The 62153-nt window shown below is 40.8% G+C and overlaps 4 protein-coding genes across 7 annotated transcripts; all 4 read left to right on the top strand.

Moving 5' to 3' along the window:
• The first annotated feature begins 6154 nt into the window (after nt 1-6154).
• On the top strand, nt 6155-17183 carry LOC123979343 (inositol-3-phosphate synthase 1-A-like). Its single transcript, XM_046063244.1, has 11 exons — nt 6155-6354; nt 9536-9660; nt 9758-9919; nt 10891-11020; nt 11336-11529; nt 11616-11765; nt 12315-12530; nt 13067-13231; nt 13333-13446; nt 15313-15530; nt 15623-17183. Exons 2-11 carry the CDS (start codon nt 9547-9549, stop codon nt 15816-15818), a joined length of 1659 nt encoding a protein of 552 aa, XP_045919200.1. The 5' UTR covers nt 6155-6354; nt 9536-9546; the 3' UTR covers nt 15819-17183.
• Nucleotides 17184-17931: 748 nt separating this feature from the next.
• tpgs1 (tubulin polyglutamylase complex subunit 1) lies at nt 17932-22736 on the top strand. 3 transcript variants are annotated; one of them, XM_046063169.1, is made up of 4 exons: nt 17932-18114; nt 18238-18315; nt 19415-19754; nt 20881-22736. In XM_046063169.1, the coding sequence occupies exons 3-4, from the start codon at nt 19417-19419 to the stop codon at nt 21530-21532; spliced, it is 990 nt and encodes a 329-aa protein (XP_045919125.1). In that variant the 5' UTR covers nt 17932-18114; nt 18238-18315; nt 19415-19416; the 3' UTR covers nt 21533-22736. The 3 variants fall into 3 exon arrangements, with proteins under 3 accessions (XP_045919125.1, XP_045919126.1, XP_045919124.1); XM_046063170.1 differs by lacking the exon at nt 18238-18315; XM_046063168.1 differs by lacking the exons at nt 17932-18114; nt 18238-18315 and having other exon boundaries at nt 19037-19754.
• Nucleotides 22737-24000: 1264 nt separating this feature from the next.
• LOC123979299 (protein ALP1-like) lies at nt 24001-29629 on the top strand. The gene is made up of 4 exons (XM_046063167.1): nt 24001-24282; nt 25233-25781; nt 25883-26043; nt 28937-29629. The coding sequence occupies exons 1-4, from the start codon at nt 24085-24087 to the stop codon at nt 29367-29369; spliced, it is 1341 nt and encodes a 446-aa protein (XP_045919123.1). The 5' UTR covers nt 24001-24084; the 3' UTR covers nt 29370-29629.
• Nucleotides 29630-31309: 1680 nt separating this feature from the next.
• On the top strand, nt 31310-59810 carry LOC123978482 (guanine nucleotide-binding protein G(q) subunit alpha). 2 transcript variants are annotated; one of them, XM_046061710.1, is made up of 7 exons: nt 31310-32440; nt 44689-44873; nt 45247-45401; nt 47431-47559; nt 50292-50421; nt 50533-50686; nt 54614-59810. In XM_046061710.1, exons 1-7 carry the CDS (start codon nt 32305-32307, stop codon nt 54802-54804), a joined length of 1080 nt encoding a protein of 359 aa, XP_045917666.1. In that variant the 5' UTR covers nt 31310-32304; the 3' UTR covers nt 54805-59810. The 2 variants fall into 2 exon arrangements, with proteins under 2 accessions (XP_045917666.1, XP_045917668.1); XM_046061712.1 differs by lacking the exon at nt 47431-47559 and adding an exon at nt 46147-46275.
• Nucleotides 59811-62153: the final 2343 nt, after the last annotated feature.

Here is a 62153-nt window from a genome sequence, read left to right as displayed (position 1 = left end):
GAACTATTTAGAGCAGAAGCAGGCAGCTGGTATTCTATCGGTAATGGAGTGGCCAGCGCAGTCACCAGATCTGAACCCCATTGAGCTGTTGTGGGAGCAGCTTGACCGTATGGTACGCAAGAAGTGCCCATCCAACCAATCCAACTTGTGGGAGCTGCTTCTGGAAGCGTGGGGTGCAATTTCTCCAGATTACCTCAACAAATTAACAGCTAGAATGCCAAAGGTCTGCAATGCTGTAATTGCTGCAAATGGAGGATTCTTTGACGAAAGCAAAGTTTGATGTAAAAAAGATCTTATTTCAAATACAAATCATTATTTCTAACCTTGTCAATGTCTTGACTCCATTTTCTATTCATTTCACAACGTATGGTGGTGAATAAGTGTGACTTTTCAGGAAAACACAAAATTGTTTGGGTGACCCCAAACTTTTGAACGGTAGTGTATATATTTAATCTTTTTATTCTTTTTCTCCTTCTACCATCATATTATCTTAAGCCTCTATCTTGTGTTCATGAACTGGAATGATTGACTGTTTGTAAATTGAATTCCAATAAAGTTCATAAAAAATTATGTTGTTTATAATTTATGTTTAACATTGTTGAGTTGTGGGTGTCATTTAAGTTAATAAATACACAAATGTATTGCATTTAGTGAAATGTCTAATAATCAGTGTTATGTAATTTAGTTACGTAATTTAATTACAAAATAAATGTAACTGTAATAGTTTACATTTACTGAAACAGCTATACACTTATGAAATGTTCATGATTATCGAGGGTTACATCTGAACATTTTCTTTAAAAATCATAGGCTATGTGTTGAATAATATTAATTGTGTTTCTTTGCATGTTTTTCATGTGCACAATGTCTTCCTTTGCTATTTCCAGCCACAGCCATTCAGGAAAGTTTGATACTATTCTGATGCTTTAGATTGGTTGTCATGTTTGATTTTGCAGCGCTACCTGTCTGCCAGTTGAACTTGCCTCTTGTGCTGCCTTTTGAAAATGGTTAACAGTTGAAAACATTCATTAGAAATTTGAAAAGTAATCAAAAAGTAATTAGATGTAATAAGTTACATTACTTTGATAAAGGAATGGAAAAAGATACACTACTACTACATTTTAGGGTAACTTGTAATCGGTAACCTGTTACATTTAGAAAGGCGCCTTCCCAAAAACTGCCAATAATGTTCTAATTTCATTGAACAACCTTGTGTTGTATAGTAATAAATAATAATAATATATAAATAAAATAAAATAAATAAATAATAATAAACCTTGATATTCAGTGTCAGAATTATATAAAACTGTGGAAAGTTGTAGAAAGTAATGAATGCGAGAAAATTATGGTGACAAAACGCAAATTTAAAAGAAGCAACTTATTTCAATAATTGATTAGAGCTGACATTATTAGTCTATTAGTGGTTTAGCTTTGTTAATCAGCAAACATGTTCATAATTGATCAATCATTTACTAAATATTCTCATTTTCCAGCTTCTCAAACATAAGGATCTGCTTTTCTTCATCTTATGTCATAGTAGGCTATCTTGAACATCTTCAGTCCACAACCCAATGTGAATACAACATTTCATACACCAAAAGATTAATCAGTTATCAAGAAAATAAATCTAAGATTAATCAACTTTGAAAATTTTGTGAATATATTATTACATTGTCATTGCAAGTACTCTTAGCCCTCACACGACCAGTTCTGCAATGATACTATTGTATTGGGGTCCAGCGTTTTGGGACTAAACATCTCTCCCAACTTCATGTAAGTGCTGTAAAGTCATTAAAAGATCTTCTAAACCTTTTATAGGTTTGGGGTTTTGGGCAGTCAGTCAGTTGGAGTAAACCCTCATTAATAGAGAACAAAACTTTTAGTTGTAACCTTAGCTTTAGTTGAACCTGTTGAACTGATCAAACCGGAAAAAATGTACCTTCTTTTGCCTATGTTAACAGAAATACTGATGTCATACTAAGCAAAAGGAAGTCTATGGTAGTGTTTTTAGCAAAATATATCATATATTTTCACTAGGAGGCATATCTATGCCATCGCCACCTTTTCTCCTTTTCAAAAAAATTGATAGGTGAGGGATATTGTTTGTTTGCCTACATTGCCTCATGACATGTCAAGAGGTCAAGTATCTAATGTTTTCACCCTGAAGGAATGTAGTAGTCATCTTCCACACTGTCAGTTCAGTTGTCTGGTTAGTGTCACGTGCTTCTGGTTCAACAGCTTTCCTTCCAAACACTGTGTATACATGGAGTCTTCACACTACATAACAAAGGATAAATAGGAAATGTATGGACCTATGAACAGTGACAAGTATACGATAATATTACAGTATTAACGAAGATTCCACATGTGATTTGCAATAGATTGCTGTAACCACTAATAACGTAGTCAAATAATGGAAAATAAAAGTGTTGGGTTTGTAACTCAGGTCTTGAAAAGGAACAAATGGCAGTATATATTAGGCATACTGTATATTGCACATGGAGAAAAAAATATAGCCTGATAAATTCAGTTGCCAGTGACCAACAACTGAAACAATTCAGCTACAGAGCTACACTCATGGACGTATATCATATGTCAGTGGTCGGCAATAGACTGCCCGCAGGCCAGAACTGGCCCACCAGCAATAATATCTGGCCCACAGCCAAAGTGCTTTAATTGCAGAAAAATTTAAAATAGATAAACTGATAGTTGCTGGTGCTGAAACAGAACTCAGTCATTACAGCAACAGTTACTGACATAATCACATCCTCTTAAGTGATTGTGCCCACAAAATAAAGTGCAAGAACATTTTTTGCAGCAATACTTCATGTTGAGTTTATTGATAGCTTTTATTTGAACAGTTCTGAAGGACATTCAAAAGAGTCTCTGGCTTGCTTGACACAACTCTGAGAAAGCCGTCAGTAAACGCGTGATTGGATTCTCTTGGATTTTCTCAGGGAAATGAAAATAAGCGTCCATAGGTTTATCGATGCGGATCAAACGCCGGGACGCGCACACACACTGCAGGACATGCTTTGTTGTGAGCATGTGCAAAAGTATCCTTATAATCAATTTGTTAAACAAGGGAGAGAAAAAGGAAAGTCTACTAGATGATGGGATCAATCACACAACTCTCCAAACAGGAGGCTTGCACTCTACCAACTGAGCTAAACATGCACATGAGTTAGTATCAGCCACTTAGTTCATATAGTTCATAGTTCACTATCCATTATTTTCTAACGTGACTGCCTTTGTGTTGTACACGGCATCACTCACATCACCTGTCACATACCAGGTCTTCCAACATGGGGACATTTAAAACTAACCTAAAAAGTAATACTTGTTGTACCACAGTTTCTCTTGAGTGGACGGTCCAACCTGTTTGGTAGGCTACATAACAGTAATCCAGCAACCCGATTCCACTAGTAGAGTCCTGAGTCCCTGACTAAGTCAACATCCTTCAACCTTTCAGGGTAGTAAGATTTGCAGTTTGTTTGTTTTTCTGGGGTAAATGTTATTAACAATCACACATCCTAAAGGGGCTTTTGGGAGAAACAAATCCAATCAAGATTACCTACAGCTGAAAGCAAATTTGTATCACATGTGGCAAATGCTCTTCCTGTTGGGTGTACAGGGCTTCTCTCTTATACAGTATCATTCCTCATTTATCATTCCTCACGTAGACACCTGCATACAGAGGACACATGAAGGTGTACGTAATTTCAACTGGAGATGAGAATTTGCCAAGCGGCAACCTCCGGGACTATAAAACCAATAACTGCAACAATCTAGCTTCAGAGGTGCACCCACTGACATATTATATCAACCATATCACTATTTTTTATTTACATAATATCAATACATAGTTTTGCTTTTTGATATTTGTACTTTTTTTATCATCTCCAAAAATAAATTCTGCTGCTACATTGCATAGCGTCCATAAGTAGGAATATGAAATAACAGTGACAGAACTGTTGACAGCCCATGCTCAAAAGTGGCATTGCTCTTTTGTTATATAAGGCATCACTCACATCACCTGTCACATACCAGGTCTTCCTACAGGGGGAGATTTAAAACTAACCAAAAAATTCTAACTTCTTGTACCTTATTTTCTCTTGAGTGGACGGTCCAACCTGTTTGGCACATAACAGTAACCCTACATCCTAGGTCAACATCCATCGAGGCTTCAAGGTAGTAAGATTTGCATAAGTTTGTTCTTCGGTGATAAATGTTATAAACAGTCACACATCCTAAAGAGGCTGTTTAAAAAAATCCAATATGTATTACCTACAGTTAAAATTTGTATCACATGTGGCAAATGCTCTTCCTATTTGGGCCTGTATTTAATCAAAAATAGCCCCACCACCAAAATTCAATCATATTACATGCTATTCGGGCTGAAACGACTCAAAAGCATTGATGCAAATTCTTTGCTTTGATGCTTTGTTTATTCCATATACTATATACAGCTCACTGTTTTGTTACGATTACTTATGCAGACCACGTGATGTGATGGCACAAATTGTCAGGGAGGAAGAAGAGACAGGCCAGAGAAAAAGACAGAAAGTGTCCAAAGTAGCCTATGTGATCATTTCAAGCTAAAAGAAAACAATAACAGTGTCCACGGAGCAGACCTGAAACAATTACGTTATCATTAGCGGTTACAGCAATCTATTGCAGATCACATGTGGAGTAATGATTGCTAGTTGAGATGAAGGCTAGCAAAGGTAAGACACAATTCTAAGTTGTGTGTAAACTTGCTGTACAGTGAGTTACACAGCTGAATCCCGGTAGCCTACCGGGGTCGTCAGGCAAAACCATTTCTTACCTGATGAATCTATGTAATAAAATGTAGAATACTCAAATAATCGATAGCTGCAGCCCTACATGCAGTCATTCCCGACTTTAAAGCAGAATTCGGTAACAATTGACAATGCAAAACCTTCGGCATCACTCTCTGCTGCTCATATCACTCGCTAAACACTGCCCTCCAAAACCACAAGCAGGAGCCAGTTGCCCTTTGAAAACTTTTTAGATTGTATCTTTTTCATGTACTACTGTCAGGATATAGTGACAGTTTTAGGAAATATGACAAAAAGTTAGTTACCTACTGCAGCTTTAATGCATCATCCAATAATCCACCTGCTCTGACTTTGGGGCGGGTGCCTTGTAGTGTTGTAGTACTCGAGACCGGTCTTGGTCTAATGCTAGATGGGCGGTGGTGAATACATAGATGAATACATATTTGATTAAATGTATAATATATAATTCAGCATTGAAGATTTCTTAAAAATCAGAAAAGAATCAAAATCAGAATCAGAAAAGCTTTTATTGGGAGTCACACAGGAAGATGAGGGAGGGTGGGGCTGGGCTAGTTCTGAAGTTCATGACCATCTCCACTACACTCTTCAGAGCGTTGAGCTCCAAACTGTTCTGGCTGCACTAGGTCACCATCGTCAATCTCGGACTCTTCGTGCTTCTGGTCCAACACCTTTCCTTCGTGTTAAAATCTCACCTCGTCCTGTGAGTCCTGTAAGTGTCTTGTCACATCCCACTATAATTCATTACATTTTTATATTTTGAATTGTCACCTGCCACCTGAATTTGAGTTCCCCTTTATGTGGAAATTGGTTATTAGTTGGACATTTAACAAGAATACAGGAAATGAAGTGTTTAAAGTTCAAACTGTTTTGATTAATTTAATAATAACAATAATCATAACTCTTGTTATTATGTTATTATTATTATTATTATTATTATTATTATACATTTATTTATATAACCTATCACATTTAATAAATAAAATGTAGCTCAATGATGTAGAGAAGGGGGGCAGGGAGAGTTAAATGGAGGTGTAAAAGCCACCAACGTTTCAAGATCCCAACAACACCACTTATTCCAGCAGACTGACCCAGGGCCCAGGATAACATGGTACAGAATTCCTTATTTTATTGTTCTGGGTATTGAGAAACCCCTTACAGACATTTTATCTTTCTGGAAAGGCAAGACAGCCAAACACGTGCATATGAAACTCATATACTAGAATATTCGATGGAGTATTTCGGCAGGATCGTCCCGCCCATAATCCGACTGCGTACAAGCCACATACCCATTCATTCGCTGCAGTCGCCACGCGGTGCTGAAACCTCAGGGTTGCATAAGAGAGACAGAGCAGTCTGATTGGCACATGTGCGCCGATTACGTCGAACCAGGGAGGATAAATAAAAGCGCCTTTTAGACGAAAAGGACTGGAAACTTCCATTCACATAGCCGAAGAGCTGCCTGCGAGAAGCGCTTCATCTAAGAGAAGTCACTTACAGATATCTACACAGTTACCTCTTTTAAGTGCACAAGGTAAGGGAATTTCCGGGTTTAGTTTTGGTTCATGCTTGTTATTCATTTATTTGCATATCTGTTTCTCCGTTTTTAATTGACAGAAATAGCTCAACGTGGTCTGAGAGGAATTGCTAACAAGAATTGTACAGTTTGGTCAATTGGGAGGAATGTAAGACTAGCCATAACTTGCCCCTCCCTGCTGCTTAAATTAGAAATGACGTGTTGACGAAACGCAGCGTTTACCCAAAGTGCATTTTCTATGGCGTTCAATTTAATCCCAAACCCCGCGCACTTAAAAAATCAGGCTTGTGCAATGCGATGCGATACCCTCCACAACATTATCCGCGAATGCAAAACAACGAGGTGTAGGTAATAGGCTTTTTTATACAGTTATATTATGGTAGGCTATGGGGCGTGAAAGATGACAACGCTTGCAACAAGCAGCCAATCGCGTGGATCGTGGCGCACTTGCTATGATGTGAAACACTCCTTGTTTGCGACGTGTAGTACTCTGTAGCGACTTCATGTTGCAAGTTATCACCTAATAACGCAGCAACGTTATAGCTTACTACCATGGTTGCTTTGCTTATAGCAAGCTGACCTCCACGTCAATATAGTTTTTTTTTAAACCAATAAAACATAATGTTACATCTCTTGGAGTGAGGTTTTCATCAACAGGCTTCGTTTGAGTGAAGATAAGAGGCATAGTATTATCAGAGGTCACACTACATTTTTATGCCATGCTAGCTTAAAACTTTCAGATAAATAGGCCGAAGCTCTGAAATGGCAAGCCATCTACAGCTGTCCCCAGTTTGTTGATATCGTGTATTTCAGGGCAAAAACTATGCAGTTTTGTAATCTGTGATTTCCGTAACTGAGAGTTTCCCCATAATATTTCTAAATAATTTGGTCCTAAACAGTAGGAAGCTTTTGTTTCACTCAGCTCTTGTGAAGGTGAATCACTTTTATTCACATGAAAGTTAGTAGTCAACGTGAGGATACTGTGAATCCCGCTGACACATCACAAATTACACATTACACACAGGATCACGTTCTCCAAATGCCCCGAGACCCAAGCCAGGTACAGCAACACTTCAAGTCCAAAACACTTAAACAGTACAGCTGTATACAGAAGCTAAACCAAAGGAGTCATTGGTGAGCCAAAAATGTTATCCCGATACATTTCATATCATTCGATATCGATAATTATCACGATAAATGTCAAATGATTATTTCTTTCAAGTTTAAAGGCTGATTTTTGCTCCTGAGTGAAAATTGAAGAAACCAGATGGTTAATATGTAGTTAAACTTTTCTTTATGGTCAGAATGTGACAAACACTTGATGCCAAACAGTGGCTCACTTCACAAGTCTGAGTTAGAACATTTAAAACTACTATCTTTTTCAACAAATATGATTAGTTAATCTATTTCAGCCCTCTTTTTTTTATTTATTTTTTTTCAACTAAATAAATATTTTAATAGAAAAGGTGCTAATTTGTTTGTGATTTAAATGAATCAAAGCAAATATTTATTGACGATATATTGAACATTTATTATATTGTTATTGAAGAAAATGATGTTGCGATGTTGTTGTTTTATTGCCCAGCCCTAAGTTGGCATAGCTGCTTTTGGTGGATGTAGCCTAATGTAAAATAAAACCTCCATCAAAAGCCACTCCCCCAAAACACATTTTCATGGGCAGGGTGCACTGTGCTTTTTACAGTTCTGCACCACTGATACAGGATTTTTTTTTCATTTTTGTGTCAGAGCATTTGATTTATTGATTACTGTTAGGATGTAAAGAGTTTCAACAAATATGAATGAAAAATGATTCTGAAATAATTTAATAATAATTTGCATACCCCAGCTTTAAAATCTTAATATGATCTAGAAATACATACACAATTGATGACGAGCTATCGCATAACTAAATGGCCACACTACGGACATACTACGGGCGGCTGTAGCTCAGGAGGTAGAGCAGGTTGGCCGTTAATCGGAAGGTCGGCGGTTCGATCTCCCCTTGGCTCCTGGCTCCCCCTGGTTGCGTGTCGAAGTGTCCTTGGGCAAGATACTGAACCCCGATTTGCCCCTGGCGGCTGTTCCGCCAGTGTATGAATGTGTGTGAATGCTAGTTTCCGTTTGAGCACTTAGGCTCAGTGTATGACTGGTGAATGCAGATGTAGTGTAAAAGCGCTTTGAGTGGTCGAAAAGACTAGAAAGGCGCTATACAAGTACGGAGCATTTACTAACTTGCATAATATCTAACAGTATATAATAATAGATATTATTAATAATACAGATCAGGAAAATGACAATGGCATCTTATTTATATAGTAAGTTGCTGATCACACGTATGTTTATTAGAACAACATTTGTTGTAAACTAGACGCTGGCGGCTAATGAGCAACATGGGTTGTATGCAGTAAACTGCAAGCTAATGTTAGCTAGCAGTGCAGTAGTGCCGAAAGTTGGAACAAACTTTTAAATTAGGCCTTGCAGATACAAGATTCGGCAACTGGATTGCTTATTTCTCATCTCAGATTTGTCCAGAAGCAGATTTTGGTGGACTGCTAAGGTAAAATAAGTGAAAGTTAACATAGCCTTTTGTACGAGAGGAAGTGCGTCATCCATGTTTACGCCCCTACCGTCCATACCAAATTCTACACCCTTGCCTTCAACACAATTGCAATTGAAAGATTTTTTTCATCAGGTGCTGGCTTACGTAAATACATCAGTTAGCTAAGTAATCCAGTTCTATGTCACACCCCATAGAAAACCATCCTCATGAGGAAGTATTTCTGCTCCATGTGCACAAATTCTGTCCTCCCTACACGCTCACAAGTGCTCAGGATCGTCAAGTTGACTTTTGAGACTTTGGTGAGGATGGCATAGACAGATCCGCTCCTTTGATTGGTCACTTTGAATACTGACCATCATCTTTGATTGGCTGTTTGGTTTGATCACTGACAGAATTGAAGACAGGCAGTTGCTAGCGCTGACATTAACTAACTTATGCATTGGGTCTACGTTTTTTTCTTAGTAATTGTAAACAACATGGATCATATATGCCACTGCTGTCAGCCTGTGTAGCATTATATTTTAAGACTAATTAAATGCCATACATTTCCACCTACAGAGAAATAATTTGGGTAAATTCTTTTTCTTTTTTTCTTTTTTCATACCAATGTATTTGCAGATTCTGCAGCCATGTCTGTGAACATTCATATCAACAGCCCTAATGTGAGGTATACAGATGCACACATTGTGGCGCAGTATCACTACCAGACCACGTCAGCGCACAGAGAGGGCAACAACATAACGGTAAGTGGACCCCTCTTACATTTTTTTAGTCCATAAATGCATCTGTATGTGTCATCTGTTTAGTCTCCTCTCTAATTTTGCTCCATATGTGAAACAGTTGACCCCCCGGACCACTGAGATGACGTTTCGCACAGAGCGGCGTGTGCCCCGTCTGGGTGTGATGCTGGTGGGCTGGGGAGGCAACAATGGGACGACAGTCACAGCAGCCGTACTAGCCAACAAGCTGGGTCTCACCTGGAGAACCAAGAATGGAGTGAAGGTGAGTGGAGTGAGTCAAACATGCCTGTACACATACTGTGTGGACAGTGAATCAAGCTGCTGGTTTACGTTCACTTCAGTAAAACGCAGAAGAGCATTTAGCAAAGACTGAAATTTGTCGTATTTGAGACAGATTTGTTAATTCATATATAAATCCCTTCACTCTGACGATAACAAATCTAACTTTGATTATGTAACTTTGATGTTCGTGGTGTGGATTAACTATCTCAAGCAACTTCCTGCAGTTTTCGTACTGTACTGAAATGAATGCAAGCTACTGGCTGCCTGGATGAAGTAAAACGCTGAAATCTACTGGTCAGCTTGGAAAATGGCTATCACTTGTATAAAGCATATGTTTGTAACTCAGCAGCTAAAACGTGCAAACACCACGATAATTCTTCTTTCCAAAAAAAGTTCTAGATAATGAATGAACTCTTTATAACTTTATAGGATGTGAAAACCTGAAGCTTCCATGAGCAAGCTTATAGAGAACCTTCTTGTCAGATTTTATTAATACAGCCTATTGTATGCACACCCTATCCTGTGGTACATTTATTCATTTAGCTGACTGTTTTATCCAAAGCGACTTACAATTGCTATTTGTGTCAGAGGTCGCACGCCTCTGGAGCAACTGGGGTTAAGTGTCAAGCTAAGCTCAGGGACACACTGGTGTCTCTCAGTGGATTCACACAGTGGATTGGTAGAGACTTATAAGCTGGTTATGTTGACATGTTCAGTAGAGCGTTAAGGGTTTAACTGATGTAGTCTTGGGAATTTCTCCTTATATGGGCATACATTTTTGCCTCCGAGCTTGTCCTTGTGATTCCCATTTTGGCCATTTGTCTCTGGTTCATAGGATTTAACACACTTGTAATAAACCTTTTAAAAGCTGGTAAAAATGTATTCCTCCTTAGAGGGACTGAAATCAGTGTTTTTCTCACTTTATCATCTCTCTCTCCTACATTCTCACAGAAAGCAAACTACTTCGGCTCCCTCCTGCAGAGTTCTACTGTTTGTGTTGGATCAGGGCCCGAGGGCGAAGTCGGCGTGCCCTTTCGTGACCTTCTACCCATGGTGCACCCTAATGATATTGTCTTTGACGGTATGGACAATAGTCTGCTCAAGCTCAGACCTGACACAGATGTGTCATGTGTCAGAGTGTGTACACGTACAAATGTGTATGTGTGTGCGGTCAAGTCAGGTAACCGCAGGAAAATCTGACCCCCTGACAGCTTCAGGGGCCAGAGAGCCCCTTTACAAGGTGGAGGTGGCCACATATGTGCTCCTATTATGTCCACTAATGCAATTTGCAGAGGTCAGCGTTTGCTCCTTTTAGTTCTGGAAAATGTGAGCTATCTAAAGAATCCAGCACTTTTTTTCTTTTTTTTTTTACCTTGAAGTGTGTTTGTGTTTTAAGGCTGGGATATCTCCTCAATGGATCTTGGCAGTGCGATGGAGAGAGCTCAGGTACTTGACTGGTCATTACAAGAGCAGCTGCGGCCATATATGAGCCACATGAAACCCAGACCATCCATCTATATCCCAGAATTCATTGCTGCAAACCAAGAGAATCGGGCAGACAACGTCCTCACCGGGACCATGGCAGGGCAGGTAATGCTCGGTCTATTCCACCTTAGATTGTATTGTTTCGGATGTCATTTTTAAAAGAAATGCTTAAAGAGTAAATGGTCTTCCAGGTGGAGCAGATCAGAGCTGACATAAGGGATTTCCGTCAGTCGAGCGGTGTGGGCAAAGTCATTGTTCTGTGGACCGCCAACACTGAGCGCTTCTGTGATATCATACCGGGGGTCAATGACAGCGCAAAGAACCTGCTAACTACAATCCAGGTGAGAGCAGGAGCCATGAAGAGATCATTCAGAATTCAGATTCTTAAACATGAAGTGCAAGATCTAAAAGCACAAATCCATAAGTTGGTTTCAATAGAGATCAAGTACGAAAGGCTTTAAGTCCTCGAAATTCTGTTGGTGGCCAGTTGTCATGAATCACCCGATCAACTTTAATTTCCTTCTAATGCTGAGGACCAAACCTGTTTAGTGATTTAATAAAGCTTAGAGGAAGAAAATATTAACTTTATTGTAGATTTGTAGATGAAATGCTGTAATGAGTTTGAAACAGTCAGATATTACTTTTATATCAGATCGGGGGAAATTATGATTTGTCCATGGGTGATTGATTGTCATCAATGATAATAGTCAATTTCACAGACTTATGATCTTCAGCGAATAGCTCAATTTTAAGCAAGAAGTCGACAATAGAGTTATGCTACAGAGGCAATGTGAGAAGAGTCTCAGGGGAAATGTAACCTTGAGAGTTGAGCTTTCTTCAGTAATATGATGATACACTCAGTAACAGTTGTTCCCCCCCAAATCCATTAGGCTGGACACAAGGTTTCTCCATCCACTCTGTTTGCAGTGGCCAGCATACTGGAGGACTGTGCCTTCATCAACGGCTCCCCACAGAACACTTTTGTACCAGGAGCCATAGAGCTGGCTGTGCAGAAAGGGGTGTTCATTGGAGGAGACGACTTCAAATCCGGTCAGACCAAGATCAAGTCTGTGCTGGTGGACTTTCTGGTCAGCTCAGGTATCAAGGTGAGAGAAAGGATGCACTGCTTGAAGGAAAGTAATTGGTAAAGATATAAGATATGATACTAATGACTCTGAGTCACTGCTAATATGGTTATATACAAGAAAAGCTAAGAACACTAGAATGTAGGGTTAATGATTTGAGAATGATGCTTCCTGTCTAAGACCAGAATTAAAGTGAGAATTTACTCATCAGCATGTCAGAGAAGATCTGACCTCAGACCTCAAACATGGTGCTTTTATCATTTTCAGGGTAAGAAATGAAACTGGTCCCACAAACTACTGTGTTTTACACTTGAACTCTTCAAGTGGGAATATATTTAACAACTTAAGTCAAGTCACCTTTATTTATACAGGCTCAAAAGACTTTACAATCTGTACAGCATACAACAACCTCTATACGTAGACACATGGATTATTTAAGGAAAACTCAGGAAGAGTAACATTGTAATCATCCTACCAGACGATATAAAAATAAGATGAAAACTACAAACTTCCAGTGCCTTTAATTCTAAACATTGAGTTCCTCTCCTCCTCGACAGCCGGCCTCCATTGTCAGCTACAATCACCTCGGCAACAACGATGGCAAGAACCTGTCTGCTCCGGAGCAGTTCCGCTCCAAAGAGATCTCCAAGAGCAACGTGGTGGATGACATGGTTGAGTCAAACCATGTGTTGTACAAGCCTGGAGAAAAACCAGACCACTGTGTGAGTAACCTGGACACAGAGAGACGATGACCTTCATGTGAATGTTTGTTCACAGAAAACAACTGATCAGATGTGTTAACTTTGTTTGTGTGTTATTTCAGGTGGTGATTAAGTATGTCCCCTATGTGGGAGACAGCAAGCGTGCCATGGATGAATACACTTCGGAAATAATGATGGGAGGGACGAACACTATCGCACTGCACAACACCTGTGAGGTTCGTGTTTCTGTAAAACTTGCAACTGACAAAGGCAAATCTGGCATGTTGGAGCAATTTTCGATGTCCAAATGCTAATTGCTGGCTAAACACAACATTCAGAGATTCTGCTTTATCTGACTGCAGCTGGGGAGGAGGAGACTTGGGAGGGCCAGAGCTTACTCTTAATCCTTCTTGACAAGTCTTGGAGCTAATTTAAAGAGACATCATCAGGTCAAGGCTGCTCTTGCCCGACACCATACCTACACACAAAATAATTAATCTATTCTGTTTTGTTTACACACTTAATCTGCATGACAAACTACATCAATTTCGATTATGTCATTACAAAATATATATTATTTATACATTTTATTTTAATATATTACTTGTCTAGAAAATATATATAAATTTAAGTATTTTGTAAGTGAAATGGACTTAAAGCTACTATGTGCCAACAGTGGTGTCCCCCAGTGGTAGTATTTAAAAATAAAAAATAAAAGACAAAATAGCAGACAGCTGCACTGACGCGAATGGTCTGAAAACAATAGATTTGCCATGAGATTTCACTGGGATTGTCCCATTTTTCTACAAACAAACTATCAATCATTTTGAAAGATTCTGCAGTTACCAAAAATGTGATACGAGATTTACTAAAGGTTTGCATGAGTAAAAACGTCTGCACACTTGATATCACTAGCAAATTAACACGTAAGCTGATCTATGCGGTATGCATGCAGAATGACGTATTTCAAAAGTGAAAAGATTGCACCTGTTGTTTATTTAGTACTTTTGCCTTAATGAATATGTAATTTGGGGAATTTTTATTGTGCAAAGTAATAGGAGGGTAACATGCAAATACATTTATTCACATGCAATGTGATCTAACAAGTCTAAAAGCAGCATCTGTATTGAATACATTTGAAAGGAAGGTGCAAACTGCCAAGTGTTGCACAGAGATGGCTGCTGTTCGTTTGTTGCGAGAAGGAGTCGTAATGAAAGAAGTTAACAATATTAGATAATATTATTGTATATCCAAGATATGGAAATACAATTTTATTTATTTGATGAACTATATTAATTGAACTGGGTTATTTCCTTTATTTTATTTTTATTTCATGCCAATACAGCAAATTTCGTTTCGACCTGACTTGTTTTGGAAGAGATGGAAGAATTTAGAAAGTTGCATGGCACTGCAGAGAGCCCCCAGCTGCAGTGCGCCGGTGTAATAGCGACACAATCCATTGTAGGTATCTGAGAGGGAATGGGGCGTTAGGGTGTACAGGGTGTCACAGAGCGACCGGGCACGGTGTAATCGTTCCCTCTGGCTGGATGAAGCACAATCTGCAGGCATTTCCTCGCACCTGGGTCATTCCAGCATACTGTAGCTGTTTCTGATGGAGTTTACCAAAGCAGCTTTTCAGATGTGCTGTCCCAAGTACTTAGTGCTATCTTAGGCAGAATGGGCAGATACATACGATTTGCACATATTCGGGACGCACTCAATGAAACAAAGGTTTTTACATGGTGGCTGCTTTCCTCTCCATGGCGGAAACCATTAAAACACGCAAAACCCTCATTTAAATATTTCCACCTGTTTTCATCTACGCAATAATTCTTAGTTGATCGCCAGGTACAACAATTGCACATGCAATTTAGTGCTCCTTATTCGGGATGTTAGTAAATCCGGCCCATAGTGGCTTTTAAGTAGGAATAAATAACTGTATTTTGTAATATTAAAAAAGACATTGCTATAGTTAAATATAATTCCTGCATGTGCAAGGACCTGCAGTATTCTGAGTTCTATGTATTGACAAATGTCTTAAACCATTCCCTCCTCCCAGTATTACACTATTATACTTGCATCATCATCTGTCTTTGCAACAGGACTCCTTACTCGCCAGCCCAATCATCCTGGACCTGGTGATCCTGACAGAGCTTTGCCAGCGTGTGACTGTCCGGCCCCAGGAGGAGGAGGACTTCCAGTCCTTCCACAGTGTCTTAGCACTGCTCTCCTTCCTTTGCAAGGCCCCCCTGGTCCCATCAGGGACTCCAGTCATAAATGCTTTCTTTCGCCAGAGGGCCTGCATAGAAAACATCATGAGGTATGGACAAGACTTTGGTTTCTTTACCTAGAGTGAAAATTGTACAATTCTTGTATTGCATTGAGTGACACAAGTTGACCTCTCGTTTTCAGAGCATGCCTTGGCCTTCCTCCTCAGAACCACATGCTGCTGGAGTACAAGCTGCAGAAAAGCTTCCTGCCCCCACATACGCCCTATACCAATGGGGACGTGGCTGTTTTGAAAAAAGTTGCCCTTACCAACAGAAACCATGTGCCGCTAACAAATGGCACCTGTGCTTATGCCGATGATGCAGCACATGAAATATGACCGCAAATACAACACTACAGCCCAAGTCAGAAATGATAGATAATAGTATTGTAAAGTTGATACCTTGTTTGAAAATCATTGATCAAGCAACAACAAACAACAAAATCAAGTAACACTGGTTTCACAACTTTGCAGAGTCAATGTGACCTTTATGTAAGATTATCACCAAATCTAGGCCTAATAAAGAAAGGCATGGTGCTGCAACATTTGTATGAACACGCAGTTCTGTCTGCTGATGGCTTAGAACGTCTACATAAGCCTATAGATGGCCTAAAGCTGATGATACACGGAGCAACTTTTAGAGCAATGGTGCTGGGCAATGTTGACGTCAATGGTAATGGGTAAAGATTACATCTGTAATCCCCTTCCCCCATCACTATCCGTTCAAAACCTAGTCGGATTTTCCACCAGCAAGATTGCCCAGCAACATTTCTGAAAAAGTTGCCCCGTGGATCATCAGCTTAAGTCGCTCACTTATGCTTCCACCCCATGGGGCCTTATTTCGGTAAAAATATGTACGGTATCCCATTTGAATGGTGCCATGAATCACGTTAGTCAATTTAAAAGCTACTTTTGTAAGTCAAGAAAGTCGCAGATTGTCATAAAGCAGTAAAGTAACTCACTGAACTATATCTCATCTCGCACAATATACGTCACACCAACAAGTTAACACTGTAATACTAACTGTTTAGCTACTAGCTAGGTAACTTAGCTATGTTCCATGCACAAATGTATCTCACCTGATGTGTGATGTTGCAGGCTATCGCCATTGACTACCAAACATCAGAGTCTGGTTTATTGCCGGGTACATTTTCATACGGTGGAATTTGCCCTGGTATAAAGGTGCTGAACAGTACACAAACATAATTATAGAAAAAGTAAAGAGATCCAAAATGTACAAATATGCAAAAGAATATACAGGATATTTGACACAGAATGTGCAAATATTCGCAATAAGAATTAGTGCAATGTACACAGTTCAAACCATTTGTTTTTTTTCCTGAAATAAGGCCCCGCGGAAGGGGAGGGACTTAGTATGAATCCTCTATACCAGAGTCATCTGAGTCTTCACACAGCATAATGGTCACTGCAGGCTATTTTGTTTCAATGTATTTTACAGAGCTTTTATGCAGAATTAACTGTGTTGAATATTTAAAAAATAACAAAAAATAAATACATTGTTTTAGTTTTTCATGGTATTTATATCTGTATTCATGTAGTTTTTCATGTGTAATGTAAAATACAATTGTACAGTAAAGTTCTTAAATGGGTGGAAAATTTTAAATGTTTTACCAGCAAATGTGATACTGATCTTGCTGCAGTGAAAATAAAATGAAACTAAATATATATATATAATACAGAAAATATGGATGTAGTATGACTATTTTGTTTAAACACAAACATGGGTTATTAATGTACAATGAATGTTTGTTTATATATGGATTGAACTCCACCATTGAACACCAATGTTGAACTAGAATGGGCATTAAGAAAATCCTTGTGAGAGCTGCCAGCTGTTAGCTTTGTCTGCTACCACTGCAAACTACTGCTCCTTCAGCAATTCTTCAAATCCTGTAGCGCCACCTACAGGTAAAATCTATCATATGCCGTGGACTTGCTCAGCAAACATATTTGTTGAGGTTTACTGTTTGGTTAACATGCTGTGACTAGGATTTGATCACTCAACCTTTGGATCTGAAGGGCTAGACCTTAACCACTGGGAGATTCAGTGCTTAGTGCTCAATAGTGCTTTTAACTTCCTTCTTTGATCAGATGTGTGACATGAAATGCACTTGTCGCACGATGACCACAAATGCCTGGTCACTGTTTTGCTTGTGCATATATTTTCTGTGATGTCTAGCACGATAAAATGAAGACACAGCAAGCTTATTTCCATGTAAACAATGATTGCATTTAGAAAGACTGACAATGTACAATTTTAAAAATAGCCACTGCAAGTCAGTACTGATCATTTTGTTGGCTTCATTAGGTTCAAACATCACACAGCTGTGTAAAGTAACGTCTCTGGTGAAGTTCAAAGCTGTGCTCAATTAACCCTGTTTGCCGAAGTGGGAATCAAACCCATGTCAGTACTGCTTTGAAGGCTGAGGCCAGCTGAGCTATTGAACCACACTCCTTAACAATGATCACAATTTGATGTTTTGTTGAAAAGTGCATTTACCTTAAAATAAGGGTTTCAGCTGTCATTTTTAGTTTATTTTTTTTTGTTAGAGCTTTAGTAGATGAGAATAAAATATACGTGTTCAAACAATTTAAAGGTTTAAGAACTGGAAAGGTGAGGATCGTATTAAGGCAAACTTATGCTTGTGTTCAGACAATACTTAAATTTAAGAAATATAGCTTTTAATAGCCTATATACCTTATTGAAAAAAAATCATGGTTTGGTATTGAATTTCAGGTATTGTAGGCTATCTGCACCAGGATCACATTTCAAATTATGCCCAACTATACATGGAACCACGGCTGGTATTATAAGGTAAAGAAAGCATACAAAATATCCAGTTGGGTTATTTTATCTTTAAATAGAAAACAGAACAAAGCCATCTAGTGGGAGAAGGTTGGTTAGAAATGTAATTGAAATTTTGTTAGAGAAATAGGCTATGCACCACCAAAACAACTTTTATTTCAGTTTTGTGGTTGTTTTTTAATGAATAATAATAAATTGAATTTTTATAGCGCTTTTCACAAACTCAGAGTCGCTTTACAGAGCAGAAAAAGTGACCTGACCATAAAATAAAATAAATAAATGGCTAGGGATAGGCAGAGGTGAAGAGATGGGTCTTAAGGCGGGACTGGAAAATGTTGAGGATTTCATGGGGAAGGGAGTTCCAGAGCCTGGGAGCTGCCCTGGAAAAGGCTCTGTCCCCAAAACTGTGGAGCCTGGACGTAGAGGAGACCGGCTGAGTTGGATCTGAGGGACCATGAGGGTTGGTAGGGGGAGAGAAGGACAGTGAGGTATAAGGGGCCAGGTGGTGTATGGCTTTGTAGGTAAGGACCAGGATTTTGTATGTGATCTGGTGAGAAATGGGAAGAGTTCTGGACCAGCTGGAGTCTTTTTATGTAGGTTGAGCTGATACCAAGGAGTAGTGAGTTGCAGTGGTCCAGCCGTGAGGAGATGAAGGCGTGAATGAGTCTTTCAGCAGCAGAGGGTGTGAGTGAGGGTCTGATTTTGGCAATGTTGCGAAGGTGAAAGGAGGTTTTAATGACATGACGGATGTGGGGCTCAAGGGAGAGGGTTGATTCAACATAGCAAGGCCAGGTAGTAGTATTAACTTTTGCTCTGGGGACCCAGACACCATCATACATCCATGCTACGCACGCCCTTGCTCATGCTATCTGACGCACAGAGCGTCCATGGCAACCATACCGTAAGATGAGGTCGAGGTGATGAGGGTTTTTATGCGGGTCTTTTGCTTTGGGCCTTTTCGTTGTAAATCCTCGGATTTTCATGGTTATTTATTGATCACCTATATAAACCTTAAGCATTAAACTAGTCCGTTTCCTGTCTCCCGACTCGCTCTTAAATCACTTCCGCTGCCGTTGCTGCTCCGATCACGGCTTCATCACGTCATCAGCAATGGCGGACAAGGAGAAGCGCCGGTCCGGGGCTACTCCTCCAGGGATGCTCGAGGGCAAAGCCACCAAATCGGACAGCGACAGGGAGTTCCTGTCGCAGGCTGGGGTGGGAGAACTGCTCCGCGGGGCCATCCTGAAGATGGTCGAGGCTAGATCGGACGATCCCATCGGGTTCCTGGCCGACCACTTCTGCAACCTCGCCTCCGTGACAGAAACTGGCACAGCTGGATGTGGAGACGGGGATCAATTGATCAACGGCCCGCTCAGCGCAGGCGCGCAGGAGCAGCAGCATCTAAACCGGGCACTGTGGCACCTGCGGCTGGCACACCACTCCCAGAGGCAAAGCTCTTGACTTCTTACTAATGAAGCGATTTATTTTTTTATAGAATCAGTGATCAAACCATCATATATTAGGCTCTCACTGTGGTAGACATTAAATAATTCATCTAGTCATAATTTTGCTTAGCAGCCCTGGCTGGATGTCTGGTAATAATAATAATAACTCTATAATAACTCTAGTAGACTCTAGTCTGACATTAATGCAGTGTGCTTTAAGATCACTTTCACTTTTGCTCCTCTGTTGTAGCCGTCCCTTACTGTCACTGTGAAAACTATAAAGATATAACAACATGTGTAATTAATTTGTGATAATGACTAGGCCTGGGTGTTTTGGAGTTACTCATAATAGCATACTATCACAATATGCAGGCCTATCCACAATGACAATGGTGTTATAATGTAGTAAATTCTATGATGCGTAATATACTGTATTATGTAATAGAAAATCGTGATGATAACACACTGCAACATGTCGCCTCACTCATTCAGCAGAACAACTCAGTACCAATTTCTATTAAAGCGCCTTTTATAACATGTTTATAAGCTGTAACTAATTGCTTTGTTAATAGTTAGTAAATCATTTATTAATGTTTAATAGAACAGTTATAATCCATAGATAAGAAAACTTTTGGGTTGCCAGGTTGACTGTTTGACCTCTGTTTGTAGGAATTGCAGAGCATCTGGACCAAATGAAATATTTTAACAATGTATTAAAATGGCTTGCGCCCGATGTCGGCTGGGATTGGCTCCAGCTCCAGATCTATTAAACATGTGTAAACAATACATTTGCTATTAATTAGCCATTAGTGCCACCTTCTAAAACCTTTGATAAAAGATGACAATCTGGTATGCCAAAGTGCTTGTGCAAATTAAAGGGTCAGTTCACCCAAATTACAAAAGAACATCTCAACATCTGTCTCCAGAAACACATCCCTACTCTGCATATTCCTCAGACCTTGCTATTTGATAACAAATGACTAAAAAATAGAACGATAATATATACATTATACCTCTATTAAAAACAACGATCCTTTGTCATCATTCACTGATACTGATATTAAAGCTGTGTATTGATATATTTGTTATAATATATATATTTTTATCCGATCCCTCATTTAAAACCCAGATCTGCCTTCAGCAACAACGTCCGCGTGGCCTACGACCTTTTGAACCTCACCGGGCCCCACAGACGTCCAGATGAGGTCCCTGAAGGCCCTCATGGCTCCTGCAATGACGGCCCGACCGGAGGTGGAGGAGGGGTGAGGGGAGGCCTCTATACGCAGACACTGCAGTGCCTGTGCAGTGAGGGTGGAGTCCCTGCCTCCACCTCCGCTCCGCTCCTCCGACGCCTCCACTGCCAAGACCACGAGGCTGTCCCTTATGATGTCTTCCGTCACGGCGTGCTCACATGTGCAGTTTTCTCAGACTACATCCGACAGGCTCAAAGGCTTTACGCTGAAGTGTGCTGCCCGGACGAAAGGCCTGCCTCGCGAGCACTGTGTCTGGCCGTGCTGGGGACCTTAAAGGAAGCCCTGGAGACTTCCCAAGGCCGTGATGGAAACTGCTGTGTTAACGCAAATTATAAGGCTAATTCCTGTCTGGAGGCTAACGCGAAGGCTATACGCTACCTTGAGGCCAGTGCCAAGATCTCTCCATACAAGCTAGCCCAGGCCATAGCAGGAGCACAGACACAGGGCCCGGGTGGTAATATGGATGCAAAAGAGTTTGAGAATGCAGCGGCGGAGCTCTTTATCACTCGAGTGAGAGTTGTGTCCTAGGTTTCGTGTCCATTTCCTCATAATTTATGAATGTACAGCAACTTACATTATATCCTAGAGTAAATAATCACCTTGTGTGTACCTTCTGTAACCTCTACTGCCGCTTAAATAGCTACTAAACTACACCTAGGCCTATATAACAAGAAATAATAAAGTAGAACCCTCACAGCTATTACTTCCTCTCAATCAATCAACAAAATTTATTTTGGTTCTCACACATAATTTTCCAAAACAAAAAAAGGAAAACAATGAAAATAAAACAATATATAGGCCTACATGCATAACAACTGAAGCCTATTATGCCTACACTTTTTACATAATTATCTAATGAGCATCACTTTCTCTCTGGATTTAATCCATTCAAAATAAACGTACAGTTACATTAAAAAGGGGAAAAAAAGATTCCAAGATGTTCATACATGATTACAGTGGTACACATCTCAGATATTATTTCAATATTTGACATAAAGCCTACACAAATTAATTGTATTGAGTTATATAATTATTTATCACCTTGTTTTTAAACATTTTCAAACATAAAATTACAGAGTGAAGTACACAATTTTAATTCCTTGTCACAATTATTCCATAGGTTTACCCCTTTAACAGATAAGATTAACATCTATTTTTTATATTAGTTCTTGCTGTTACTTTTTTAAACATATCTCCACCTCTCAAGACTGACATTGACACTTTGGGAAGATAAACACAAATTGTAAAACACATTATTTCATGTCTATTATTGAACTTGTGGAAGAGATGAGAAATCAACATCTGCTGTGACTGAGTAAGCAGCTACATTGCTGTGTGAAGGACAATAAGTTCCTTAGACTAAATGTGTTCAATGAGATCTATATTTATCCTGACTGTTTCCATTATTTAGCCTTTGACATGAAATGCTCGGATTAGAAAAAAGCAGTCTGTATTGATCTAAATCTAATGCACTCCAATACAACAACCCTGTAAATCCTCCTTTTTTTGACATGTCATTTTCATGTTTTGTTGAGAGGGATGTTGATCATTTTGGCAGCTGTAATTTGTAATGCTGTTGTATTGCATTATACTTATGCAATCATGTAATACAAGTGTTTTGTTAACCAATTATTAGAAACTGTTACCCAGTTTGACAGGAGCCAATCGCATATTTTGTCGCATCGTAGCAGAAAATATTATGGGGAATAAATAGAATAGCTGTGTTAACTTATTTATTTGAACCTGTTTCCTTAGCTGAAGTCTGCCTTCAGAGAAAGTGCAGAAAGGCAGAGAAAGTGCCCATGTCACACATTTCCAAACACTGAGAAACTGATGCAAAAGAAAGAAGTTTACAGACAGTTGAAGGTGAGAGAAAGCAAAGATGAGAGCGATAACAATGAATAAAATAGAATTCTCTTCTCATTACCCTGGATTAATGACACATGAGCGACATCCCTCAGACCAAAACCAAGGAGACAAAAGAGGCTAACATCCTTTCCCAGCAACAGTCCTGAAAGGAAGAGAAGGTTGTGGGTTTGGTCAAGTTACAAGAGACTGAGCAGAACTACACCTCTTGAAGGAATGAAATGCAGCAAGACTTCAGAGAGCCTAAAAAGAGCAAGGCACTGATGAACATAATGCATATCATGTAAGAGAATTAAAACATGAAAATATTATATTCATACAAGATAAATTGTTCCTGATTTGCAGGCCGAAAGTGGACAAGACATCTAGGCTAAAACTGGAAAACATTTAAATGGCTGTATTTCGATGTGAAGCACATTTTGTATTTAAGTCAATTACACTAAATGTTAAAACAGCAATATAAATCAATGAAGGCCAACCTCCATTTACTTGTGTCTCAGAGTAAGTCAAAGTAAAAAGTCAAAATGAATTTTGTTGTCAATTCTGCCATATGTACAGATCATACACAGGGTTAAAATGCTGTTTCTCGGTCCTCCGGCGTAAAACAATAACACACAAACAACAGAGAATATAAAAAATGTAAAATAACTAATTAAGTACTAAAACAAAGGTATCCTTGAAGTTGAGGGAGGAACACACATATGACACACACAACTCATGTGGTGCATGCAGTAGTGCAAATAGCTTGATGGATGTGGGAGACTGTACAATGTTCAAAGTAATGACTCATCTACAGGATGAGTAATGAGCAGGTTTAGTAGAAAAGTGCAAAGTGACAGTGCCTGAAAAGGAGATTTCAGATTTCTTGCAATAACTGTCCAATTTATGAGGAGATGAAGGAGAGATAATTCAGTTTCCTGACAGCGTGATGTATAAAGGTGTTTGCCAGTCTGGTGGTGCTAGATCGGAGGCTACCTTTCACCAGAAGGCAGGAGCGGGCCTATTTATGTGACATATTAGAAATTTCTAACACATTTAAATGTTCTCTCAAGCGCTGCTTAGTTTCCGGCCACTAGATGGCAGCACCACTCAGACAGAGTCAGACACACAGGAAGAAAGCGGAAGCTTACAGCATACGCTGAAAAGACAATAGCTGCAACAACACCTGAGCTGCTTGCTATCATGCTAAACGTTACTTTCATCTCCATAAATTAATGTCTTGCGTGCTTCCGGTTGAACTTTTCAAAATGGAAGAAGAGGAGCAGCTGCGGTCTTTCATGTTCCTCATGACATACATGCTGCTGAAGCGCAGGAGGGACATTAACAACGCGAACATTCAGAGGCGCAATGAGATCCAAAGACGCATCAGACACCGGCAGTACTTCTTCCAAAGACAGCGAAGGATGCTCATGGTCTGCAGTCTCTCTCTCTCACTCATACACACACACACACACATACACACACACACATACACACACACACATACATACCAGTGTAGTGTAGAAATACCTTGGTACAAAAAGTAAAAGTCCTGCATATATAATTGTACTTAAATATACATTTATTTAACTGTTAATTAATTGAAATAATTATGATGTATTAATTTCTGACTTTAATGTTGCAGCTAGTGAAGGCTATTTTTTTTTTTTTTACTATGTACTAAATAATATTTATTTGATAACTAAAGTAATAGCTAGTGAAATAAAGTAATATATTTCCGCTTGAACTTTAGTGGAGTAGAAATATACAGGTACAGTACTTACCGTAATAAAAAAGTACACCACTTATTTTAAATGATCCTATTCCTGGGGTAAAATATCCAGGCACTGTGTTAAAAAAAATCTAACAATCCAAAATATATAAAAATATTTTGACTAAAATGATCGATTATCAAAATTGTTGCAGATTAATTTTTAAAATACCAGACAAGTTGCAGTTATACAAACAAGAAAGATAAAGCGGTAGACTACATAGATTTTACCAAAAAGGTACAAAATAAATAAAACACATACAAATAAATGGATTTTGACATTTTATGTTTGCACTGTAAGCAATAATAAAGATATAGATTTTAATTTCACCAACCAGAGCAGGGGAAAAAGTTTATTGTTAAGGTATTTAAATTTATGGATATTCAATTTAGTTTAATATATAATGCAATTGATAAGGTAGAGATCTATTATATTTCTTGCTACATTTTCCCATTTAAGAGATATAAGAGAAAATTCTGTTTGCAATTAAATGGGTTGAGTCTTAGAATGAATGGTTTTACCAGCTTTTGTACTTGGGTGACTCGCAGGATAAAATCTGTGAATTAATTTAGAGGAAATGTTTATTTTATTATTGATCTTCTTCTCCCCAGATGATGATAGCAGGAGGGATCCGCTCCAACGTCCGCATCCGCACACGTCCCTGGACCACCACTCCAAGCACTGATTGGTGGGAGCGGGTGGTGATGACAGAATTCCAGCCGTCTGATTGGCTGGATAAGTTCCGCATGAGCAGGGAGACATTCTTTTACCTGTGTGACAAGCTGAGGCCCCGTCTGGCTCGGCAGGACACCAGCTTCCGCCTGGCGCTGCCGGTGGAGAAACGTGTAGCAGTGGCTCTGTGGCGTCTGGCGTCGAACATTGAATACCGCACCATCAGCTCCCTGTTTGGTGTGGGGAAGTCCACCGTGTGCAGGTGTGTTAGAGACATGTGTCACGCCATCGTGGCGCTCCTCAGCTCCATCTACCTGCGGCCCCCCAATGAGCAGGAGCTGGAGGATTCAGCCCAGCTCTTCCTGTCTCATTGGGGCTTCCCTCACTGCGTTGCTGCCATAACAACACTCCACACAGCTATCATCACCCCATCAAACAACGCGTCTGACTATGCCAACGCGTCTGGCTGGCTCTCAGTGATGTCTCAGGTATAGAGGGCACCCATGTATGCTGCTGCAAATTCAGGCTCACTAGTTGTGCTACGTCAGATGTTGACCTCTTGCCTCTTTCTGTCTCTTCTGTGTTTCAGGTGGCTGTTAGTGGCCGGGGGCTGTTCTGGGATGTATGCGCCAGTTTCCCAGGTGGCACGGACCCAGCTGACATCTTACAGAACTCATCGCTGTGGGCTACCGCTGCAGAGGGTGGACTGTCGCCTGCTCTGTCGCCTGTCTTCATGGGAAAACCTCTCAGGTAAAGTAAAGCAAGCAGCATGACAGCGGCGCCAGGATCAAATTCATTAATAAGTATGTCACATTTTTCAGGCATTTAAGTATACTAAATGCAAATTTGAAGTAAATTGTTAGTCTGTTCCATCCTCACCTTTTGTTTATTAGGTTTTTTATTCAGCCCTTGTCACTCATCTGTACACCTTGAAACAGCATTTAGCATTAGTATTAGAGCCAGTTTTTAGTTTTTGCTTTTTGTAAATAGTTAAAGCATATTACCACCTAGTGGTGGCCTCTGTCGACAATAGAAAATGAAAGGACTGCAATTCCCACGCTGCCCCAGCCAATTACTAGAGACAGGTGTGAGAAGTTGGAGGCAGGAGACACCTACCTGAGACAGTTCTCAACCGCTGAACAGGCCTCTAGATAATTTAAGTTTGCTTGTCATTTTATATGACTTTTGCCTCTTTGATTGGATTTGGTTTTCATTATTGTAAAGGCCTATTTTCTTTGTTGAATTTGTTTTGGAGCAACCTTGATTTATTTGGGTTGCCCACACAAACCATTCAACATCAAGCACGCTTGACAAGCCAAACCATTCATTAAGCCAAAATAACTTGAATGATAACATGTAGCAAAGTTCTATAGGTATAATGCATCCAAAGTGGCTTTTGCAAAACAAGCAGAAGGAAGCCGCGGCAGTTGGGCTTAGATACACCATCCATGAAACCACAATTGTTAAAGAAGCAGCCCATAACACTCCAAACATCACTGAAAGGCCAATGGAAGGATTGACATATAAACGCCATCAGCAGACTGCTGTTATATATTATGTCCATTTTATTTTTTAAGTTTTAAAATGAAAAAGTTGCATGTTGTATCATTAGTGCAGTTGCACCCTTTTTCTGATTTCCAAAATTCATCACAAGGGATTGTAAAGTCTTTGAAAGACCAATGAGTACGACACAAAAAAGTAGCTCCATTTCACAGGTTTACTATGAAAAAAAGTTAGTACAGGTTAGTGAGATCAATTCTTATCTGTTGTCTCATCTTGTCCAAAAACTGTCTTGCTCACACTTATGGCGAAGACATAATAAATAGAAGTAAAGGAATATCCTAAAAACGTACATTTTAACCACCACATATTATATCTGCATATTGCTGTTTCTTATTATGGCTCTTACACATAGCCTGGTGGCCAGACATTATACATGCTCTATACATTTTTGAACCTTATTACACCCATATTTTGGCCATGATCTGAGAACTCCGCATCTATACACAATCAACTGTACATATTCTGTTTATACTGCACATACAACCCTTTATTTATATATATATAATATATTATACACACACACACACACACTTCCCTTCCAACTCTGCCTACTCCACCTCTATGTATAACATATTTGTTTCCATCAAAAACCTCAAAAAAGTTCTCCAGTCAGTGCCACTGACCAATGATCAGATCTGGAGTTGGTCCCTGGACGCTGCATAGTGGCTGCCCACTGCTCCCTTGAGGGATGGGTTAAATGCAGAGAATGAATTTCGCTACATGTATGTGTACGTGACAATAAAAGTATACCTTACCTTATACATATACACCGATCAACCACAACATTATGACCACTTGCCTAATATTGTGTAGATCCCCATTTTGCCGCCAAATCAGCCCTGACCCGTTGAGGCATGGGCTCCACTAGACCTTGGAAGGTGTGCTGTGGTTTCTGGCACCAAGACGTTAGCAGCAGATTCTTTAAGTCCTGGAAGATGGGGCCTCCACTGATCTTACAGTCCCCTCCAAAAGTATTGGAATGGTAAGGCAAATTCCTTTGTTTTTGTTGTTCACTGAAGACATCTGGGTTTAAGATCAAAATATGAGTATGAGACAAGAGTTCAGAATTTCAGCTTTTATATCCTGGTATTCACATCTAGATGTGTTAAACAACTCAGGACATACCACCCTTTGTTTGAACCCACCCATTTTTCAAGTGAGCAAAACTATTGGAACATGTGACTGACAGATGTTTCTTGTTGCCCAGGTGTTACCTTTTAGGTTGATCAACCAAATATTAAATAGCTCTGCATGACTAGTCTAATTTTTCATCCTTGGTTCAAACCTCTAAAGACTGCATTTCCTGTTAAAGAGGATAAACCAACATGAAGACCAGAGAGCTGTCTGTGGGAGAAAAGCAAGCCATTGTCAAGCTGAGTAAAGAAGGAAAATTGACCAGAGCCATTGGATAAACATTGGGCATAGCAAGCACAACAATTTGGAATGTCCTGAAAAAGACAGAAACTACTGGTGTACTGAGCAACAGACGTCGAGCAGGTCGGCCAAGGAAAACAACAGTAGTTGATGACAGAAATACCGTGAGAGCTGTGAAGAAAAAACATCAGTAAGTGACATCAGCAACGACCTCCACAGTGCAGAGGTGAAGGGATTTGCCTTAACGTTCTAATACTTTTGGAGGGGACTGTATTTGTCCATCTGGGGAGTTTGGAGGCCAACTCAACATCTTAAACTCGTTGTGTTCCTCAAACCATTCCTGAATACTTTTTGCTTTACTTAATATGTCCCACCCACTGACAGGTGCCATGGTACCGAGATAATCAGGGTTATTCACGTCACCTGTCGGTGGTCATAATTTTATGGCTGATCGGTGTATACATACTGTACATATACATACATACATACATACATACATACATACATAATCTGTGCATGTTCTCCTCTCCACTGTAAATACTACTATCCTTCATTTATGTACTTCTAGTTAGGTGCTAACGGCATTTCATTGGCTTTTTATTTGTACTCTGCCTTTGAGCTAAAGGCAGAATTTCTGCTGGGTCATTTTCTGATGTCATCTTCCAGTGTGTGCTATAACTGACTGAAAACCATCTGCTGTGTCCAGGTATGTGCTGCTGGGGGAGGCCTGCTACCCTCTGCAGAGCTGGCTAATGAAGGCCTATCCTGTGGAAAAGGGTAGGAGGGTAAGCCACACAGCTCTGACAGAGCCACAGCGGATCTTTAATCGGCGGCTCACCAGAGCACTGCGGGTGCCTGAGGAGGCGCTGCTGAGGTTGAGGGGACGCTGGCAGTGTCTGAGCAAGAGGAACGACTGTGGACTGGATGTGGTGCCCACTATGATTCTAGCTTGCTGCATCCTGCACAACATGTGCGAGGCCCATAGTGACGCCTTCCAGGCAGAGTGGCAGATGGAGGTGGCCGAGGCAGAAAGCCCTCAGCCCAGCCACAAGCAGCTCCTCTCAACCAGCATCGACCAAAGTCATGCTGAGGAGGTCCGACACCTCTTCTGTGACTATTTTGAACAGCAGAGTAATTGAAAAAGCTTCCTACACATAAAGACTAATGTTTTTGAGAGCTTGGAAACATTTGTACATATACTACTACATATTTAGTATGTTTTTGGCCTCACTAGGTTGTACAGTATGGATGGTGATGTTGGTGCAGTAGTTGTTGTCATGCCTATTTATGCTAACTGTAAACAGGCATGTTAAATGTGGCAATTAGTGATGTGCGGATCAATACTAAAGTATCGATATTTCTGATACCAACATTTCCTGCTCTACGGTCGATACTCATATAAAAGGATCGATATCTAAACTCAGTAATTTGGAGTGAGTGTGTGTATTATCATAAATATCTTACTGTCACCGGGATGGTCTAATTATAGGCTACTCGGTTGATAGAAACTACTTTTCCTTCCGCCTGTCAAAGTCATGCTTGCGCTAAGGCTCTGTGACGGAGCTTCTTTGAAGTGAGCTGCTGCAGCCCTTTACGTTTCCCGCGATTGAATACTGACTATGGCTGTATTTTAGCTGTGAAGTTAATAATGACGCTGTGAGTGATGTGTGTGCAAAGACAGTGAAATACTTTGGCAACACTGCAAACTTCGCTAAACATCTGAGATTAAGTCAACATAATACGATGATGTTATGAAGCTGCAGTTCTGAGCAGGATATTTTCATTATAATTAAAAAATATGACAGTAGTTTGATGTCTTGTCATTATGCAGCTATTATTTTGAATTGGTAAAGCCACAGCCTACTCCTTATTTCTCTCATAAATACAGAAACGGGAGAGGGAGGTCACATTAAACTAGAAATAAAAAAAAAGGAAAAAATATTGGTATCGGTATCAGCAATACCAGCCTGGGTATTACTTGGTATTGGATTGGATAGGAATTAAGTGGTATCACATATCACTAGTGGCAAAGTTAGCATTGATCTCAAAGCATTACAGCTTAGACTGACCTCAGCCTGTCAAGCATAATCAGAGATGTCCCAAAATCGTAATACATATGTGGGAAAACACTTTTGATTTAGGCAGGAACATGTTTCAACTTTAGTGCCACCATGTGGCCAATCTTCACATGTTTTCACCAGGGACAAGAACAGCAAAATCTTTTTCCATTTTTTTAATCTATCAGACTTTTTTTTTATTGTGTAATAAGCATCACAGCCTGGAGGGGCTGATGCACTGTTGTTTTGTACATTTAATGTAGTGCATCATTACATAAAAATTCCAGTTTTGTAAGTACATTTGTTGTTTATGGTTTTGTCTCATATTTCATGCTGACTTATTCCCTTTTTTTTGTATGTTTGTAACCAGTGTGTAATGTAAACATTTGTTTCACAGTTATGGGAAAAAAAAGTATTTAGTTACTTTCCTGGAAACCAGTATTGCACATTGGCTCTAAAAGTATTAAGAGTTAGTGACAGGTGGTTAAAAATAGACCTTTAAGTGTTAAGTTAAGAGTCAAGACACTATGAGATGCCTTTGCCTTTCCTAGACTTATTGAATGAATACTTTGAACAGATGTTACATGCAACTGTATAGTAAGGCCACAAGATGTCACTGCTATCACAGCACACACCCACCACAGTCGTCGCTAATGATGTGTCTTGTCCAGTGCTGTTTGCATTATACTTCAGGTTACTGATGGAGTTAAGGGGATTAGCAACTTATTGAAATGTCTTCTGTCTCGCTGATCAGGTACCATGGTGCACCACACTTTAAAAGACCCGTTTCTGCAGTGCAGAACATTGTGCAAACAGCAGCAGGTGGTCTGACATGCATTGCCTAGGATGTATAACAACTGAAATCATGAAAATATACTGGGTTTTGCAGCTTCTTATCGACTTAACTCGCAGTCAGATCCCACCCCGAGGACCCGCCTCGTCCATTCAATTGGTCTGTCATAAACCTATTTCATGCAATTCTCCGTCTGTCACTCAACGCCCCAGTATCTCCTCCTCTTTGCTTGGCATCAGACTGGTGCGTGTGTGTGTGCGCGCGCCGACCTGGTTCCAGCGACGAGCTACCCGAAAGCCAGCTGTTTGCAACGAATAGATTTCTGGCAAAAGCCGCCGGTCCTGCACGCATTTACCCCCTGTTTCAGGCTGTGGTCGTAGCCTTATATTTTACCGTCAAAATGAGTCAGGATGTGATGGGGTGCTGTCCTGCTATCGCTAGCTAGGCGGACAAATTCCTTCAACCAGCTTTGCTGTTTCAATCACTGCGGGTTGACACAACATTAGCTAGCTGAGGCGTTGTTAAGTGAGCTAGCGGGCTAGCAAGGCAGCGTTCGTAGTCGTTACGTGCAAGTTAGCCAGTGTTAGCTAATGTAGTTACTTAGCAAACGGACGCATTGCTGCGGCGTGGATAGTGCAATAACGGTGATCACTAGCTTAACTAGCAAGGACTACTACTTTTTCTAGCGTAAACTAGGAAGCTAACGTTGGGGCAACTGCGCCGATTCTAACTGTTACGGGTTTGGATGTCGCGACACTGCAATTTTGAAACACTTTTTTTTTGCGGACTGTGAAGATATAATTGGACCACAGTGACAGACGAAAGGGTAGAATTGGACCAGCAAGTGACAGAGGGGGTTAATGGTTTAAAGCAGGTATTAAGTGGCTAATCTGTGACAGCCGCAGTAACGTTAATTTTAACAATATCTGGCAGAGCATCTCTGGGAGGCCCCGCTGTCTCCTCACTCCCTCCCCTGTCCGAATCTCCCGTGATCTGCCGAGAATACACGGGTGAAGTCGCAGTTGCTCTCGGCTGGGGGGACAACTTGACAGCGAGGCCCCTACTTAGTCTCCCCTCCCCCAGTCCCATCCACCCATCTGTCCAGTCCGACAGACCACCTCCTCCGCCTGACATCGAAGCGAGTACCGGGGATTCGGGATAAACTGAAACCGTGGGCGAGTGTTGCCGGGTCCCGTTTAAACCGGGCTGCCAAAACCAGAGGGGATGACTTTGGAGTCCATGATGGCTTGTTGCCTGAGCGAAGAGGCGAAGGAGTCGAAACGAATCAATGCAGAAATTGACAAACAACTCCGCCGAGACAAGCGAGACTCCAGGAGGGAGCTCAAATTACTACTTCTCGGTATGTGACGTGCTAATTCTATAATACATTTTTTTTTATTGTCATGTCTTGTGTCGTTGTATGGAAAACCAACCTCCTTGGGCCTTCTTGGCAATGCTAGCAAATAACGTTATGCTACTTGTTAAGGTTGCTAACAGGACGCTTGGTTTAAGTAACGAAATGCGTGGTTTGTCTTGCAAGCTTGTTGGGTTGAATTTATTAACTGTCTTGTCCAGGTGCATCTGTGCAAGAACTGGCTAACCAGCGGTAACGTCGCTGTCTTTTTATTCGAGTGGACTATTTGCATTGGTGTGCATACGACAAGCTCATTTGGCATCGAAGTTACTAAGATGTAACCGTTTACAAGCTACCACATGCTTGTCAGTGGGCCAGTTGGACATCATGGACTAACGATAGCCCTCAAGCTAACCTGTCGCCCAGTTTTAAAACTTCCACTGTGGTTTGTTAGCTGGTGGTGGTTAAAATGTGAAGATGGTCACTTGATGATTGAAGAAGTAGTAGCTTTGTATTTGCCCTACACTGTTGCTTTCAGGTTGCATAACGTTTGTACAACTGGATGAGCCTCCAGGTGCCTCACCTATAACGTTACCTTGCTTGGTGACCATTCATCCATTTATCAATTTCTCCTATTTATTACTAGTTTGCACACAATCTACCCTTCCAGATGACAAGGATACTGTGGGATTGGCCCCCTCATCCAGAAGTCTAGCAGAGTAGGTTAGCTATTTTTATAGCTGGTGTGTGGGCAGGTGGGAGCTGCTGTTGAATAAGTTGCTCTGTGCTGCATTGATTCATAGTTCCGTGGACACAAAAAGGAACAATAGGCTATGCTGTACCACAAATGTGCGCCTTTCAGGAGAATGTATTTTGTGTGCATGCATCTTCTAAAACACTGTTGTTAAACCTTATGTGCATGATCTGACCAGCCAGCCACTTAAAACAACAGATAAGTGTGAAAGCTCCTTGGGGGGGGGGGGGAAGAAGCTGGTGTCCCTTTTTAGGACAATTAGAATGATCTAGGTTGCATCCTTAGTTTCTAAACGTTTGCTCCCATTTATCGCCCACCTAAAGCAGCTCTGGTTATTTGACATATGTGTCTCCTTTCATTTCCCTGCTGAATACCTCAGCTCGAAGAAATAGGCCACACTAGAGCCATACTATTGATGTGACATATTCCATTCTGTGTTATACATTTAAATCGCTACTGCACACTATTGTACCTGGTGGCCCAGGTGAGCGGGGTTAAGAGTTTGTTTTTATGTCACCGTTTTGAAATGGTTTACTTGTGGGCTGCAGTCATTTCTCATCAGATGATCAGAGAAGGGTTGAGTTGACTTAGTGATTCCACGATATTTAGAAATTTTGGATGCTCATTTACACTCTTTTGCATCAGCTGTTTCCAGTATATCTCTGATTTTGATGGCAGATACTTAAGAAATTATTATCAAAGTGTCAGTGTGTGAAAAGGAGAAGGCAAGCAAGAACTGCAATCAGTCGTGGTGTAAGTGGCCCATCCTGTGTGAGTTAAGGCTGTCAGTGGATGCCCGGATAAGGACGTGTAAGGCAGGATTAGTGCAGGTTTTAATAGGCTTGGTTAAACACATCCGCTGCTCAGACTTTGAGATGCCACTGACTCCTATTATCCCCTGGCATTATTCTCAGGCCTACAGTCCTCCCTGAGCTGCCTGCCTCTCCACACCTCACTGGAGGAAGAGGACAACCTCTGTTCATGAACGTTTACCAACCACATTCCATCAAGTGTATTTTAAAGGGGAGAGAAAGTGATATTGAGCTGTATATTGAGTACTGGGCGTTTATCCATCTCAGTTGAATGTTGTGGGTTTTTGTTGTGTCATTGGCTACCCCTCAGTCCAGTGCATGCACAGGAGATGGGTAGTACATTTTAGCTCGGGTCAAAGCAATAGATTCTACAGATCCTGAAACAATAAAATGATTCTGATAATTAAAATGTTTGTGCAATTATTTATGTGGACAATTCACAAGAAATGTAGGATACTATAATATTTAAGAGTATAATTCACAAATGTTTTGTTGCAATATATGCACTGTAATAAACAGGTTATTACTTGACTACTTACAATTTCTTTCCACGGTTCTTCTGTAGGACAGCCTCCAGATACTGCCCAAACTTCTCTTACATGGGCAATGCTTCTCCTTGTTTAGAAAGCTTGCCCGGACGTAGCTCAAAAAGCCACAAAGTCTAACGAGCTTGCGTCTTACATCTGCCGATGTGGTCGAACTTTTGAGAGTTTGTTGAAGTTTTGAGCTCTTGCTTGCGCGCTGACTTTCTTTGTGTGTGGGGGTTGCTGAGCCCAGCCCTCGGTTAAAAACACAGCAGAGAACAGAAGCGGCGCCTAAATGACACCAAAACACAACAGTGTATTTTTTTTTCTTTTTTTTTTTTTTGTCCATGGAAAAAACACTTATAATGCTAGGGAAAATGCAGATTTTTTTTATAAATTGCATCCACATTTTGTCCAGTTCCACGTTTTACAGTTTATTCCATTTGTATTATAAAATTCCGTGATTCCATCCGTGTTTTCTGCGTCCCAGAAATCATAGACCTCTACATAATTACGTACCAACTGAAGTCCACGGTGACATCTTAAAATTGCTTGTAAATCAGAAAAAAGCAGCAAATTCTCACATTTAAGAAGATGGAACAATGCTTGAAAAATGATGTAAATGATAAATTCTTAGTCAAAATAGTTTTAACAACTAATCCATTTATCTGCTAAAAATGTTTCAGTTCTAGATTGATATAAGAGCTACTGCTGCTTGAAACATGTAGTGTTTTTCTAATTCAGGTCCACCCTGCCCATGTCTCTCTCCCTTCCTGGCAGGGTTTACAATATGGCCAGGGTGCACTGCCAAAATAGCTATGTCTCGACAAAACAGTTATGAGGTTTGGTTCCATTTCATGCCAGTCACAGGCAGGAAGTTTCCAAACTAAGAATACAGTGAGGGTGAATGTTAGGGTTAGTTTTGCAGGTGAAAGCTACAACAACCTCAAGCTTACCTCTGCCAGGGCTGCAGCAGTGCCCACAGTTTGGCTGCCTGTCACTGAGGGCCATATCAGGCCATACCACCAGCTTCCTGCTCCACAGACCAGTGGTTTGCCTCTACTTGGTCAAAACACAGTGGGCCAAGAGCTGTGGCCTTTGCTGCATCGGGTAAATGAACTGCTGGAGCGAGCGAACGGTCAGTAAAGTGAGATGGAAGGGCAAACACTTTAGGGTTTCTCAAAGTGCTGACCGTGGTAAACTGTAAGCTCCCACTCAAGCTGTCAGTGTACGAGTTGGCATTCACTTTTCATGAAACTGTGGGTTTCACATGAAGTATGAGGGACAGAATGCTTGGTGATTAGTAAAAATTAATCCTAACAATGACTTCAGAGAGGCATTTTTGGTCCTCAGAAAATTTGTCAAGCACAGTTTTTAAGAAAGGGGTCGAACTGGGGCAAAAGTTGGATTAACAGCCAAAACGGATGGCTTGGTAGCACGCCATCCCAGGCAGAAGTTTAATGTACATTCGTTTGCCAAGTCCTCATTGATGGAGTTGTTCTTGTTGATCCTTCCCGTCTCAGCAGTTACCAGGTTAAGACATCCTTCAGAGGAACAGTGTGATTGAACTAGGAAGAGGATCAAGGGTTAGGCTCAGATCTTTTGCTGACCTTCCTTCTCTTGCCAAGCTGTCTTATTTTGATCATATATGGCAATAGGGATCTTCAAGCTCGACTCCTCAGTGGTTGAGTGTGTGCGTGTGTGCGTGCCAGTGAATGTGAAGCAATGTAGATGGTCAGTTATTACTGAAATCCTCTTTATCATGGTCAGTCACACATTTTAATATGGAAATTATTGAGACAGGCCTTTGCAGTATTTGAGAGTTTAGAAATCTGATTGTGATGTTTTTGATATATATTTCATATATAAAGAAATGGCATAAGCATAGTTTAAAAATGAGGTGACCAAGATATGTACTGAGTTGGATATTTTTACTGTTGAAAATAAACTTCTCTGGCGGGAAAAACTAGGGCTGTTCAATAAAACAATAATGATAATTATAACGATATAATTTCTCAATAACAATATAACAAATGTTCAATAAATCTTCAATACATGTTTGATTCAATTTATATATTGTTTTTAATGTTCTACTTCAGATTTGTTAACTGATCCACTGTTTGACATCAAGTGTTCTGCCCATAAAGAATTGTTTAAAACCCCAATTAACCATCTGGTTTCTTCAACTTTCACTCAGGAGCAAAAATCAGCCTATAAACTTCAAAGAAATAAGTATTTGACATTTATCGTGATAATTATTGTTGTCGAATGATGTGAAAAAATATTTTCTGATAACATTTTTGGCAGTATCGCCCAGCCTTAGGACAAACTATGTAATTAATGCACCGTTTCTAAATTATTTCTGTTTCTGAACTACAATTTCTTGTTTCGTATCGGTTGACATATGCACCAAAACCAATACATCTAGAACAAGCTATAAAACCAACTGCTACAACACGTAGCTGTCATTTATTCTCAGTGTAGTTTTTAAAAATAAAATAATAGATCTGAAATAGTAAATTCTTCTGCACTGATAAAGCTTCAGAGAAACACTTGTACAGCCATTTTGTCTTTTTATGAGCACATGTGGTTGTGAATGTAGTGGGAGTATTGCTGTCAATGGGAATGTTTTGCCAACCTTCATCATTCAGAAATACGCTTCCATGACTTGAAATTTTATATTAAAATTAAAGCGTGAAAGTAATGTGTTCTCTTTGGTTAAAATGCTTCATTTGATCTCATTGCTTGCAGGACTACAGCTACTAATAATACTAATACTACTGCTGCTGGAGAAAAACTATTTATCACAACCAGTGTTACCAAAAGCTTGTCCAGTTCTCTCCTGAGTATCTTTAAGGCCAGGTACATTTAACTCTAGAAACAGGGAGGCTCAGTACTACAGTGGTGAAGGCCAGAATTTCTCTTCCTTTAATTTGATTTTGTGCGGGAGGGGCCGTCGCATGCTTTTTTATTAGAAAGTTGAGAGAGGCACACAGTAAAGGTCCCGTGCCAGACTCAAACAGGGGATGTTGCAGTTCATGGTCAGTGCCTTAAACTCTTTGGCCTTCAGGGTGCAAGGGTTAAGGGAGTGCAAACTCCCTTAAAAAAATCTCAGAGTTTTGTGAGTTGTTGAGTTAGGGGAAACTATATTTGTTGTGAAACGCTGTCTACTATAAAATCATTATTATTGATCCCCTCTTGTAAATTCAGGAAATGTAATGCATGACGTTATTCCTTTCTTTGTATACAGTGTCAGTTTGTCCCGGGGTGTTGCAGTACTGGCGTGAAAGCTGCTCCGTCACTAAACAGCAGATCAGCTGCTTATCAGGACTTGATTTCAGTGGAACTTTCTGTTGCTGCAGCAGAAACGTTCATTAAAAGATGCATTTTTGAATGCAGTATTTATTGTCTTGACTGTTAATTAGCACATGCCTTTAACAACCTCAGGTTTAATTTAAAGGCTAATAGCTAAATGAGAGGCATTGTCATTTTGCCATTCATAATCCGAATAGTCGATGATTCGTTTCAATAATCAATAGATTAATCGACTATCATAGTTGTTAGTTGCAGCCCTAATTTTAACATTACACTGCACAAGTATAAAATGTGATGTCTCTTTAAGTCATTCATTAATCTTGAAGTCACAGGGAAGGAAGTACAAACAGTATGTTCTCCATCACAAAACATAGCCAGTGCCTCCATCCAGACGACTCCCCTCTCAGCTAGTTTTCTGTAAATGCTCTGGCAGCCAACCTCAGCCAGCCTTGCACACACTCTTTGTCTCTCTCTGCCACATGCAGTGTTTTATACTGTTGCTCATATTGCTCACAAGTGCTCAGATAAACACACATGTTCTTAAATGGGGCCATGGCTGCTTCTCCGGAGATATGGTGGTGAAGGAGGCTACATGGTGACTGTCCCACATACCACTGCTACCCCAGTCCCCAGACAGGACGGGGACCGGCCTGCCTCTCTGTTCACTGCCAGTATCTTCAGCTTCTCTGTGCTGACAGGATGACATGTTCATTCCTGTTTACTCCCACCAGCTGCTGCGTACAGTAAAGCCCACACGTTGCTGTGATCGTTTCAATTTCTGTCACTTCATCTTTCAGTTTCAAGTTAGATTTGGAATAATAGACCGTGCTTACGCTTGTCAGTTTTTTGGAGGATGTTAGGGCTTGCTACGTGGTGAATTGTGTGAAAACTTGTGAATTCTGTTGCGAACACCTAATGCAGACAGGTTTAAATGAGTGCACAGGAGATGTGTAATAAACGTGTTCTGCCCATGTGTGGCCATGGAGTGATGATATCTCATTGAACCTCCATAATGAGATTCCCTAAAATAAGAGCAGTGTCTTAAGAAATAATGTCAACATCTAGGACTTTGCTGGTTTTAGTTTGACATGGTGTATATTGCAGACTGAAATACTGCTGCTTGCTACAAATCTTTTGTATAGCCTGTATTTGATTTTTCTTTTTTGCTCACCCACACCCACTCGAGCAGAACAGCACTCGGCGCATACTCACTGGTGAACAGACAAAGCCGTCCTAAGGTGGTCAAATGAAGGTGTGCGAGTGTGCGTACAATGATGTCCAGTGCATGCTAAAGCATGTATATTCACTTTACAGACACCCACACATAGAGCACTCCGCAGATGCAGAGACAGTCGCACAAAGCAGTACTGGTGTGCTCAGAACCTAACAGCAAGCAGCACATGTTGGAAAGCTGCAGTAGAGCTGAGAGAGAGACAGTGCTCTTTCTTTTGTCTCTACTCTTTGTTGCTGGAGTCCTGTACTGTATGCAAGGCCCATGCCATTGCAGAAAAAAGTAAGAAAATGGGCCATCACAGTGAAGGTAACATCCGTGCCTTGAGGTTGACCACAGGATCCGTGTCCACAGTTGGTTAAGCAGCTGGGGTGTGTGTGTGTGTGTGTGTGTGTGTGTGTGTGGTGTAGCTCCGGGCTGCCTTGGCTCAATCCCTTTCCTTTGTACGCCTGAAAGAGGCCAGTTTCCAAGATGAATTTACTGAAAGATTGAGACCCACACTACATTTTGGTTAGCCTTGTGACTGCCTGATTCATATTGTATCTTTCCAGGGCGCTGATAAAAAGGCGAACACCTGGCTGATGCCAGCTTTGAGGTTTGGATAATACTTTAACCTCTGCTGCATCTATGCAAATTTCTTTGCTCTGCTGAGATTGGATTGCCACGCGCTGCCTGAAGGAAGAGTTCATAAACCCAGATAAGCAAACACTTTTCATACCAATGGACCGTTATATTTGTGTGTATTTGCATGCAGGTTAGCCATGATGCTGATAATCCCCATCTCTTGTTCATGGAAAGCTGTGACGGGCATTGCATAGGGAAGCCGGGGTTAGCACAAATGGGCCTTGCTTGTGCATGTGGCCTTTAGTGGCCACCCCTGCCTGCATGTGAAGCACAATGGAAGAATTATAGGATATGAGCAGACGGTGTAAACAAAACTGGTACTTTCTGTGTAGGGTTTGCATGTTCTCCCCGTGTCTGCGTGGGTTTCCTCCGGGTGCTCCAGTTTCCCCCACCATCAAAAACATGTTAGGTTTCTTCAGTCAGTGCTCTGACCATAAGATCTGAAGTTGGTCCTCAGGCGCTGCACAGCGGCTGCCCACTGCTCCCTTGAGGGATGGGTTAAATGCAGAGGATGAATATCGCAACATGTATGTGTATGTGACAAATAAAGTACATTTGACTTGATTTAATTTGGCTGTTCAGAGCAAGTTTTAATTTTGCGCTTATTGTTGTTGGGTTACCCCTGAGACTTCTAGCTCCGTTCCAAGAAACACACTGGCTCCACAAAAGACCAGTGTTGGTGTGTGGGCTGTGTAGTGTACCTTGCATTGGAGCATAAGCTAAGTGCGCGCTCTCTCTCTCACACACTCGTAGCTACCTAGAAAAGAAAGCGTTATCAAACCCAAGTAGTGTGTGAGCTATTAAAAGGTGACCTCCTTTTTTTAGGTCATTACCTAAAAAGAATGGATAGATTCTGCTTATGAATATCCAAAATTCTTGACAGAGAGGGATGCGAATGGAGAGTCATATTTCTAGCCTAAGGGAGGTTAGGAGGGGTTGCGATGAAGGGGAGGAGGGGAGAGAAAGTGTATTAGTGGGGGAGAGCTGGTGAGGGCATGTAAATGGTGGTGGCTGGTGCTAGTACAATCTGGGGAGGGGAAAAAAGGGAGGACAGAGGCTCGTAGTGTGTTGTCTGGTGAAAAGGGGACACGACAGTTACGAGAACACAGCGGAGGGAGATCTTGTGACGGGGTCACGAGAAATAAATCAGACATCAAGCTGGAGAGTGATCCCCTCGCTCCTTTGCTGAAGCAGTCTGCAGTCACTACCAGTACGCTAGTGCCGCAGCCCAATACAAAGAATACGCTATCTGTACTTAACTCTTTTTTTGTTAGCAAGACAATCACAGTTTTTATTAGGCTGGCTACCTTGTAGGCACCAGTCTGTAGAATTCACTGCAATGCATTGATTCACCCTGGAGAAAGTATAAAGATAAAAGGGGTTTTTGCTGAATCACATGAGTCTATCCAGTCTATGTTCTCCAAAATTGGACATTTTTTTGAAAGAGCAGATGGAGGAGGGTCGTTTCCCCGTATGGACACAGTGTTTAAGCCCAAATGTTGTATCTGAGATTAAGGCATTTCTCCCTGCATCAGTTGAGAGGCCGCTATGTCTCCCAACATTTTTACTGTCCGTGGCGTTAGGAACCCTCTGGCACTGACCTCAGACCGGCTCCCAAAAGATTCTGGTGGAGCCGAGGCCCTTTATTCTCTGGTGCACCAAAAAGATGAAGAGCACAGAGCGAGCCTGAGGGGCTCAGAGTTATATTTACTGTCTGCTACGAGAGAGAGAGAGAGGGCGGATGGGAGGGGTTAAAAAAGAAAAAGGAAAAAAAACACAGGAATGAAAAAGAGAGGGAGACAGAGGAGGGGTTGCTATGGTAACGGAAATATGGCTGCTCTTCAAAAACCTTGAATGTAGGTGGTGGTGAGATGAGTGTGTTTTTTTTCCCTCCTCGTCTTTCCCTTTCAGTTTTGCAGATATTATGGATGTGCTGGATCCCTTTTGATTTCACTGAGGACTGAAATGCCATCAGCGTGTGTGTGGCCTGAGGGTAGAAGGCTAGTGTGAAATGTGGGTTAGGCCCAACAGCCCCCCTGCCCCCAGCAAATAGGGGTTTATTTGGCAGTCACTGTAAGTCTTCAAAAAAAAAAATAGTTTGCCCCCCCCCCCCCCCCCCATGAATGTTTCCAAGTGTGTGCCTATAATCCAGAGCCCTTTCTTAGGACTCCTTACCATATGTGTAAATCTGGAAAATTTACACTACTTGAAATATTGCGATGATCTTACAGCCAGACCTGGACTCAGGAGGGCAGTGGAGGAACAGTGAAGGAATGCAGCCTTTTGACATTGACCCCGGCTGTCACCTTTAGGCAGTATACATCCTCATGTAGGCCAAGTTGTCTTAATCATCTTTATTAAATTAGCTTGCATTATCCCCTCACCCCCCGCTCATCTCCCCTCTTCTCCCTGGAAACATTTTTGAGTCGTAAAAACTGTGTGATAACATCCTGACGTCGGACAAAGATGCTTTGACATGTTAGCAGTTAATAAACTTGGAATTTCAATAGAACGATTTCATAATGCGCAAAACTTTACTTAGACAGGCATCTCATCGAGTTTTGAGAGAAGTATTAGATTATTAGATTGGCTTGATTTGCCTTGCTTATTGATGAACAGAAATGAATAAATCTTAATTCAGCAGGCTGCAGCCTGTTGTTGGATCTTTTCAACTTGCATCAATGTTTTCAGTCATTTTTGTGGATCATCTGTCACAGGTCAAAGATTTGGGTTGGCTTGTCATCTTGGCACAAATGAGGAGCCTCATTTCAAAATGAGTTATCCACGAATTAGAATGGACTAGTTTAATAGGAGAGGCAATATGAATAAAATTCTGATCACAGTATATTGGTGCTGAACGATTTAGAAAAAATATCAAATTTTGGTCAATGCGGCATATTACCTGAAAAGTCATGGTACTAGATCACATTGTTGTAAAGTAATATAAAAATTCAGCATTACTATAAAGCGGTCCTGTTCATGGATTTTCATTACATTGCCTACAAATGGTCTGAGACATCCAGAGATATTAAGGGGAAAGATACACAACGCTATGTCAAAACTCTGGCAGTATATAACGTGACATCACCCAACCCTAGTGTCTAACTGTGGGCTTTTGTTGTCTATTATAAATGTAATTCAGAAATAGTTGTATCATTAGAAACACTGTCCTAGTGCTTCTGTTGCAATTGCGACTTTTGATGTACTAGTTAAAAAAGCGAGAGCTATAGAAAAGTCTCTGTCCTCACTCCCCTTTCATCTGTCACTTGCTGCATAGATACATGACTATAATTGGAAAGTGGCCAGAGACTTGATACTATAGGTTTATGAAGAATGCCATTTTATGTTAGATGTTTTCCCTTGACTCCATCTCCTTTTGTGAGGCAGACAGTGTCCAGTGAAGGTGAAGCAAAAATTTGTTTTTATCTGAATATAAAACCCCAACACAAGATGTCTCAGCAACATTGCTCATGTCCATGAGCATGTGATGCACCTTAGAATAGCTTAAAACTGCAGGGTTTTCCCAGTTTAATGTGAGCTTTAGATTAATATTTTGCTGTTGGTCGGGGGGTTTGGGGGTCCCCCCCAAGAAAATGTTATGTTTTCCAATGATAAATTTGTAATTTCACATCATATTGGGCCATTATTTTCACCATATCTCTGAACAAATAGTTGGAAAAGCTAGAGCAGGTAATAAATAAACAACACCCAAAGATCAGTCTACTGGAGGAACTACAACCTTTAGATCTGGAGAAACTAATTTGGTTGGTTCTGTTGCTCCACAGTGATTTTACATTGATGGCACAGCATGTTTAGGGCAACGGCAGGAAAACCCTGTTAATATGACCTCAGAATCATTATAGATACGACTGTTCATGTTTGCCTTTTGTGTCTTCATTTTACAGCTTCTGACATTTATCTGTAGACATTAATATAAAAAATAGGCAACATGAGAAACCTCCTCCCTTCTGAGGTGCATTTTATTTGCACATTAAAATCCAAAAAGAAATGTCTCCTCTGTAGCTTATAAGGACTAGTTTGCATCATTAATTAGCTTTACTAACCTCAGCTCCTCCAGTCACCTCTGTCCTTTCTTTTCCAAAACCACTTTTTCAGACTGAAAACTGAAAAATAATTGAATCAGTCTGTACAGGACAGAGCTGCAGGCTACGTCAGTTTAGTCTGTTTGTACCTGATTTTCTCAACATTGAACAAGTAGGCAGTAATAAAATACAGCTTCCAGGTACTTTCTGTAAATTGAGCTAATGTTAAGTTACATAGCAGCTGTGTAGCTGCTGTAGAAGCTTTCCTGCTCAGCTGCACAGTCTGAAGGGGAGGGGATATGTTAGCTAACTTAGCGCTAACCGGCTTCACTTTTCCAGCTGGTGGGAAACGACAGACTTTTCTTGGTCTTGAGAAGCTAACACACTGTAACAGACACCGCACATTTACTGCCAGAATATTTTCCTCCGCTCGCGTTCACCGTCACTTTCTGCTGCTCGGATAATCAAACACTCGCTACGCACCTCCTGATTCAGAGTTACGCTGCTCTTATAATCTGTCACGTATGTTCTGCCTAGAACGAGGAGAGGAAGTGAGCCGAGCATTGAGTGCTACCGTGCTCGCACAGTGTGCGAGTGAAAACATTTTTGCGCATAGTTTAATGATCGTGGGACATTTTTAGTAGCCACCGCTCCTGAATGTATATAGGGGAAACACTGGTGTCTCACCTCACCCTCCTCTCACCTTCCTCCCATTCTCTTGGTATCATCAATGAATGAATGTAATTGTGTACTGTGTGTAGACTATTAGGCAAACAAAACTGAAAACTGCCAGAAACAAAACTGTGTATGTCACCTCTTGTCTCCTGTTTCTTGATCTCTTGGACTAACATTATTAATATTCTGGATGTGATAACAGGCCAGGCCATAGGTTGCTTTGCCATCTGTGCCAACAACATAACTTTGCTAACTCCATGTCTGTGTCCTGTTCAGGTACAGGAGAAAGTGGCAAGAGCACCTTCATCAAGCAGATGAGGATCATTCATGGAGCCGGGTACTCAGACGAGGATAAGAGGGGCTTCATCCGGCTTGTTTACCAAAACATCTTCACCTCCATGCAGTCCATGATCCGCGCCACTGAGACCCTTAAGATCCCCTACAAATTTGAACAGAATCGGGTAAGGACTGACCCATGGACGCTAACCTCCCAGCTAGACCAACTGCATGTTTTCCTAGGAAAAATCTATCGGGCGCATAAGAAGTGATACATTTAGTTTGTCCAGCAGAAACATTATCTTTGGAAATAGGTGAATATGTGGATGGTTTGGATCAGCCACCAGGTCCAAACAGACAGTGAAAAAAGTTACATACAGATTCTCTCAGATATCTTTGGCTGAATTAATGATGAAAATTGATGAATCTGGTAGCTTTTTTGCTCTTTTTATATCTGCCCCATTGTCTCTCATTTCCCTTCCCTGTTCATCATTATCCTACATCTCAATTTTCTCTTCTCTTTATCTCACCTTTCCCCCCTTGCCTCCGTCTTCCCAGTCTAACGCCATGCTTGTGAAGGAGGTGGACATCGAGAAGATCAATGGGTTTGACCATCCCTACATTGTGGCTATAAAAAGCCTGTGGGCTGACCCAGGGATCCAAGAGGCCTATGACCGCCGCAGAGAGTACCAGCTCTCTGACTCCACTAAATAGTACGTCTGTCTGTCTCTCTTTCTATGTGTGTTTGTGTCTCTATGTGGAGACATCAGGTATGATCTCTGTCTGGGATTTAAGAATAGTATTTGTGTGACTGTGTGTGAGTGTGCTTAGGTAATTTTTCTGAATGTATGTCTGTGATGCTCGTTTGGGATTCAGTAGATTGAATCTGGTAGATAACCGCTTTTAGAAAATTCTGAATTTTTAAGGATTTGATTGGTATCCTGACCCTCTAATGTGTGCGTTGTCTCCAGAGAGCAAGACTCCGGTTTTCAAAATAATTAGGGTGTGTTGAGATGTGTGTTTGGTGGGCTGTGTATGTGTGTTCTCTGTGTAATTACCTTGTTGGTTTTGTAATATATGCTGGGCAGGGCAGCATATTATCCTTTTGTCCAGTTGCTTTTTCACAATTCATTAGTCACAGGTGCAAGAGCCATTTAAAAACTATTCTGATTTAATTTCTTTTGTAATAATATGTGACCCCAAGCTTAATGGCCAAAGTCACTTGAGTCACTTTCTAGACCCCTGGTTGTGAACTCACTGTAGTACAATTAAATGCTGTTTAGAGTCGGCATGCATGCTTGCTATGTTGCCAATATGAATGCTATGGTAAATATGTAAGCTATGTACTTGTGTTGTACAGGTGTGTGTGTGTGTGTGTGTGTGTGTGTGTGAAAGATAAGAAAGTAATTTAAATGTCTATTTCAGTGTTATCCAAAGTCTTGTAATGTATATCTCCAGTTACCTTAGCGATATAGACCGAGTGACTGCAGAGGGATACGTTCCCACCCAGCAGGATGTGCTGAGGGTCCGTGTTCCCACCACGGGTATAATAGAGTACCCATTTGATCTGGAGAACGTGATCTTCAGGTACCCCCATGGCACCTGGACCGCAGCATCACTGTAGCTAGAGGACAAAAACCACTGACTACTGTCAGGATATTAACAGTTTTTTTTTTTAAAACAAAAAAATTCATTACCAGATGATTTGTATACAAAGGTTACTTTCTCAGTGCAATAATGACAGTTACAAAATTGTAAATGCCCTCACATTACTATGGTGAAAGCACATGTTACTTGGCAAGAGCCCATTTGCCTGAATAGATCCAGTTGTCCTATGGAGAAAAATAAAGATTATGTTGTGTTTAGATCAAATGAGCCTGAAGGCAACATTGGTTAACCTGATTAGATACCAGTGGTTTGTGTTCAGAATTGTGCTGAGGTTCCGTCAGGATAAAAACTAAAGGCCCTTTCAGACACACCGCTATTTGAGCAGCGCGCTGTGCTTGACACAGCAAAAAGCCACCATGGTGTGGCGCAAGCTATTAGAAATAATGGGTTTCAGAGCGCAATGGTGCCGTTGTGGTGTCTGAAAGAGCCTTAAGGCCGGACATACTGCACTGAAGCATGTGGGGAGCAGCCATTAAATACCAGATAAAGAAGGATTAGACAGTGATGTCAAAGATTCTCCAGGAAGTCATTATAAAATCAGTGAGGCAATTGGGAACAGTTAAAAATACATAAAATGTAAACCTTTTAAGTTGATTTTCAAATTGAAACACCTGTGGGGTGGGGGGGGGGAGTAGGAAATGTATTTCCTGCTATCCTTGATGTCATACTTGTCCGAACCTTCTTTATCTAACCCAGGTGCTGCTGTCTCTGCTGCTGAAGTCACTGCTGCTACGGTCACTGATGCCACCTCACTGTCTACAGCATAATCCACAAACTACTTGACCTCACTGCAAATTGCTGTCAATTAAAAAGAGAGTCTATTAAACAAAGCTACACTTCAGTTAACAGCTAATCTCAAAAGTCTTATGTTGGTTTATGGACAGAGTGTTGGTGGAACAGCGACACTAACACCCTTTTGTTTCTGAAATGTGGCCTTTTCTGTGAAGCCTCCTCAACAGGACTGATCCACACTTCCTGGAATTGCAGGGGGGTTGCGGTAATTGCCTGTCACGCTTTATATAACTGTTTTCCTGTCTTTTTTTTTTTCTCTTTTTCCGACTGGCCTGCCTGTAGTTATCTTTCCGATCTGGATCGTATTGCAGATTCCAACTATCTTCCCACTCAGCAGGATGTGCTCAGGGTGCGCATCCCCACTACAGGAATCATAGAGTACCCATTCGACTTGCAAAGCATCATTTTCAGGTAGAAAGACGCCTGTTTTGGCTCAGTCCCTCTTTATGTTGACATCATTAACCCATACGCCATGTGTTTTTGTCCAAAGCTCCAAATGAACAATGTTTTTTGTCTTCCCATTAAAGGAAAGAACTTGTAACCCATGACTTTTAATTTATGCATTTGACTTAAGTATCTGTGTTCCATTCTTAAACGCTTCCCTCCGATCAGAATTTAAAGTCATTACCATTTTTTAGTGTCAAAGTCCTACTCTTTCTTTTACCTCCTGCCACCGACAGCAGTTATACACACATAACACAACCCCCTAATGAACACAAAGTCCTACATTCTGGTGCCCGGTCTCTGTAAATGGGTCAGCTCCTCTCTTCTTTCTCCTCTCCTCCTTTCCTCTCCGGCTGGCAGAAGAAACGAGGTCGTCCTCTCCGTGGTGGAGGAATGTTATTTTGGGCAGCAGGTCCTGCAGGGCCTATATTGGCCCTGGGTCTCTGTGGACCACAGTGGACTGGGCCACCACCAGGGGGCAGCCTTGCATTGTGAATTATAATAGATTTGTGCAGCTTCCTCAGAGACCTTGAGACACCAGGTCTGGAGGCTTGCAACTGTGCGTCCAGAGGTGTAGCTAAGTACACAAAGTTAAGTGTTAAATTTTACTGATTCCATTTATATAAAGGTTTCCTTACAGGAAAGATATTACTATATCAGTTGTCGCTAATGAAGGCTTAATGAAACTGGGACCTAAACTCCCTGACGATTGAAGGGTGACCTTGCCAAGGTGAAGCTTAGGAAGCTGAAACCTTAATTAGGATCCACACATGTATCAGTCAGGATTGCTTTTCACGAATGCTTCAGCGAAAGTGCTGAAGTCAAAGTTTTTCTAGGTTATATGTATTAGTTTGTCTCCCAAGAAATTAAATATCGTACTTCTTGATGCAATTTCCTCAGCTTGTAGCTTCTCATTAGGTTACATAGGAGGCGTCCTTCTACCATGAAAAGGATCTCACCATCAGAGGTGCCCCCTGTATTTTTCATCAACATTTCAACTCTGCCTCCTGTCCTCTGTCTGTCTATCTTTTGTCCCTGAGCCCCCTTTCATTTCTTCTTCTGCCCTTCATTTTATGTTCTTCCTGTTTCCCCATTTGTCTTCTCAAAGCGCATTTCAAAACATCACAGTTGTGTTTGTGCGGTGCTTTATCACACACACACCAGGGAAGGTTGAGAAAGCTGTCTGGTAGATAAATTAATGCCTCGTGACCCTCCACTTTCACCGCACCACATAAACCGAAGTACAGATTGATCTAGTATCAGATGTAGTTGTGTGACCAGATGAATGCTACTCAGTTTAAGAACTCCAGTAAGGTTTTTCCTTCAAGAATACCTATTTCCTACAAAGACTGTTGGAATGCACAACCCAATATAACAGTTGCTCTCAATCTTTTTCTGTCCCCTACCCAACACATGTAAATGGATTAAATTCCTTATCAATCATTAATAATATTTGGGGAGCAACAAATAAAAAAAGGATCCCTGTTGATTGAAATAAAAGAAATGATTTAGGTCAGCACGATGGCACGAAAACTATTTATTTCCCTACATAAATCATATTCATTAAGATTAGCTCCACTCCATTTTTTCCCCTGGTCATTATCAACCATCCATATCGGTTGATAGTAACTGGTTGTTTTATATATCACACCTTTCTGGACTTTTGATAAACCGTGAAAATAACACAATTTCCTAAACTGAGTGGCATTGGTATTTAAAACTGATCCTAGATCTGTCTTAAACAGTAAGCTTTCATCTTTGTGGCGGCATGCATGACTCGCTTACTTAACAAGGACAAAAGCATATTCACACTGCACATTTGTTTCTTATTTGTTTAGTTTTCTTGACAAATATAGAGATCTGCACGTTTTCCCTGAGATGCTTTAAAGGTCATGGCCAAGAAGTTGTAAATTTGATTAATCTTCTTCTTAAGGTTTTGAATCTATCAGGTGTGTGTTTTTCTGTTACAAATGAGCAGGACCCCAAATAACTCTTCCTATGTCTCCTGAAATGATAGTAAAAATATGCTTTCACGAGTCGCAGGGTGCTGAATTTTTTTAAGGAAGACATACACCAGAGAATTTGTTTAAGACAAAACTGACCATTATAGTGTTATATACTCCTTATTTTGTACAAAACAGCATAATTCAGTATATTTGTTATGTAATTGAATAAACAGGGTTCACAACTTGGTGCCTTGAGTAAATCTATCTTGATGGATTCAAAACATTCCTTAAGAAACACCAAAGTAGTACAGTAGACCAGTGGTTCTCAAAGTTTTTCACATTAAGGACCCCTAAACTGACACAAATTAGACCATGGACCCCCATTTGATAGTTTTGTTCTTAGATATTTTAGTATAGAAAGTGTATGAAACCTATAACCAAAATATTCATACATTCTGTCATTGTGTTACTGCATTGAATTATAGTGAGAATAAATGGTTCCCCTTTTTGCTGGGGACTCCCTGGAGCGCTCTCAATGACCCCAGGGCGTCCCCACACCCCACTTTGAGAACCACCGCAGTAGACAATACAAATTTGAACTGTTGTCCTGTTAAAACTCTGAGCACTTTTAGTCAGTGATCTCGAAATAGATCACTGAACATGAACTAGGCCAGCAAGAGATATATGCTAATGTTTTTCTCGTTCTTGCTTCTACACTCGTTGTCCCCCTCTTCACCTTCATCCTGCCGTCAGGATGGTGGATGTAGGGGGTCAGCGGTCAGAGAGGAGGAAGTGGATTCACTGCTTTGAGAATGTCACCTCCATTATGTTTCTGGTGGCACTGAGTGAGTACGACCAGGTTCTCGTGGAGTCAGACAACGAGGTAGGTGGACAAAACCACAGCTTGTTTCAAGTATTTGTTTTCCATGTTCCACTGATGCCTTTGTCTGTAGTGAAATGAAACTTAATAACACGACTGTGCTTTCTGCACCAGAACCGTATGGAGGAGAGTAAAGCTCTGTTCAGGACTATCATTACGTACCCCTGGTTTCAAAACTCCTCTGTTATCCTCTTCCTCAACAAGAAGGACCTACTAGAGGAGAAGATTGCCTACTCACACTTGGTGGACTATTTCCCTGAGTTTGATGGTGAGATCAGTGTGTGTGAGAGTGTGAGAGTATTGACTAATCTGGCCCATTGCTGATCTAGGAATGTACAGCTGGAAGTCACATCCTCCGATGATTGTACAGTATCTTAAAGTGAGTACACCCCTCACATTGTTGTAAATATTTGATTATATCTTTTCATGTAACAACACTGAAGAAATGACACTTTGCTACAATTTAAAGTGTACAGCTTAAAGCAGTGTAAATTTGCTGTCCTGTCAAAATAACACATCACACAGCCATTAATGTCTAAATCACTGGCAACAAAAGTGAGTACACCCCTAATTGTCAAAGTGTCAATATTTTGTCCGACCACCATTGTTTTCTAGCACTGCCTTAACCCACTTCGGCATGGGCTTCACCAGACTTTCACAGGTTGCCACTGGAATGACAAAGCTGGTGGATGTTAGAGACCGTGCGCTCCTCCAACTTCCGTTTGTTTGGCCAGTCCATCACCTTTACCCTTATTAGCAAGGCAGTGGTTGTCTTGGAGGTGTGTTTGGGGTTGTTATCATATTGGAATACTGCCCTGCGGCCCAGTCTCCAAAGGGAGGGGATCATGCTCTGCTTCAGTATGTCACAGTACATGTTGGCGTTCATGGTTGCCTCAGTGAACTGTAGCTCCCCAGTGCCAACAGCACTCATGCAGTCCCAGACCACTCCTACCACCGTGCTTGACTGTAGGCAAGACACAGTTGTCTTTGTACTCCACACTATAGACCTGCGCAGGACTGTTTTCTTGATCTCACTCCCGCCAGCTCCTGTTGATTTTGTGACAATTACCGCCTGCTCCCGCAACATGTGTTATTCTACTGCCCATTCATGCAACATGTGTATCCACTACTGCCTGCACCCTCAAATATTGTGACATGCAGAGTAAAAAAAAAAAAGGACACAAATGTTTGGGCTATGCTAAACGGACGGAAACCAGCGAACCAGCTGTGCAGTGAGTAAACCTTACTCCCGACACCTTAGGAGACGTAATGGCGAGTGACGTCAGTGGCCACGGAGTTTAGCTCGCTTGTCAGCGTGTCTGCCTCCCGTACTCGAGGTTGCTGGTTCGAGTCAGGCCCGTACAATACGTTCTCGGGAGCAGTCGAATGCACCCTTTTCAACTTCGTTGTTGACTCCATCTTATCAGCACTACTGCGGAACCCCCAGTATATTTTTTTAACCGCCCACTCCTGCCCGCAGCTAAGTTAAAACTGCCCATTCCATTTGTGTTGGGTCCTGCGGGATCCCAATCCCAATGCAGCTCTCTACTCCGCACCTGGTTGCTGCCACACACTCTTGACACCATCTGAACCAAATAGGTTTATTTTCGTCTCATCAGACCACAGTACATGGTTCCAGTAATCCATGTCCTTAGTCTGCTTGTCTCCTCCAATTGTTTGCGGGCTTTCTTGTGCATCATCTTCAGAAGAGGCTTCCTTCTGGGACAGCCATGCAGACCAATTTGATGGTCTGAGCACTGACGGGCGTCAGCCCCTTCAACCTCTGCAGCAATGCAGGCGGCAGTCATATGTGTATTTCCCAAAGACAACCTCTGGATATGACACTGAACATGTGCACTCATCTTCTATGGTTGACCATGGCGAGGCCTGTTCTGAGTGAAACCTGTCCTGTTGAACCGCTGTATGGCCACCGTGCTGCAGCTCAGTTTCAGGGTCTTGGCAATCTTCTTATAACCTAGGCCATCTTTATGTAGAGCAACCATTATTTTTTTCAGATCCTCAGAGAGTTCTTTGCCATGAGGTGCCATGTTGAACTTCCAGTGACCAGTATGAGGGAGTGTGAGAGCGGTAACACCAAATTTAACACACCTGCTCCCTATTCACACCTGAGACCTTGTAACACCGAGTCAAATGACACCGGGGAGGGAAAATGGCTAATTGGGCCCAGTTTGGACATTTTCACTTAGAGGTGTGCTCACTTTTGTTGCCAGCAGTTTAGACATTAATGGCGGTGTGATGTGTTATTTTGAGGGGACAGCAAATTTACACTGTTACACAAGCTGTACACTCGCTTTACATTGTAGCAAAGTGTCATTTCTTCAGTGTTTTCACATGAAAAGATATAATCAAATATTTACAAAAATGGGGTGTACTCATTTTTGTGAGATACTTTAGCTTATGTGAATGTGTTATCCAGTATTAAAAGTCTGAAATTGCTCATTGTAAGAAATCGATCTATTGTCTTATCAGTTTATTTGTCCCAGTATAACAAAGGGTATGTAATACTTAACTGTGATGGATGCAGTGGCATGATGCGTTTAAAGGAGTAGTTCAACATTTTGGGAAATACAGAGGATTTATCCCACGTTCATGTCTGTGTGTTCAGTACAGAGCTTTTGCCAGGTAGCAGTTATCTCATCTTGACGTAACAACTGGCAGCTGAGGGAAACGGCTAGCCTGGTTCTCCAAAGTTTAAAAACTCAACCTAGCACCTCTAAATCTTAGCAATTAATAAGTTGTATCTTGTTTTGTTTAATTCATAGAACAGTGTTTTTTGTTTTTTTTAAATGTCAGTTTGTGGTTTTAGGGGGCATGACATGTTGAAACTGATGAACCCAGGAATCTAGCTCAAGCGTGGGCTGCTCTTTATGGTCAGTGAGCACAAGTTTTATTCTAGATGGATGTCTGTGTACAAGTATGATGGTGCCAGACCTGTAAAGCACACTGTGAAGACAAGACATTTCTAACACAAAGGTTATTCAGACTGCTTTACATTGACTGTTGCTTGTCAACAAATAGTAACAGCAGGAAACTCCCACTAAAACCGCATATTATTCCTGTTTTTGTATGAATTTTAAAAAATGTGTTACAGTGTGTTAATTAGTGAGATTCGGAGCTTAAAGCTGCAGTCGGCAACAATTGCTGTCGACACAATGGTTTTGGGCCCAGGGCAGAGTGCCCCAGGCTTCAGAGGCAGCTGCGGCAATGTCTAACAGAGGGATTAGAGGCTAGTACACCACTGACCCCCCTCAAAAGTTATTCTCCACTGTTTGTCATTACGCCTCTTTGCTACTTGTCAATACAAGCGCCATAGCATCAAACACGCTGAGCTCTGTGTGGAGCCGGGATGTGATCACACATGTGTTTTCTATATGCTGGGGCAGGAGGGATAGGCAGTTCTTTCATTGCTGGTAGACATTGTGTTTGCAAAATTTCTGAAGACATTGAGCTTGACTGAGTGAGAGAGCTTGTCGAGGAGGGGTTCTGCACGGAGTGAGCAGTGATTGAGACTGCTGCCGGCTCTGGTTGGTTGTTTTCACTCAGGAGAAGGAGCGGGGGATTCTTACAAATGGTTTTAGGAGCATGAGGATGAGCCAGAGGAACTGGATTTTTTTTATTTACAGGTTATCTGCCTCATGTACTGTTGTTAAGATATTGTGGCAGTTTTAGCAAATATGAAGAAATAAGAACTCCCTACTCCTGCTTTAAGATTAGCTGCTGCTACAAGCTAACGCTATTGTTATTTCTACACAGGTGGAAGGGAGAGTGAAACTTGGGATCATTAGAAATTACTAATTAATTAATACTACTACACTTTAGGCCAGCCATGTTTCTGTTCTACACAAGTACTCAACATGTGGTTGGTGACTCTTCCCGGTCAGCTCACTCTTATTGGCTATTTTCACACTACAGGATTTCAAGTAGTAAATATAAAACATATATATTTAGGATTCAAAATTAAGACTAAAAATCTGCAGATTATCCTCCAATGTGGGGCCCTTTTAAAGCTCCATACTCAAGGCACAGACATGATTAATCAATCGTGTCATCTGATGCTCAAAAATAAAATATAAAATTATTTCCCCAAATTGTTTCCTTATTCTTTTTAAATGACTGTTTATGTTGAGAAATATATGTCAACGCTTGCATGTGCTTGTCTGTCTCTGTATCTCAGGTCCCCAGAGAGATGCACAGGCAGCGCGGGAGTTCATCCTCAAGATGTTTGTGGACTTAAACCCAGACAGCGACAAGATCATCTACTCTCACTTCACTTGTGCCACGGACACTGAGAACATCCGCTTTGTGTTTGCAGCTGTCAAAGACACCATCCTACAGCTCAATCTCAAAGAGTACAATCTGGTGTGAGGGCTCACGTATGACGCACATCTCCCCATTGCACAAATGCGCACTTCTTTTCGGAGCGTGCACTCAACTACACATGCATAACACAGCGCCACACACACACACACACACACACACACACACACACACACACACACACACACACACACACACACACACACACACACACACACACACACAAAAACAGAACCCTTATTTTTTACAGTACATTCACAAATCCTCCCACCTCCAAACGCCACCCCTTGTCTTTCACCAAAGCTCGCCCTCTTCCTCCTCCACTCGGCAGCTTAAGTCCTTGCTCCTCCCAAAGCTGCTCCATGTGTCAGATTTGGCCCTGGCTGCTGGCTCTGGCACATTTCATCTGGCACACAAACCTTTCACACAGGCTGTACAGTGACTGAAGGGGAGTTTGGTTTCTTTGTGTGTCTGTGTGTGTGTGCGAGTATTTGGAGCAGCATTGACTAGTGAGGAGCTATGTTATGGTGAATAGCGCCATCAAACCCCTTTTGGTCCTCGGGAGTTGACCCTCACCGGTGTTAGATCAGATCCTCTGTCGTTTCCTTTCTGAGCTCCTTTCTGGTGTGGAGGGAAGTGAATACTGTACCTCCTGAAACCAACCAAGGACCAGTGAGTGGCATAAAGCTTCTTGGAACAGAGTGACATGGACAGGAAAAGCGGTCGTACACCGGACACAAGGGGACCGGGCTGAGGATTCTGTCTTCACCTCGCATCTATGAATGTACCCACCAGTGTGAGCATCGCAATCGCAAAAAAAATATATATTATGAAGTAAATGCATATGTACACACTTAAGACAAAAAGCACGAGAGGACAAGACCTAGCTAATCAAAATCTATTCGTTGAGATTTTTTAAATGTTTTTAATTATAGAAATTTGTTGCTACATCTACTTCTATTTAACAAATAATGGCTAAAAGGAATGGTGATCAGTGGTAAGAAAATCTATAAAAACAAAACAAAGACATCTAAAAAAGAAGCAACCAGTAATTTACTTTGACATAAGTATCCTTAAAGATTTCTGTGGAATTTGTTTTATGTTTCGCTTCCCTCCTCCAGATGTGTTCTGTATGGATTTACAGGGACAATCTTCCATGTGCTCCATCACAGCATCTGGCACCCCCACACCCTTATTACAAAAACACTAGTAGCGGGTGAGAGGACCCCGCTTTCGACACAGGCCCTACTCTCATTGGTGGAGGCGAATGTGGAGGGGAGGGGAATGTCATCAGTGTTCATAAGCCCATAGGGCACATCTGCAGCTCGGGCTGCAAGTAGCTTATTCAACAAAATAAAAGCTGTAAATGAAATATGCCAACACCCTGAGGTGTGATTGGAATCCATGCGGTAACATCTCTGACGTCACACCTGCGTCACTCGACCGTCCAATCAGACACACTTCCTGACGGTGACGCGGTCATCAATTCAGGATGTGCTTCTGTTTTTTTTGTTTAGTTTTTTCTTTGTTTATATAAAGATCGCTTGCAGTTGGGGGGGGGCAATGAACCTTTCACAGAAAACGCACTCTGAAGTCTGCAAACGCTGTTTGTGTATATTTGTTTGTAAATACATATACACAAAACACTCCTGTACAAAAACGCTCTGTGGTACACCATATTTGGCAAAAAACAAATGAAAAAAACAACAAAAAAAGTATCAACTTCTTTCATTAGCATACATTTTTTTTCCTATGAATTTATGGTAGTAGTGATACTGTGATTATGGATTTTGTTCAAATGAGTAATAGGACTACACAGAGCTGAGTGGGGTTGAGGAAACAATCGGCAAGGAGCAATAGTCAGAGAAAAGAGTTTCCTCCTAACCAGCCTCATGACTCCACACTACTGCAACAGCTCTGGCTCCTAAGTATACTAAGTAGGGCTGGTTTAAAAAAAAATCTTCACAGTATGATGATAAGAGGATTTTAAGAGTAATTAAAAGATTTTTTTATTTATCTAATTTATGGACCAGATTTGAAGTTGTTGATAATTTGACTGATTTTGATTCTGTCATGTTGAAGTGCTCCTTTTATCATGGCGGAGCCTACTTGAGTCTGAACTGCTGTAAAAATAACAAAAAACTAAAAAAAAAAAAAAAAACTTAACAAAATACGAATGTCTGGTATAGTAAGGACTTTATCTCTGCTTTCTATTTCTTATTGAGACATTTCCAGTTGTACTTGCCATCACATTTCCATCCATGATAATACTGTTTGGTTTTCTTTAGGAGCCCTCACATTTGTTTCATTTTAATTTTTTAAAAAGAAAAAAAACTTGTATTTCCTCTTGGTTTATAGATGCAGCGCTATAATGCATACCTAGAAAAATGTACAGTACGAACGTAGGTGGACTTTTTAAATCAGTGATTGAAGACCCACGCGGTCCATGCTTGCTGTTCGTAATTTAACACACAAATTCTGTTGTTGGTTTTTTGCATTGTTAATTTCCAGTTTTTGAGGCTTGCTTTGATAGTGCCAGTGAAGTGCAGATATACTTTTTTTTGGGTCTTTGACCTTTTTCAACAGGTGACTTATCCTTCATCGTCATTAAGGGCTAGCACAGTGCATCAGACAGCGGCGAGTGCAGGACCACAGTGAACCAAGTCATCCACTACTAATCCTTGTTGAGACTGGTATGTGTATGTGCTATAACAAGTATAGGAAAGGCATTAATGCAAAACATAAGGTGTGTGTAGAGAGTTTTCCAACACTAAGCAGTTTTCTTTATGTAATTCTTTATATATCTGGCCCTTTTTGTGAATTAAGTGGACCCAGTATCTGAGATTCTGACCTCCGTATGACCTCAGTATAGAAACATTTATCACTAAAGACACTACTACCAGGATGAGTACTGCATGCGTCCCCAAGTATTTGACTTGTAGCTGATAGCCATAAAAATCTTAATGACCATGCTTGTGGCTTTGCATGTTTTCACCCATTAACTACAAATACACTTTGTTTACCTTTTTTCCAGTTTATAAATTGATTCCCTACTTTGCATGCAGCTATTGGTTTCTGTTCATGCCAGTAAGGTTTGAAAAGTAACTTGCAGAGTCTAACCTGGATTCTGAAAGAGAATTCACACCACAGTACACATTTAGTCACCTTTTTTTATTTTTTTTTTTGTCAAGCTTGCATTATAGTGTGATAGTTACAGTGGTACTTAGTGGGCAGGAGCTCCCTTGCATTCAAAAGCTGTCATAAAATCAAACTAAGAGGACAAACATGTAATGTAAAGGACAATGTGAATTACAATATTACTAATACTAGCACGCTTTTCTTTTTTTGTCTAAATTTACAATCGGTATACCACAATACGTGGAACTTTTTTGGAATAATTACAATGTTGGGTAAGGCGAGACCAGGGACAGCTGGGGCACAGTTGGAGGTACTTTGTAACTGATGGAGGAAACACTAAATTTCATAATGACACTGACAAAGAAACTAGTTAATGTGGAAAAACACAGTTTCTTGTCCCTTTTTAAAGTTGATTTTCTTAGATGAACACAAACCAAAAGCTGCCAAAAAGATAGGGAGTCAATCTAAAAACGGAAGTGATGTTTCAAAAATGGTAAGCAGTGAGGAAAGGTTTGAACACTTGCTAAGCTGACGGGGCTAAAACATGTATTTTGTAAATCGCCAATGTAGTCCTTAACTGCCATTTTGTCTGCTGAAAATGACACTAACTTTGAGCGGAAGAAGCAGACAGCCATCAGTTAGACTGCTGTCATAAAGAGGGTCTGGACGCCAGTATTTAAGTGGAACAATGAACCCGTGGATAACCAAGTATTTATCAGTTTTGCAGTCATAGTTGTGTTAAGATTTAACTCTGTGTTGAGTGCAGCTCACTTTAATAGTGACAAACCATGTTGTATTATTAGACTTGACACTACAACTCTGGCACATGGTGACGGGCTGTTTAGTGTGCGTTTGGGCAGTGCAATGTTGCACAGTGTGTTTTTGACACATTTAATCTCAACATATATGAGCTGGAAAGAGGGAAGGGCAGTCTGTGGGGAAACCTCAGTCTCCTTTCATTCTTGTCTGTTTCGGGCAGTGATCAGTAGAAAGGCTGGGTTGTTGTTGTTGTTGTTTCACTACAACACACACTTATTTATTGCCTTGAATAGTGAAAGATGGTGTTGCGGGCCCTTTACGGTTTTCAGAGCTCTGCTCTGTGACCTTCATGGAGGCCGTGGTTGTGTGACGTCTCCTCCTGTGGGTTTGTTGGAATAAGTGGAATCAAACTTATCTTTTAGACATTGGCTTGGAGTCAGTGCATATTCCAAACTTAAATCCTCTTCCCTTTTTGTTTTTTTTTTGTTTTTTTTTTTTTAATTTTTTTTATTTCCTGTATGATAAGAAAACATTACCAGAACACTATTATTTAGGACCACTTGATTTTATTTTTCCTCACTCCAATGAAACCTGAAGGTCAGTTGTGTAGTGGTGTATAAAATGCTGTTTTTTTCTTGTCTTTATTTTGTATGTAAACCAAATGTAAATGATGTATTATACTGAGTGTGCCAACCCCGCTCTCTCTAAGTGCCAACGCTGTGGTCATCATCAAAGGACCACCTGAGATGGTCCTCCTTTTTAAATAAAACATGCCGGAGACTAAAAGGATAGATGATTAAGTACACACAAAGACTTTATTCTGTATTTAAGATTGAAGATTTAAAGGATAACCTGCTGTTTTTTAAGAAACTGTAATTATAATTGCATGTGCTGTTTATTTTGTGTTGGAAGTGAGGGCTTTGATGTTTTCATTGAAGCAGAGCCCTTGATGAAGGGGGTTCAATCAGTTGGTTATCGATTATTGATTTACATAACTCTTGCCATATTTTTTTATGTTTCATGTATTTGTTTCAACCACTGTTGCCTGATCCTCATTCAAACATGAACATGACTTATGATCATTGCCGCCTTCTAAGAGAGAAACATAATGACAAGGTATCTGTTTTAAATTGAAATAAATTTGTTCCTATACTTGCTCATGGTGTGCGTGTTGAGTGGGTTTCCTGATTTTGTATGTTTTAAGTTGTAGAAGTCTGAGGTAACTTGACATGTTTCAGAAGTCACTCAGTGTTACGAATATTACATTTTTGATGTCCAAGACGCCCCAGATGGCAAAGATCCAATATGCTGTCTATAATTATAAATCTCAAAATAAGACTAGTGGGATCTTAAAAGATCTAAAGTTTCAAATTTAACATAATTCGCAATGGGAGCATATGGTTGTATTTGTTTTGTTTTTGCTCACATGAATTTTTTTATTTTTTTTTTTCCTCAAGAAGATTCCTTTGCTCTTGTGGACCTTCATGTGGCCCCCTCTGACAGTTTCTGTGATTTCATTTGCTTATTTTTTGTATATCCTTCAAGGTGTATAATGCCATCATGCTGTAGCTGCATTTTTAAGGCTAAAGGTAGGACCAGATTATTATGACTGTTGATACTGCTCTGTGTATAACTAAGCTCTACTGACGGTGAAGATGGTCCCCTACTGGAGCCCTTGGCTGGTTATCAGTGTTTTCTCTTTTAATGTCATATTAGTATATTGTGGCTGCAGTAGAGCTGGGCAGGAGTGTAAACAAACCAAGCAGCCACCGGCCAACAAATAAATTTAAAATGTTAAAACCCTTTGTGTTTCTGGTTTAGTTAAAATAACCACCAGCACCTTCAAAAACAGAACATTTGGGGGTGCAATATTGGGTTGGGCAGCTCCTGGCTGACAGCTGGGTGGAGGAACATGTTCAGGTTTTTGAAGGCGCTATAAATAATGTTATTAGATGTCATTACAAAATCATGGTGTTTTCGTCTTCAAACTATGTATAGGATTTGAAATGTTCTGATTTAAGCAACTCGTGGTGGTAGTATAATGAAGGCAAAATGTGACACAGATGTCTCCCCAACCCCAACAAATGCCACCTGGGGATCCTGACAATAAATGGCGAAGAACAACACACAAACTGCACCAGTTGTCATTGTCTCCTTCTCTATAAACCAAAACAATCAGAAAATTCTGAAAGATACTATAGTAACAAAACTCTACACATCTGGGCTTTAGGGTTATTTATTTATAAATATATATTTTTTCTTTCTTTGAAGTCAATGTCAAATAATGTAATGGTTGCTTTGTATTGGCAGGTGTGGTTTAGGTGGGATTAACCTGTAACAGGGGCATGGGGTGCAGATTTGCCATTGGGCTGCCACTGACCTCTGTGTATTGTTTATCCTGTACCCTCCATGTGCCCAGTCAGTATAGTGCTAACAGCTGACAACACATTCGCAGAGAAACACACCAGTACAGGCCACCAAGAATAATACCTAAAATTTACGGTGTGTCACACAATTTGTAGTACAGTTTGGATTAAAAAAGTCCTAAGACTCCTAAGTAAAGATGTACAGCATGTAAATATAGCATGAAGTACATACACTGAACAAAAATATAAAACAACACTTTTGTTTTTGTCTTTCTCTATGTACACAAAAGGCCTATTTCTCTCTAATATCCATCCCAAATCTGTAAAAATCTGTGTTAGTGAGGACTTCTCTTTGCCGAGATAATCCATCCACCTCAGGTGTGGCATTTCAAAATGCTGATCGGACAGCATGGGTATTTCACAGGTGTGCCTTAGGCTGGCTACCATAAAAGGCCATATTTTCACACACACGACCCCAGCATAATATACAGTGAGGAAAATAAGTATTTGAACACCTTGCTATTTTGCAAGTTCTCCCACTTAGAAATCATGGAGGGGTCTGAAATCGTCATCGTAGGTGCATGTCCACTGTGAGAGACATAATCTAAAAAAAAAAAAATCCAGAAATCACAATGTATGATTTTCTAACTATTTATTTGTATGATACAGCTGCAAATAAGTATTTGAACACCTGAGAAAATTAATGTTAATATTTGGTACAGTAGCCTTTGTTTGCAATTACAGAGGTCAAACGTTTCCTGTAGTTTTTCACCAGGTTTGCACACACTGCAGGAGGGATTTTGGCCCACTCCTCCACACAGATCTTCTCTAGATCAGTCAGGTTTCTGGGCTGTCGCTGAGAAACACGGAGTTTGAGCTCCCTCCAAAGATTCTCTATTGGGTTTAGGTCTGGAGACTGGCTAGGCCACGCCAGAACCTTGATATGCTTCTTACAGAGCCACTCCTTGGTTATCCTGGCTGTGTGCTTCGGGTCATTGTCATGTTGGAAGACCCAGCCTCGACCCATCTTCAATGCTCTAACTGAGGGAAGGAGGTTGTTCCCCAAAATCTCGCAATACATGGCCCCGGTCATCCTCTCCTTAATACAGTGCAGTCGCCCTGTCCCATGTGCAG

The sequence above is a fragment of the Micropterus dolomieu genome, linkage group LG11 (genome assembly GCF_021292245.1).
Source record: "Micropterus dolomieu isolate WLL.071019.BEF.003 ecotype Adirondacks linkage group LG11, ASM2129224v1, whole genome shotgun sequence".
Taxonomy (NCBI): Eukaryota; Metazoa; Chordata; class Actinopteri; order Centrarchiformes; family Centrarchidae; genus Micropterus; species Micropterus dolomieu.
Note: the sequence above shows the minus strand (reverse complement) of the source record. Positions and strands in the feature narration are given on the sequence as shown.

What these genes read in the sequence shown, in the direction of transcription:
- LOC123979343 (XM_046063244.1), top strand. Translation starts at nt 9,547, where the DNA reads ATGTCTGTGAACATTCATATCAACAGCCCTAATGTGAGGTATACAGAT. An exon ending in GAACCAAGAATGGAGTGAAG is followed by an intron (nt 9,920 to 10,890) that starts GTGAGTGGAGTG and finishes ACATTCTCACAG; the next exon opens with AAAGCAAACTACTTCGGCTC. An exon ending in CCGGGACCATGGCAGGGCAG is followed by an intron (nt 11,530 to 11,615) that starts GTAATGCTCGGT and finishes ATGGTCTTCCAG; the next exon opens with GTGGAGCAGATCAGAGCTGA.
- LOC123979299 (XM_046063167.1), top strand. Translation starts at nt 24,085, where the DNA reads ATGTCTTGCGTGCTTCCGGTTGAACTTTTCAAAATGGAAGAAGAGGAG. An exon ending in GACAGCGAAGGATGCTCATG is followed by an intron (nt 24,283 to 25,232) that starts GTCTGCAGTCTC and finishes TCTTCTCCCCAG; the next exon opens with ATGATGATAGCAGGAGGGAT. An exon ending in TTCATGGGAAAACCTCTCAG is followed by an intron (nt 26,044 to 28,936) that starts GTAAAGTAAAGC and finishes TGCTGTGTCCAG; the next exon opens with GTATGTGCTGCTGGGGGAGG.
- LOC123978482 (XM_046061710.1), top strand. Translation starts at nt 32,305, where the DNA reads ATGACTTTGGAGTCCATGATGGCTTGTTGCCTGAGCGAAGAGGCGAAG. An exon ending in ACAAATTTGAACAGAATCGG is followed by an intron (nt 44,874 to 45,246) that starts GTAAGGACTGAC and finishes CCGTCTTCCCAG; the next exon opens with TCTAACGCCATGCTTGTGAA. An exon ending in TCGTGGAGTCAGACAACGAG is followed by an intron (nt 50,422 to 50,532) that starts GTAGGTGGACAA and finishes TTTCTGCACCAG; the next exon opens with AACCGTATGGAGGAGAGTAA.
- tpgs1 (XM_046063170.1), top strand. Translation starts at nt 19,417, where the DNA reads ATGGCGGACAAGGAGAAGCGCCGGTCCGGGGCTACTCCTCCAGGGATG. An exon ending in CTGGCACACCACTCCCAGAG is followed by an intron (nt 19,755 to 20,880) that starts GCAAAGCTCTTG and finishes TTTAAAACCCAG; the next exon opens with ATCTGCCTTCAGCAACAACG.